Source organism: Python bivittatus, unplaced genomic scaffold (assembly GCF_059951505.1).
Source record: "Python bivittatus isolate LINGU-HERP-01145 unplaced genomic scaffold, Pbiv_v1 ctg000160_np1212, whole genome shotgun sequence".
In the NCBI taxonomy this organism is placed as follows: Eukaryota; Metazoa; Chordata; class Lepidosauria; order Squamata; family Pythonidae; genus Python; species Python bivittatus.
In genome coordinates, this window is record NW_028277076.1 from 2631426 (window position 1) to 2703514 (window position 72089).

A 72089-nucleotide genomic window follows, 5' to 3' on the forward strand; every position below is an offset into this window, starting at 1 on the left:
GAAGACATATCTGCGGAGAGATTCTAGGAAGGGGGAAACCGTAGGAGGTGGAGGGACAACTCAACTTTATCTTTCTGATTCTCTTGGTGGGGGAAACAAGGAATTGGGAAGGGTGGGAAGAAGATACCATGATGGAACGTAGGGGTAAAATGGGGAAGCGTGTAGTTTGGTGGTGCTTCTCCCCTGCAATAAGAAGGCTGTTGAGAAGCTGTCAGAAGACCCTGGATTTCTCCCCACGATTGCTAGCCAGAGGGAAAAAGCCCCCAGAGGTGAGTCAGACCCTTTGCTAGAATAGCAGCTGAGCAGACCCTGAAGAGAGAGGGGAAGAGTTGCATTAGGAGAAGACCGTAGAAGAAGACTGTGGAGAGAAGCAAGCATTCAGCTGGTGGGAATTCCAAAAGCACGTCTCCTTTTCTCCAGTGCACAACTCTGGTGCTGTGGTAGGCACACACATGCGATCAGGCATTCACTTTGCAAATTGTGGCATTTGTCTGCCAGCCACTGCACTGCCCTACTCAGCCCCTTACACATGCCTGCAGGCACACACACAAGTATTCACAGAGCATCCCTTACTATCTCATGCTGCATACAAAGTGATGGTTGTCTCTTTCATGGCACACAATTGCTCTCTCTCCTTCTCTCTCTGATACACGCTGACACACACAGTTGGCGAGCTTGCTCTTGTTGTCACACGCACACACTGATGGTGCATGCCACGTTTGTTTCACAGCCTCTTTTGTACTTTCTTTGATTTTGTGTGTGGGAGTCTGTACGCACATACAGATGGACATCCGTATATGGCTGTTTGCTAGCTATGAGGACGTGGACCTCTTGACCACTCAGAAGGGTTTTAAAGAAAATGGTATTTTCTCTTTTTCTGCCTCTCTTTCAGATAGATGCTAATTCTATTTTTGTACCACTGTTGCTTGGGCAGACACCTAGACACACAAACTTTGCCTGGGCTTTTTCTTCACTTTCCACCAACATTATAAAAATCTTATTCGCCTATCTCCCCTCCCATATTTGCGTATTTATTTCTCTTTCCCGCAGGGATACAGAAACCTCTTTGATTATTCACCCTCATGCTCAGAGCCCTAATGGCACATGAAGTGTACATTCTTCATTGCATTCATGGCCATACACCCATTTTCCCTCGTTCTTGCATAGGCAGTCTATCGCATCGGGAGGTTGCACACACCAGTGCACACGGGATCCGTCTTTGTCAGTCTCCCTTCCCAAATGTACACAAACACACACAAGCACACACTTTGGGAGATTAGCCAGCCGGGTAGAAGAAGCTGCAGGAGCAGGAAGGAAGAGTGATAGGTCCATTCAAACCTGTGTAAGGGTCAGAAGAAACAGAACAGAAATGTGTGCCTTGAGAAAGCCTTCTTCTCATCCTACCCTTTTCTTCTCATCAGCTTTCTTCCAATGGTGAGCACACATGTCAGCAGAGACTTCCATGCACACCACTGCCCCAGACTTCATGGCTAGTCATGCTCTCCTTATCAGTACAAACCCAACTGCAGAGATATGACTTCCTCACAGAAGATGAGAGGATGCATGTTTTCATCCAGCTATTGATCATGTGTGAGTGCATGTCTTTGTGTGTATCTGGTCTGGGTGCGTTTTCCCACTCAGCAGAAAATGCTGCACATACATTTCTCTGTGCCCCCCTCCCCTTTACTGCACTCTGCATGTTCTCAGAACCCAGCGATTGCTTTGCTACAGCAAGATGAAAACAAAATGCAGGAGATTGGGAGAATCTGTAGGAGCAGGAAAGGGGCATGGTGAGTCCATTCAGATATGTGCCAGAGTTGGAATAAACAAGATGGGGACGTGGACTTTGAGAAATAGCTCACGGGCTGCAAGGGATGGGCAGGGAAAGAAGAGATCTCGTGCAGGATCTCTTGAGTGTGGCAGGGAAGTGTGTTGTGTGCAAGGGAGCTTTGCTTTGCACTTTTGAAAAGAAGGTGGTGTGTGTGTGTGCATGTGTGTGCAGCCGGTTGAGCTGCCTGCCTGTGTGCGCATTTCACATTCCTGAGATGTGACATCTGAGGCTGATTTTTAGCTGGTTCCAAAAGCAGAGTGGGAGCATATTTTGTCTAAAAGAGGGAGAAATCAACATGACTTCAGCATAATTGAGGCAGGGGGAACAAAAATCAGTGTGGGAATACATGTGCAAGCAAGGAGGCAGAGATTTGAATGTGTTCCAGAAAGGGATGGAGGCTGTGCAAAAGGATCAGATTATATGTATACATAGTATATAAGTGTGTAGAAGAGCAAAACTGCTAGTCTTTCTTTTCAAGGCAGCTTCCAGGGAGAGAGGATGAGACGGGGCACGTCTTGCATACACGTATGTGTCGGTTCCAATACTTGAGAGAGAGAGTAGTGTATTCATGAGGATGTTGTATGTACACTCACAAGCCCCACCACGGGTGCCTTTGCACCCTGCATACCAATTTCCTAGGAACATTTGATTCAAATTCTACCTGGGGAATGAAACAAAACAGCCTCTTGTTTGGGATTTCTCAGTCCTGACCGGTGGGAAAGTAATGATACCCATTTATGCCACACAGACAAACTCTTCCTGTTTTATTGGGCCCTTGTTAAGAGGCAGGGCGATGGCTTTCCAAGGCAAGAGATCAAGGACTTCCAAAAGGTTTCACTGAAAGCAATAGCTGTGTAAAATAAATGGCCCTCCAAGAAGGTTGCACAGAACACGGATATTTTTGAATTCTCTTTTTAACATCTCCCCCTATTGCCTCCCCTTAAATCGTACTTCCAAAATCCATCCCAATCTCCCAGCATGCTGCATTCCATACTGCAGGATTGTTGGTAAATGACAAATTCCTTCTTTCCTTTGAGTTCACATGGTTTACCATATTTGCAGGTGTTTGGGATTCTCCCGGGGAGCTGAGGAGGAAGCTAACTTAATTTGGGGGGAGCCCTTTCCATCTGTGGGAACAAGTGTGCTGTGTTCATGCGCAATATGTCTCTCTGTTGTTTCCTTCTCACTTGTTCCTCAAAATCTGTACTGCTCACAGCATGGACGATACAGATTTGCCGGGGTTTGTGCGAAGCAAGAGGGAAGGAAGGAAGGAAGGAAGGAAGGAAGGAAGGAAGGAAGGAAGGAAGGAAGGAAGGAAGGAAGGAAGGAAGGAGAAAGACAGGCAGTTGAGAAGGGGAAAGACAGGAAGGAAGGAAGGAAGGAAGGAAGGAAGGAAGGAAGGAAGGAAGGAAGGAAGGAAGGAAGGAAGGAAGGAAGGAAGGAAGGAAGGAAGGAAAGATCTTAAAATGGCCCAGTAAAGGGACATCGGGCTGGAAACATTTGGAAAAGTGGGAATGTCGAAAAATATGGTGGGGAAGTGGAGGTGAATTTCACAGGGGCAAGGATCCAAGCAACACCTGTAGTCCCCCCTTTGAATAAACAACCATACATGAGTATCTGTCGAATGCATCTGTTTATTTATTTAAGTGCCTCTGGGGCAGTGTTGCCAAATAACCCTGATCGGATCTGCAGAAGAGCTTACCTTAAGAACACAGCATCTCCCAGAAGGGGGAGCCCTAACTCTATTCCTGGGGGTGCTGAGAAAGGTTTGCGGTTGCCAGCCTGTACACCAAAGTGATTCAAATTCTTGTTGGGTCTGGACTTGACAATGCTGTGGAAAGGAATACAGAGCAGGCTGAGTTGGCTACCAGCAAGGACTTCAGCTAAATTGCTGCTCTGTTTTTCCCAACAGGGGTGAGGAGTCACGTTTGTACCAACCTGGCAGTTTGTTTATTTATTTATTTATTGTCGTGATTGTGTGTTGCCCAATTCATTGAGGCTCTATTCCTCTGAACAGAAAGGAAAAGATGAAGATCATTGACTTAGATTTTGCCCCTTCCATTCTCCCATTTTCTCCATCTCCAAGCATCTTATGGATCTGCCATGAACCATAGAAATAGACTTCTCTTGCACCAGGAAGATCTGTCTAATTGCTACCCATAGATCTTTCCCCTGCGGATTTCCCCCTCTTTTGAGTTTTGAAGGCAACTAAGCCCTTGGTGAGAAGTAGGGCATAAGAATGAGTTCACACTCAATGTTAAACCGTGGCTTGGTTCAGTGGGCTTCATGGAATAAATCAGAAGTGGCTGGGTTTGTGCAACCGGTTCAACCCAACCCAACCAAACTGTAGGATTATTAAGCCCAACGTGTGAAGTAAGGTCTGACCACCTAGTCTATTTTGATTAGCCAGTTGGGTTTTGTCTGAAAGTCAACTGAAAGTGAGTCTTTTCCTCCTCTTGTAAGTCTAAGATGATTCAGGTAGCCGAAATGTGAAGGTGAATACATCTTTTTTAGTCTCCATCATTAGGAAGAGCTGGCAACATGTTTTCTTGGATGTTGACAAAACCCTGCACCCTCTGGTGATTCTGGATAGGTTTCCAGCTACAACGTCCATCACTCCCAACTGGCATGGGTTTAGCTTTGCTAACTGGACTCTGTGTGTGTGTGTGTGTGCACGCACGCACGCATGTGAATGGAACTGGGCATTAAGAAGGCAGCCCACGTTTGGTCACTGACATATTTATCAGGGGACGGATGATCTTCCAATATAAGCTGTTTCCTTAGCAATGGCTTTGGTTGGTGGTAAGTTTGCAATAGAGGATTTGAATTTGATTAGATCCAGCAGCCCTTTCTTGCTTCTAAGAACTGAATCTCTGAGCTAAGATGGGATATAGATTCTCTCTAGAGTATATCCATGTTCGCGCATATGTATGATCATGTGCTTCCCAGCCTGATCTTCTGCATCTCTGCCCCTGCTGCTGAGGCTTCTTTAGAACTGATGGAAACATGTCACTGGACATCTTTATAGGGTTTTCCCCCCCTTGGGTACAGTTAACTTAAAGTCCAGCATCTGGTCTTTTATTTGGTGGAAGAGAACTTATGCTAAAGTGCCTTCCGTTAGAGAAGCAGAGCCTTCAGCAATATGCAGTTCTGTGGGAAAGATATTTTTGGCAGATGTTGCTGACCTGCGAATCTAGATGTGAAAAGAATGCCCTAGAATCTGAGCTGATGGCACTTGATGGCACCAAACCCTTTCCTTGCTAGGAGAAATTCAGAAATATAGCCTTTCCGGCAGATGACTGTCCAGCCTGTGCTTGAAGACTTTCAGCCCACAGAGATCCCACCATCCTTTGGGGTCATTGATTGCATGAACCAGTTGCTGCTACCATAAAAAATCATAATCAGCTACAATCTACTTTCCCATGATCTAAACCTAGCACATCTAATTGTACCTTCTGGAGCAGCAGAGAAGGGCTTGATTTATAGATGGTGCTAAACTATAACATGATTTGTTTGACTTGGTCTTTGCATGTTGAATGAGCACTGTGGTTTGCAAGCCAAGGATGATGGGTTAGCTTGTGGAATAAACCTAGTCATTAAACCTTTGCCCCCTTTGGAGGAACATTGCCTGTCTGTCTGTCTGTCTGTCTGTCTATCCTGTCTGTCTGTCTATCCTATCTATCTATCTATCTATCTATCTATCTATCTATCTATCTATCTATCTATCTATCTATCTATCTTATAACCTGCCATATCTTCTGGTGGTCAAGACTGACATACAGTCTTTCCCTCCTCCAGTTTTTCCCACCACAACCACTCCTCTGTGGGGCAGCTTGAGCTTAGTAGATGAGACCTTCCAGAGCTGAGGGTGGCTTACAACTTGACTTTCCTGATCTTAGTCCAGTATTTGAAGTTCTGTAGTTCCTTGAACTGGGCTTAGATTTCCAGCTGCAGAATTTGGGATGGCATGTCAGAAGAATGTAGAATAACTACACATTGAGAGATAATATTATCTTGCTTGGTGAATTTGAGGTCAATCGTCCTGTTTGGGTCTATGACATCTGGATGACCTTAGATCAGCTGTACTTTGTCTCTTTGGAAGAAGCAAATGTGGAAGCACTTGATCTATTACCAATACATTAAATCTTGGTCTAGAGCCATCACAGTAAATGGCATACAAATGGTCTAAATAAGCATATAGATAAATAAATACATAAAATTAAACATGACTCTGGGCTATCAAAAGCCAAACATCCCTCTTCTATGTGATAACGCTCTTCAGGAGTCACCACCTCCTAATAAGAAACGCTTCTACCAAAAATGATAGGTTAATCAAGTGTATCTCAATATTTCTGCCATGCTTTATTTTTAAGGGCTTGAGCTGTGGCCTTGGAGATATGAATGGAGGGAAACCCATGTTTTGTTTTATGCTCTTTTATACTGCTTTCAATATATCTGAGCTAGCCTTTGGATTATTAAGAATATTCCATTAAGTTGACAGCTTTGTCTTCCCATCCCACCTTTGCTCAGCTTCTGTGTCTTTATTGCTCACATATACTTGCATCTAAATGCCAGGAAAGGCTTTGTGTATGATAAGTTCAACACATATCAAGGTCATTAGGCTGAAAAACACTGGAATGTTTAATTTCAGGTGAGATGAATTTGATTTGGTTTATGATATCTTCTCGTGTACAAGGAATCAAAGCCTTTCTGGATGTTTACTGGAAAGTTTTGAAAGACAGAAGAAAACAACTTCTGAAATGGCATCTCCCTCTTATCCATGATAGTCATAGACATGAGTCTGTGATGAACTTTCAGGTTTTCTCTTCAGCCCTCTTGAGGTGATCCCCTTGATTATTCTTTTGCTGTTTTTCTTGATTGGCTTCCTGGCAAATTCCTGCATGCTATTCCATACCCTTCACCTAACATTCATTTTTTTCTTTTTGGTGAGGGAAGTCAGATGGAGTCTAGTGTTCTTAGCTGTTTATAAAAGCCCACTTGGAATTCACTTACACAGCCCATCTAGGCTGGTAATGGATGGCAGATAGGTTGTGGTGTCTGACTCTTTGGCTCCAATGCAATTTTGAAGCACATGAGATGTGCCAAAATGGCCTTAATTGCATCACTACTGGAGATGCTGAGATACACAGCAGTTAGGAAAAGAAATGACTGCTGTGTAGATTTTTCCCCACCTTGCATTTCTAGTTAAGTGCTTGAGAGTGAAGTCATGCATGCTAGATAACTACCTAACCATGGACATCAAATTATGTGTGTTTATTGCATTTATATTCTTTATTGGAAACTCAAGATGGGGTATATAAGGATCAGCTTATCCCATAACAACAGTCCTGTGTGGTAGGTTAAGCTGACTGGCCAAAACCATCCAGTAAATTCCAGAACTGAGTTATTTGTATCCAGGTCTGCTCTCATCCTTTGGAGTTGCTTGACCCAGGACATTTCCAGTTGCATATTCTCATTAGATGAGCAAGGGATCAAAGACAAAACCCTGTCATTATTCCTTGCAATCAATCTTCCAGGAAGGACTAAAATGATCACCAAACAGTATTGGTTAAGATCTAAGTAGGTGATCATGGGATTGGAAAACATCCATCACCACTTTCAGAAAATGGTTTCTTCTGAAGCCAACCTTCAGAGATGGATTGGAGCCATCTATAACTCACCTTTATCAGGTATCCAAAAGGACGTCATGGTTAATGGCTTCCTACAGCAAAAGGTCCAGCAAGACCAATAGGGATGTTCCATCTGTCTAGGGACTACCACAAGTCATCTGGTTTGCCTGGGATGTGGCCTTCAGAAGTTTTGAGCTACAAGTCTCATCATCTTTTGCTTTTGGCCATGTTGCTGGCTGACACTGATAAAAGTTGCTGTTCAAAACATCTGAAGGACATCAGTAGACAAACTGAAGTACCATAGTAAGAAAAGCTGGCTCATCCTCAACTGTCTCTTGAAGCTAGCTTTCATGACTGCTTTGTCCATAAATAAACTTTGTCTTAAGTTCAGTTCTGCATATTGCTTGTCCCTGCATGCCTCCAGCAATAAATACATCCACCATAAGCAGATTAAGGTTCTAGTCCCCTGACATCTTCTTCAACACTACTGATAAACTAGTATAGGTGGCCCAAATTTCTACATAGTCCTCAGTTGGGTGTCTTTTTGGTGAAATGATTCTTCCACTATAGAAAGAAACATTCCTTTCAGACCATTGTGAAATAATTGGACAATAGGTGTCTTTCTATCCTTTAGGGTAGCAATGATGAAAGGGTGAAATATCCATTTCTATTATCTTCCTATAATTTTCCAAATGGGCATATGGCTTGAAAGAACAGAAGCTTCTTAAAAAATAGTGATTCTTTAAAAAAAAAAAAGTGAAATAACTTGTGAGCCCAAAGACCTCATCACAGAGACTAGTGTCGCACTTTCAGCACCAAGTTTTCAACAATTAGCTGGGCATTTTTCATTGAAAAGATGCCCAGTTGCCCAATAAACATGAAATAACTTTTAAATGGAATTAATCCGTAGAGAGATTAATCATAAAATAAGGTTTTAGCATGAAGCTTCAGATTTCTAGTGGCTGAAGAATGACATGTCTTGGAGTGAACCTTATGGATTAGTTGCAGACAGTATTCCCTGTGGGAAGTGAAAAGTCAGCATGGCTGGAGTAAACAGAATTCCAATTAGTAGAGAATTCAAAGGAACTGGCTGAAGAAACCATCTGAAAGCATTGCTAGCTCCAAGTATGTGTATTTCTTTCATGTTTTTAATGGATGTTTTTAACTGCGGTACAGTGATGAACTTTCTGTGGGTTTGTTCTACTCTGCTTGGTGCTCTTTCTGCAAAATCTCTTGGCACTTACCATTCATTGCAGACTTAAAAGGGATTTTGCAAATAACCAGTTCTCTGGCAACTCCAGGAACCTTGGAACTACAAGTTCTTCCTAGATATATAAGGCTATGACTTTGTGCCTCCAGTTGTTTGGAAGTACAATAACCATCATTCCTAGTCATTAGCTGTGGTGGCTTGGGCTCCTGGGAGTTGTAGTATTCAGCATCTGGTGGCCCCCAATTTGAAGTGATAATATTCTTCAGATGAAGATCAGTTATCGCGTGCATTTACGAAGTCGAGAGAGATGCAATTAAAATATACCGATCGATCACTGAGTTGCTCCACAAGCATGAATAAAATGTTTAAAAATCATGATAGGGTGTGTGTGTGTGTATGAGTCATTTAGCCTTAAGGCCACACATTTAGGATTATGATGAGAAAGACAGAATTCTTTGAATGTGGAATGGAATGAAGCCAAGCCCATTTGAAAATGGAACAAAAAATAACATAAAATAAAATGAATCCTTTTAAAGGGGAGAAAATGGATGTCTCAAAGAGCAGATGAATTCCCAGCCATGGAGGCCACGAAAGCATCACAAGAATTAAGTCCATAACGACTCAATGGCTCGATGTTGGTTATTTCCATTTGGCTTTCCGTAATTAAGGGAAATGGCTGTTGCACCCCGTGCCACAGAGCAGAAGGTGATCCATTTCTGGGAATGACTAGACAGAGGATTAACCAGTAGAAGGACATTGAGTTTCTTTCCATGTTTTGTGTGCACTGAATGGAAATAAAAGGATTGCTGCTCAATTAGGAGGACATACCTAAGGGAAGGACACTCGATTTGGATGTAGGCGGCTGCCATTTTAATCTCAAAAATCTCCAGATCGCTCTGAAAGCAATGACAACAACAAAAATCTGGAGGGACTGGGCTTGCAGATCATGCTAAGACACTCCTTGTTGGACTATGGTTTGTTAAATAAACTGCCACTGCTGGGATGTGTGCATCACACTAAACCATAAACCAACAAATCATGGTTGTTGTGCTCACCTGTTAAATTAACTCAAAACCAAATGAAGCTCTTTGCCATTCAGGAGAAGGTGTTGCTCAAGCCAACATCAAGGTGGCCACCATTTTTCTACGTTCCTTTCCCTTGGAATTTCTTTTCAGGGATTTTTGATCTGTTCGATTTATATACCACTTTTCTTCAGGAGCTCAAGACAAATTTCATGGGGATTTCTTTTCATTTCATCCTCATAACAACCCTCTGAAGTAGGTTGGGCTGAAGTGACACTGCCCTAGAGTCATTGACTGAATTTCCATGGTTAAGGGTGGATGATCCTCCCCAGTTGTAACAACACTTTAACCACTATATCACAGTGTCTCTGCAAGAAAGCAACTCAATAGCAATTCCCTATTTAAGAAATCTCAGATCTGTTGGGAATGGGAGAAAGTGTTTCTGTTTTAAGCCCAGTCCCATTGAAGCACTGCTATTTAACTTACTCATGGCTTCGATTATTTTTTAGAGGATAAAATACACGTAGAAAGTTCCAAGTTCAATATCTGGCCACTCTTGTAAAAAGGCCAGGTAGCAGTGATCTTGTCTCAAACCCCAGGAGAATTCCTGTCACTTAAAGCTGACAATGCCAGCTTATTTTACATGGATGGGCGCCCTGATTTAATAGAAGGTGACATCTTACGCCATCAAGGTGAGTGAGAAAAATACATTTGGTATGCTCCAGGTGTGTTGGGACTGAAGTTCCCAGACTTTTAATGGTCTTTCATTGCAGGTGGCTTCTGCACAAGCATTTTGCTTTGTTTGACTGTTCTGGTATTATTGACCAGGATTTCTATTTCTCTACCTTCATCTCCTTCCAAACATCTGCAGGACTAGCGTTGTCCTCCTTGTCCTCCTTTTTAGACAGCAGTTAAACCAAGGGGATCCAGGGAGGGGAAATGCAAACAAATTCCAGACCATGTGAGTCATTTTGGCCCAGCTCAGCTTTTGCATCCAGATGTAATGAAGTGTCTGCTAGCGCTAACCAAATTAGCCAAAGGGAGGGTTGGGGGAAAGTTTCTATTGCAATACTGTTCAGAAGACAGGGGAAGAAGATGAAAGGGAAACAAATGCAGGGAAGGTACAAGCTAGAGATGGATGGAGCAGATGGGGAACTAAGTGAAAGTGGGGAAAGGAACAGTTTGTAGGCACTGTCAGGTATGAACGTGGCATCCATCGATGAGATGATTGTAAATAACAGAGATAAGATGGCCTTGAAGGAGTGACTGACATTTGTAGGTTATGGAAGTAGTGAGGAGATGCAATGTAAAAGTAAGAGCTGCCAGAAGGTAGAAACAGGTGCCTATGTCATTCAGACTTTTTAGACACAGAAGAGACGTTAGAGACAAGTGGGAAAGAAGACTATTTCCCGTTAAACGCCTGTATTGTCTGAAATTGACAATACAGATGTGCCTGATTATCAGAGGGACTGGGTTGGCCTCCACAGGTTTCTGCATTAAGACATTTGAGCTCAAATTAGACACAAGTGTGAATCTTCAGTGAGACAGGGGGTGCAGGTGTTCACAGCAAACCCAGCCTGATATGCTGGCAGGGAGCAGGCTGCCATCTGGTCACCTGGACAAGGGTCATCAAGGAGTGATTACCTGCATCCAAGATACTGCTGAGAATGCCTGTCTCCTTTTCCCAGGAAATGTTCCTTGGGCCAAGGATGGCTCAGAAGGGAAGGGAGGTGAGGCAACTTGTGGGTTGTTACTCTGCTTTCTTGCTCTACCTCAAAGCTAGGTTTTTGAGCCTCTCTCCAGTAGGAAGTTCTTTCAAATACCTTTCCCTTTTGATGACAGTGATGAATTCTCTGGGCTTGGGATGACTCCATCAACCTTTCCATCCTTGTACTTTTGTTTTGAATCAGCCCCATAATAGCCCTCACCTGTAAAAACAGGGGAAGCCAAGTTTGGCCATATCAGCTGTCAGGCTAGATGATTTCATGGCAATCAAATGTGTTTATTATTCATTGATTCAATGTACTCTCCACTAAGTAGATTCAAGAATACTAGTTAAGGTTTTATGAGAAGAGCTGTGAATTCTAAGGCCCCCAAAGGTGGTATCATTGAGTACCCTATTGTGGAATGAAATGGAGAGGATTGAAGCTATGGATTGGACCTATGATTGGATTCAAACATTGCCTCAAGTCATAGTTTATTAAAGAAATCAATAAGGGTCTGGATTCCCACAACTCATTAAATGAAAATCAGATGGAACACATTATGGTTGACGGCAATGAACCCAGGCTACTTTTAATCCTCTACGTCATTTTTAGACAAATCAGAGGTTGGGAACATTGGTCTTCTAGATATTTTTAAACTCCGTTCAGCGACACCAAACATGATCAGTAACAAGGACACTGCAGTCCAATGAGATCATCTAAAGTCTATGAAAACTTAGATAATTTTAATCTTGAGAGCAATCTCAGACTCATTCATCCCCAAGTAAATGCCTTTAAGTCTGGTAGGATTGTTTCAGTAACAATGGTGCATATAGCTGGATATTATGGGCTATGCAACAGAGTCGGAGTTGTTTGTCTTTGGTATTGTCAGATTACTCCTAGGGTCTTGACATCCTGATAAAGTTATCCAAGCTTCTGTGTTCTCTTAGTTCAGTTTTTCAAAAGTTGTTTGTTGCAGAGGGCACTTTAATTTATAACAGGGCTCCTGAACCTGTCATATTATGGCTTTGCTTGAAGACTCCAGGAACACTAGGGAACATTGACTGCAACCAAATTGACTCAAATACACAGTCTTTCTTTCAACTGGGATAGACCTTTTTCAAGCTCCAGGAGGGTGCGTTTGTTTTGGGAGACCAAGAGTTGATAAGCATTGCCTCATTTCCACCTCTGCACTCTGCTGTATCTCTCTGTCCCCTTCCATTTTGTACAGGCTACAGAGAGAGAAACAACAATTTTCAGCTTGTCACAGAAAGAGAAGGGGCAAGCTAATGCCTAGGGTGGAAAAGAAAAGGCAGTGGGAGTTTGATTGATGAGGGATTTGTCTTGGAGACACTTTCCTCATTTGATCTCTGTATCCCAATCTGCTGGAGGAGAAACCTAGAAGGTCAGCCTTGCTGTTTGAAGTTCAAAACTCTGTTCCAGACAGCCTGATCCCTTCTCTAGCTCAAACAATGTCCTTTCAAATCCGCCTCTGAATTTTGGTGCAATAGCTTCCTGCTGCTTAACCATCTCTAGAGGACTTTCAACACACAACCCATGTTGCATCTGTGTGTGTACGTAGGTGTGCATTTGTACAAGACCCAGTAAGTTGTCAAGGTTGGAAAGGTGGTGTTTGGACAAGCGATGCCTGAGTTCAACTCAGCTACAAATATTTTTGGGCCTGACTTTGGGCCAGTCTCTGAGCAGGGTCATGTATTACACTGAGAAATAATCTGATGGGTTTGGTTCTGGTTTTGCCTGCTTTCCAATTATGGTTTCTGAAAAGGTACAGGGACAGTTCCCTGCAATTGACTGATCTGCGCTGCTTTCTGATTGAACCTGCTATTTCCTTTTCTCTTGCTAACCCTCATATAAAAAAAAAAGGGGGGGTAGCCTCAGGTAGCAGATACTTTGGGAAGATAAAGTGTTGGAGGATGGGGAGTGGGTGCTGGCCTCCCACTTTTGGTGCAATGCACTTTTTCCTTCTTCAGTCTAAGTTAGATTCCACTCTCACCAGACTGAGTCCATGTAATGGTGGACAAATAGCATGCTGGTCTTGGGATAAACTCTCTTTTCCCTGTTCCTCAAGGAAAAAACAGCTAGTCCAACTTCTGGTAGCACAACATTCTTAAGCATTCTTAGGATGGGGCCCATTGAAGTAAAGTTTGTACACAACACATTCAATGCTTCATTAGTTTGGACTTAGCATGTGGGTTGAACCCAACTTTTGACCAGTCAACCATCTTTATGGCTTACTATGTTTCATGAAGCCAACCAATTATGGTTTATTTATTACATCATGCTGGAACCAGCTGTGGCTTAGTATGTTCTGTGGGTGCAGCTTCCCACCAAGAGCTCCCTTTTGTTTCACTACTATGGGCACAATTTAATGTGTGGGGAGCACATCTCTATCTCAAAGATGCGGTTGTTGAATTTTTGACATAGAACTTGATACTTAAAGTTTCCACCCTGTTTAGATGTGTTTCTTTCAAAGTTGTTGTTTGTTCATGCTTGGAAACAGAATGTGGGATGTTGCTGATCAAACTTGCACACAGATTAATTATGTGCGAACTTACAAGTGCAAAGAGGCTTGTTTCATTATCGAGTTTTGTAATGTTTTGATTTCCCCCAACTCTAGCAGGAACACAGGTTGCATGGGGCCAGGGATGTGAAAGAACATCTTGTTTGCAAGGGAACAGATGTTGGAAAACTGATGCGAGGTGTGAAGGGGAAGAGTGTAAAGTGGACTGAAAGTCTCTTGTGGGCCTTAACAGAAGGGAGACAAAATTGAAATGGGATATTTAGCGGACTTTAAATAGCACTGTCTCTGGGTTTAAAGGCAGAACGTCATCACAGAAGGGGAATAATCCAGCTGGATCGTGCCAGATGTTCACCAGGTCTTGCATTCATTAGCTCACACTATCCAATTGTTATTATTCAAGGGTATACTACCACTGAACATGGGGATTCCATTGCTACAGGTAGATTTATGCATCCCCCCCAAATGTACAGATTTATTGAGGAATTTATGAGCTGTGTTCAGATCCATATTTTCACAACAAGGCGGCTCGCGATCCTCAAATCCTCAAAAACAATTAAAGAAAGAACCCCAAGGATCCCACAATTAAACAAATAAGCACAGCACCTCTTAAAGGTTGCACAGAATCAATTTTAATATACATTATTTTCTTTTTTTCCCCCTTCCACGTGCCACCACTGAATCTGTAAAGCGGCTTACCTAAGAGATTTGGCACAGTCACAGCTGCTTAGCCAAATCTGAAACTAGATTATCTGATGACAAAGCTAGACCATGGTGCTCAGCCCACCCCAGATCCTGATGTTGTCGGGAGTAACTTTCCACCTCTTTTTTATGACACCATCCATTCGTGCCAATATAGCAGCCCACAAATCATGGGCTTAATTACTCAACGTATTTACCTAATCACTTCTGACAATGTTTAATTGTGCTTTGTTTCTTAATTGCTTGATGCAGAACTAACTTGCAGCTAGTTTGTTAACTCGAATATGAGCGATTCCAACTTCCACGTGAGCCCAGCCATAACATTTTGGACTTGAGTCTTTGAAGAGTCTGATCTGCTTGTCCACTTCAGTGCAGTCTCTAACAGCTTTGCCTATAAGCTTTGGATTTCTCCATTGGAACTCCAGGTTGCTTCTTAAAGCCTGAGTCCCAACTCTAAAGAGATACCCACCACTCTTTCAGCTAGGTTTCTTCAGCTTTTCCTACTTTTGGTTCCCCCCTTACCCCATGCATCTTCACAATCCAGAGTGCCGGTAACAGGCCGATGCAGGAAGGATTAAGTTTGGTGTAATAATGGATGGAAACAAGAAAAACGCTCCCCTAAAATTGCATGGTGAATTGGGTTAGATTTGATCCAGCAGAATACTTGGATAAAATTAAATTACTCTGCCTCTTGCACCTTTTTTAACCCTAGAAATCTCTCCACCTGCCCTGCTTTTCTATTTCCCTTCTCTCCCCTTTCCTCTCCTTCTCTTTCCCTCCAGGACTCCACGGAATGGCGCAAGAATGAGAGGGAAAAGGCAGACAGAAAAGCATGAACTGGAGGCTTGCTGAGTTCCTCTATTTCCTCTTTATATGGGACCATATAACTGTACACCCTTCCCACCAGGAGCCTGCTGTGACCAACCAACATGTCTCCAAGGAATTTGATTGGCTTATTTCAGACAGGGGGCCCTTCCACCACTCACGGAGCTACTTATCCTTTGTGGAAAGACATCGTCAGGGATTTACAACCCGATATAAAATATACAGGTAGGATGAGCCATGTAATAGTATTTGCAAGATTGCAATCTTGAGATGCTATCACCAGTGGAATACGAGCTGGTGGTGTGATGCATTGGAATAAGCGTCACGTGGAATTCTTATCTGCTTGAGTAGAAATGCAGTTGGTGGGAGGTGATTGCTTCTTTTCCCTTCACGTTAATCTGATCTTGGTTGGAAAACTGGATCCACTGATGTCTGTTGCTTTAAGAAGGAGGCAGGTACGTTGGAATGGGTTGTGGAAGACAGTGGGGAGGTCAGGAGCATGCCCCAAAAAGTCTTCTGTGGAAACATGGAAGACATGAATATTCATTATCTGTCACACGGAAGGGCTGAATGGACCAAGGATTTCTCCCAAATGGGATAAGATACATGGATCTAAGTTGAAGGAGACTAGATTTGAGCTGAACATTAGGAGAAACCTCTTCTTTCAGCCAAGGTGCATTTAATAAGCCACTTTAAAAAAAAAAAAGTTGACCATTATCAGTCACACGGCTTACCATTATAGGTTGCACTGTCGCTGAATCCCAAATGTTGGCTGTCGATGGCCTATAACAGTCCTACCATATTTATGGTTCCATCCAAACATTCTTGTTGGTGGCCTCCAGGGAGAAAAACAGACTTTTTGAATCAAAGTGGGTCTCCAAGGGGTTCTGTACAATTGTAAGCTACTATTGTCACTACTATATCTTCCTCCACATCCCCGTATAACCTCAGCAGCCTAATTCTGGGATTGTTTGCTTCTCAAGGAGGCCTCCCTCTAAATCACAAGACTGATGAGGACTTGTTATGGTACAAGGTTGAAAAAAAGAGATATAGCTGGCCGATTTGCAGAAGACTGGCGAGAATTTCTGAACTGTTGTTGAACTAGTGTAGCAATAAAAACACTCTCTTTTATGCACACACATGTGCTGTATTGGTGAAAGAAGAGCGTTAAGATGTAATTAGAAGTTAATTTTGAGGGTTGGAAAGACTGTGAATTGGGTTCTGTTCTAGTACTCAAAACAAATTCCAAGGTTCAGAATTCTTTTAGTTCTTGTCTTCTGCATTAAGCAACCTTAGTTACATCTTCGGATTTTAGGACTCTCACCCACAATTATGACGATCCCTAAGACTGAATTCTCTCTCTTCGTGCATGGAAGCATTTTATAGTTTCTGGGAATTCAAGACAGAATTTCAGAGAGGTAATTTTATCTACTTGTGATTTGACTGATTTGATCTTTCAGATTTTATATGGTTATGTGGCTCCACCAAGATTAGATTCAGTTTGACAAATTGATTTGAACAGTCCATTCAAACTGCCAGAACACATTGATTTGATTGGATAAAAGCATGTGCAAAAGTCCTTCAAATCTTCAAATTGATTTGAAGGCCCCTGATTTGATCTGATGTAGCAAATCAATCTGGAGATTTGACCTGAAGGTATGATATGAGTGAACTGCCCTTATGCTGAAAGTTCAGATGAGTAGATTGTCCTTACACTGAAGCTTTGCATCACTCTGCTATTATATTATTACATTTTAGGGTGTAATGCTTTTACATTTATTTTTTTTTAGTTCTTAGGCTGGTTTTTGATTGTATTGTGAGGTGGTATCTCAGTGAATAAGCTACCTTGTGTATGCAATATGCAGATAACTAGATAAATGAAACAACCCTTTGATATTCATACCCACCCCAACTTCCTGGTGAATGAAAAATGTTTATGGATGAAGCAAAGAAGGGTTTGGGGAGGGGGCTTGTCAGACTGGTACAAGTGCTTACATGCTTTGGGTTGTCAAACTCTTCTCAGCTTTTGAGTTGACAGTTTCTCTTCTAAAGACATGGAAAGTCCAGAGACCTTGGTCACTAACTCTCTCTAGAATTTCATGGTGTTTCTCCTGGCAACTATCATGGAAAAGGGGTTGGTTTTAACTGTGGCTTTTAAAATTTTGTTCACATCTGGAGACAAGTTTGGTTTGCTTGTTTCTTGATCTCCTCAACTTTTGGGGAGCCCTCAGTGGAGCCTTTATTGTCAACTCCTCCGTGCCAACTAAGATTGTAATTAAAGGTAGACACAGCTCAAAAATCGTTCTCCCTCCTTCCATGTTTCTCTGTCTCCTGAATTCCTTATGATGGTTCAGGATGGTCCCAAGATATCATTCTTGGCTTGTTTTTTTTTAAAAATATCTCTAAAAAACTTACAGCACTTGCTCACTTGACAGCCACCTCATGCTGTCAAGATAAGTTGTAAATTTGAGATAGGCCGTCCTGAAACCGAGGCAAAGCTTCCACTTGGATTTCCTTGATGGACCGATATCTTTGCTATCTTTGAAGTCAGAAGGGAATGTTTCTTCTGATCACACTGAGTAGTGACTCAAGGAAAAAGCGTTTTGTTTCCTTACAGCATTGTGAGTCTCATTTCTTCCTTGGCTCCTTCATTCAGTTCCCCCCTCCTCCCAGCATTTTCCTTCGATCTGAAGAAAGAAAATGTGCTTTTCAAATTACTTTCAAACAGAAAAGACTTTTCATGAAATGCTCAGAGGTATACTGCGGTATTGTTGAGTTCAGTACTGCTATGCTGGAATTTGCCTTCTGCTTCTCAAAAGTTTTCTTCCTCTGAGAAAAAGCCTTTTTTTAAACAAAAACAAACCAAAAAAAACTTATTCTCAAGGTGCTGGAGAATTGCTTTCAGATTTCTGTTGGGGATGTTTTTATAGCTGATGCATCATAAGAAGCTGTTGTTCTTTTCACTTAAACTGTCTTTCCATCAGGGTGAGATATTCTGATTGGGCAGTCCACACTTGACAATCCTGTTCTTGTTTAGTCGTTAAGTCATGTCCGACTCTTCGTGACCCCATGAACCGCATCGCGCCAGGCCTTCCTGTCCTTCACTGCCTCCCTGAGTTGGCTCAGTTTCATGCTCATTGCTTCAGTGATGCTCTCTAACCATCTCATCCTCTGCTGTCCTCTTCTCCTTTTGCCTTCAATCTTTCCCAGCATCAGGGTCTTCTCCAAAGAGATCTCTCTTCGCATTAGGTGACCAAAGTATCTGAGCTTGAGCTTCATTATCAATCCTTCCAATTGACAATCCTAAATAATAATAATAACAACAACAACAACATCAACAAACTCTTGAAGACCATCAGCATTGACAAAATCGCCACCAGTCAATTGCAAAAGGCAGCTTTACTTGAAACAGCTTACATCCTGCGACGATACCTTTAACACCATCCAATAAGAACATCTGCCTATCCCAGGTCCTTGGGAAGGACTCAACAGGTGGACAAAAATGCCAAATCCAGTCTAAACATCTGGCTGACTATGCAACCAACAATATAATAATATAATATTAATGAAAGCATCAGAAACCAGGAGAGGCTGTTCTGTGCAAGCCTGGTGAACTGTGGGGTCTTCAGTAAAACAGGGCTAAATAAGCTATGGGTTAGTGTGACATGCTCATCCATATAGTCTCTCTATCAGGGAAGAAATTATAATGAAGCAAAATCAAAACCAATACAGTAGGGTTTCCTGGAAAACTGCATGGTGTGGAGGAGTTCTGTCTCTTAGAAGCAATCTTTTCCCCTGTGTTGTAATTGGCTGACTAAATAACAGTTAAGGCTGATTTAATTATAATTATAATGAAAGGGTAGGGAGAGACATTTCCCCCCTCCCTTTATGGTTTAAAATTACTTATTTCACAGGGCTTTTTTCTTTCTTTCTAAAGTCATTTCATGGCACAAAACTTCTCCCTACTCCCAAAATAGAAAGAATCAAGCCATTTGTAAGAGCGGCTAGAAGATGGTTACTAAAATCTGAAAAAAGGCATATCTTGAGAAGATGGGCACCTTTATTTCCCATTTTTATGTGGGATGTTAACACACTAATTGACATTTTTGCATGTTAATAAATGGCACTGCTCGACTGGGTGAAGTCATCAGGAGTAAACTGGATATTGCAAGAGACGTATTTCATTGTGGCGGGATATAAATGTAATAAATACAGTTAGGAACAATCCCACTGGAGGTGATCAAGAGCCATTCTAGTCCAGGTCAACCAAAGACTCAAAGTTTTTTTTTTTCCAATTGATTTATTGAATTTGCATGTGGCCTGACTCCCGATGACTCTGGACAACCCATAGTAATTGACAAACACCTCCCTTGTAGCTGGCTACTATTTTTAGATTCTTTGGAATAAGAAAGAGGTAGCTCGTGTGCCAAAAATGGAAGAGTTGTTTCCCTGCATCCTCTTTGCTTACCAGAATGCCTCTGGAGCCCACATTTGTCTCAGAGGCATTCTTGGAAAATACAAAAGGAGAGATGGCTGTTACCAAGACCTTTACTTGGAGGATTGTCCACCTACATGGGGAAGGGAGGATTCAAAGGGAAGCAGGGAGCATTGGGGGCCATCACCCTGACTGTCTTCTCACGTCCATTTTTTGAGAGCATCCGCAACTTGCCCAAGAATGGGCCCACCAGCCCAGGTAGGTTGCTCACCCCTGAAGTAATCCACCATCTTTGAAAACTCTTCTTAACTTGAAGAATCTTTTTAAAAATACAAAATCAAGGGGCATGAAAAGTCTGGAGATTTTAAAAAAGGTGTTGGGGGGGGGGACTGCGTCACCTTTCCTTCCTGGGGTAAGTTGCAAGAGAGAAACAGTATTGCATCACAGATGGGGCTCATTATTCATCCTCTTCAGCCTACTGCTTGCACTTCCGATCTTCCTTCTCCACTTGAGATTTTACTCTTTCCCTTTCCTTTAAGCTCTCCTCAGCCTGTTTAAAACCAAAAAGCTTTCTTCCATTGCCCGCCTGCTGTTGCATCGAATTGCTAATTTACATACCCTACCTTGTTTTCGTGGCAATTTCCCTGGAGGTCTCATTGAGAGGGAACATGGACATGACACATTAGAATTGTGTCGTTTCCCCTGGAAAGCCTCAGAGATAAACCCCAGCGTCAAAGCTGCGTGACTAGCATAAAGCAAGCCATGAGCTTTTCTGGGGCTTGGAGACAGACTTCGTAAAGCTGGTGGGAAGATGGCCTGTTCTCTTCTAAACTGACCCCTGGGTCTGCAATAGATTTGCCAGCCCATCCTTCCAGCTGGGGTGGTTCACACCTTCGCTTTGCCTGGACTACCAGATGCTACTTCAGAATGAAGCTAATGCTGCTGCTGTTTAAGAATGTATTATTATTTCTACATTTTATAGAAAGAGGTGTGTGTGTGTGTGTGTCATCTGCCATAGCATTTGCCTCCTGCACTGTCATTTTGCTACTGATAAAACAAGGAAACTTGATGAACCTCATGATATCAGAAAAGGGAGGAGGATTCTGTCATTGTGCATCCTTGCAATGAGTCAACCAGTTCTCCGTTTCTCAGATGACTGTGCTTTGGAATGTCTTGCTTTGAAAGTATGCATTTTAAGATTAGAAAGTACCTTTAGAAATGTGAACCTTAGGCTACAATGTTAGAGAGGGCATACCTAAGAGAGAAACACTGCCATTTTTCCTCCACTGAAACCAAAGTTCAGGAAACAGGAATCTCAAAGACCTTAAAACAACGCTTGGGAATTCTCCTTGAATGGATCGTCTTCTACTCAATTCTACTTGAGTGGGAGTGTCCTGAATGAGGACTGATTCCTCTGAAAACTCAAAGGTTTACAGTTGGAAGTCTGCATATTCCTGTGCTCGGTTCCTGAGATCCACAGAAAGAGGAGGAACATGAGGACTGGTTATGCATGTGTAGGCACCCGACAGCCATATCAAATTACCTCCCAGGCAATGGAATCAATGTAGGAGCTTGGAAATGCTGATGCTGCAATACTGCTTTGCAAACCTAATGCCTTTCTTTTACTTATGCAAGCTATTTTGAACTAGAATTCAGGAGGAAAAGAAGAATCTGATTCCCTTTGGAATTGTTGTAGCCATCTTTGCACTGCCGATATGTCAGGAGCTTGGGTCTAAGACAGTGTTGTCTAAACTTGGCCACTTTAAGATGAGTGGACTTCAACTCCCAGAATTCCCCAGCCAGCATGGCTGGCTGGGGAATTCTGGGAGTTGAAGTCCACTCATCTTAAAGTGGCCAAGTTTGGATAACACTGGTCTAAGAGGACGGCTATGGTGGCATCCAGATGTGGGTTCAAGTGAGGAAGGGACATGGTAAATTAGTCATGGGGGAGTGGCTTCAGTGTCAAATCTGAAAACCCAGCCTTAACTGCCATTCAGTTCCAAGGTGCACGGCCAGTGGCAAGAGATGATGAGAGCTGCAGCCTGCAAGCATCTGGAGGTCACCAAGTGGGCCACCCTTGAAAGACGGATTTATTGTCATCCACCAAAACACTTCAGATCTTCTGACTTACTTCAGGAGAAGCTAAAACGCCACATCTTGAAGTCAGCCATTCTTCGCAAGTGTGGACATTTCCTGTCCCAAAACTGAATTGTTGATCAATGTGGGGAAAGAAGAGGAGAGGAGATTCTGGATGGCAGCAATGGACCGCAAGCAGAGCAGGAAAGCAGTTGTATAGGATTTATTTAGAGTATATTAACTGTCTTCACCTGGCACTCTTTTATTCCCATTATCCATCGTGCAAGCCGGAGAATGATTCATCTAGTATATCTGCAGGACCCCAGTCTGAAAAAGGCTGATCTCTGTGACCCACAAAAGCAATGGATGCTTATTAGAGTGTTGCATAGTGCGTCAAGAATGACACCTAATGATCTTTTCTAGAGTTCCCTTTCACACTGCTCTTCTACATTTGTGAAATCTTACCATCGTGCCCACTGATTTTCCAGCTCTTCAGTTTTGCACTGCAGTGTGTCAGAAGGCACTCCTTCTGGGCATGCCAGTGAGTTTCATCACATAGCAGTGAATTCCAGTTCCTCTGAAGTTCTAGAGAAAACTTGGCTGGATGCCTTGCATAATACATCACTAGGAATAGGAGATGTTTCTTTCATGTAACTGCATTGTGAGAACAAAGGAGACAAAGGGCATGGAGGGTGGAAGCAAGACTAGAGCAGGATGGTTGAAAACATCAGAGATCCTGAGAGTAGGAGGATAATATGCAAGAACAGAAGAGCAGGTGGGTACGTGCGGCATGACATGAACTAGACTTCATTACTTGTATGTCCCAATTCCCCACCTTCTATTCATTTGCTCACAAGGCACAGTATTATTTCACATCAAAAGTCATCAACTTGGCAACTTTAAGTCTGCAAGCAACCCACAAACTTTTGGGATTTGGTGGGAGGAGGGAATTGTAAAGGACTGGTATGAAACTGTAGCATGACCTCTATGGTAGGCTGAAAACAATGAAGAAAGGGAAGAGAAACCTCCCAGCTCCTTCTAATAAATATAAGGAAAAAATTGCAACATCCTACCCCTGTCCACAATTGTCAGGAGGGTGGGGGGCACACTCATGTTGCCCTAATTCCCACCCACAGCAGCCCTTGCTACCCCACATTTAAAATGTTAAGTGTGGTTTCCACCCACCAAGTGGCTGACTTCCCACGTTCTATAGAATGCAATGACTGCTTTGTGGACCTAATCAAACATGAGATCTTGATGATGATAATGATGCCCTGCTGGATTTCTGATTGCTTTTGCCCAGATTATAATTTCTTCTGGAGAAATTCTGGAGACATTGCTTGGCGAAGTATCTATAACAGGGTATTTCCCAACTTCAAAGATAAATTATTTTCTCTATATTTGCAGGAACACCTGGCCTCTGCATGTCTCCTTGCTGCTGTTGTTTCAATTGTCAAAATTGGATATTTCCTTCTTGTCCACATTCTGATCTTTTCCAACCTTCTTCACCATCTTCTGCCTTTCCAGGTCATTCCAGTTAGGCCTCAGAGGCTGGGTCAACTTTGCTCTCTGTTGAAGATTTCAATAAGATTTTAAAGGACAGGAATCTTGTACAAGCCACTTTCAGGATTCTAATAAATCAAACAAAAGTCATTATTTGTTTTAATTTGAAGTTTGGTTTTCTAAAGAGGTGGCGCACTGCCACCTGCCAAAGTGGTGATGCAGAAAGACTAAGGAATCATTGTGCATGAAGAATTAACTTCCAAGACAGATGCTATTCTTCTATTTCTGTAATCTCTATAATTTCCTCTGTGATTCTTCCCCCTTCCTTGTCCTCATGCTATTCCCAGAGGTTTGGGGACAACCCACTCCCTCTAGAAGAATTTGTTTCGCATAAAAAGCTAGATTGGGTTTTCTGAGAAGGCTGAAGTTATTTAAGCATCAGGTAGTTAGTTGATTGCTTATGACTACCATTGATATACCTGGATGCCTTAGAATGCCCTCAATACACAAAGACGGTTTGTCAAGATCATTAATTCAAGTTAGTGAGAGATATGAAGATTTTCTCTCCTTTCCTCTCCAGATCTTCATATCTCTACCTGATAAGGATAGCATTGGTTTTCTGATCTTGCCTAGAATATGTGAGTGGGAAGACATGGATTGAACTGACAGAGAGAGCCATTAGAAAGAATAGGAATGATTTGGGTCATGACTTCAAGCAAAGTTGCTGAGGGCGTACCCTCTGCTTTCTTTCTGAAAATTGCCATCGTATATACATTGGACAACTGAGACATGAGGGTGCTATGATGGAAGTAGCTGGTGCGTCTAGGTTTTCCTTGAATGGAAAGGAAGCTCTCCCCAATTCAGCATAGTCTGGTCTTTTCTTTTTCCTTACTAAATTTACCCCAGTTTCAATCTTCTCCAATCTTGTGTCCCTGGTTATTGTTGGCCAAAAACCTCTATCATCTTGGTTGGATGGAGACAAAAATTGCTATAGATTAGCAATAACTGCAGACCCCAGTTTGGGAAGGTCCTGCTAACAGTTATTCCTGGAGACAATCCTTTCTCTCAGGCCTACGCAGCAACAGATCTCCAGCAGACAGCAAGTCACCATCAAAAAGGTGAAGTCAATTATAGTTCTCTTTATTTTTATTTAAGGCATTTATCCTCTGCACTTCCGCCTGAAAGAACTTCCAAATAATAAAAGTTCCAGTACCTGCTTTCTAGCTTATACTAAAAAAAAAAAAAAAAAGACCCAGGAGGAAGAAGGGATGAAGAAGGAAAAGGGAGATAAGATAATGCTGACACCTGTTCTTTATGTTTTGGGGTTACTATCGTGCAAGTTACCATGGAATTGAGCTGCCCAGGGTAATCCAGATGAAAAATCTCCATTAAAATAATATCTTTTCAATTTTCACCCCACCCCACCCCATAATGTAATGGAATGTGAGAATGACCTTGGAAGATGGGTGTGTGTGTGGGGGGAGAGATGCTGCCTAGGGAACAATCAGATAAAAGGGGGAGAAGCCCACAGCTGCATAATGGCCAGAGAAAGAAACTTAGGAAGGGCCTGTCCTAACTACTCAGGTGGTAAATAGGGAGGGTGGGAGATTTGTACTTTCAGACTTGCAAGAGTATGTTAACGTAGCCTTATAATAAAGTAGAATGAGCTCATCTTGTTGTGTTTCTTGCCTGGTCCACCTGAGAAGCTGACAATACACAGCACGTCTCTTAGAGTAGCTTACTGGTCTCAGCAGTGGGAGAATCCCAGCCAAACAAATCTTTCAAAAAATTAAAACATGACCCAGAAAGAAAATGAGATTTGGAGGGGGGAAAAATAAAGATAGCTGCTCCTCAGCCTTCAGTTTCCATCTGAAGCCAGTGACAACCCTATCCTTCTAGGTCTAATACATTTTCAAGCCATTGAAGGAAATAGATACAGCTGTGAATTCCAGAAATAAACATTACACTGGAGAAATTCTTCCCCACGTTTACCCAAACGTATCCAATTTTATCCTGCCCTTCTTATAACAAGTTCAGAGCAGCGTGCGTGTTGGGTGGGTGGTTAGGCTTCACCAGAGGTAATTCATCTGTCTTTCTCACCCATTATGCAAGGATAAAGGAAGCTGCAGATTTGCATAAAATGTGCGTGTGTCTGTCTGTCTGTCTGTCTGTCTGTCTGTCTGTCTGTCTATCTATCTATCTAACTATCTATCTATCTATCTATCTATCTATCACTATCATCTATATATCTCTCTCTCTCTCTCATCTCTCTCTCTCTCTCTCTCTCTCACTATTCTATCTATCTATCTATCTATCTATCTATCTATCTATCTATCTATCTATCACTATCATCTCTCTCTCTCACTATTCTATCTATCTATCTATCTATCTATCTATCTATCTATCTATCTATCACTATCATCTCTCTCTCTCTCTCACTATTCTATCTATCTATCTATCTATCTATCTATCTATCTATCTATCTATCTATCTATCTATCTATCTATCTATCTATCAGTATCATCTCTCTCTCTCTCTCTCTCACTATTCTATCTATCTATCTATCTATCTATCTATCTATCTATCTATCTATCTATCTATCTATCTATCTATCTATCTATCTAGCTAGCTAGCTAGCTAGCTAGCTAGATAGATAGATAGATAGTATGTCAAGTATGTCAAGCTATACATCCATAGAGTGATGGCCCAATTCAGAGATTTACTATCTATCTATCTATCTATCTATCTATCTATCTATCTATCTATCTATCTATCTATCTATCTCTGTCCATGCATATCAGTTTTGGACAATGAAAGAGCACTATTCTGTAAGCTGCCTTGACTCCTTATAGGCATCTGGGTGCACCTGTCCATCGCATGAGACCTGACAGTTCTGTGCTTTAATCCTGTGTTAGCCACCCCAACTTGCAATTCATGAGTTGGGTGGCCTTACAAATTACATGCAGGCATAAATAAATAAATGTTCTTTCCTTTCCATCTTTCTGAAGGATCATTTCTTCCCTGCTAAAAGTAGCAATGATGCTACACTTGAGCCATTGATTGTCACCCTCACCCCTCCGGCACATATAATGCTTTTGGAAAATCATGGAAACCAAGTTAGAAATCAGTTCAAGGTCCTGGCTTGGTCCAAAATGGGTTACCATGCATTATCAACAAGTGGAGGGGGGAATGTTCATTGATTAGAGACTTTAAATGTGTTATGCAAAACTGGTGGTGAAGTAATGGTCCCTCCATCGGTAAAAATCCAGGTGATATCTAGGTTTTAAGTCAAGAGCGGAGAGTCAACAGTGGGCTTGTTCTTGAGCCATCCCAAGCAGTGCTATGTTACTTGTGAAGGACATCACTGTCAAATAATCTCTCTTCTGTTGTCATTTAAAATAGCCAATCTGTGTGTCCATTTGCTGTACCCCCTTATAGCATTTTATTGGGGTCAAACACCCATTCTTCTTACTATAAATTGATTTCCTTCCTTCCTTCCTTCCTTCCTTCCTTCCTTCCTTCCTTCCTTCCTTCCTTCCTTCCTTCCTTCCTTCCTTCCTTCCTTCTCTGATTTCCTTCCTTCCTTCCTTCCTTCCTTCCTTCCTTCCTTCCTTCCTTCCTTCCTTCCTTCCTTCCTTCCTTCCTTTCTTTCTTTCTTTCTTTCTTTCTTTCTTTCTTTCTTTCTTTCTTTCTTTCTTTCTTTCTTTTTAGAAAAGGTCTGGTCAAATTGCCCATCTTCTTTCATATATTTCTATATCTGTAAATTTCAGCAGATCAGCTTGTTATGGAGAGAGAAAAAGGTCACTGGGAAAGAAGCAGGGAGTGAGTCAGGTGGGTGGGAGAAATAAGATGTCATTTGGAAATTCTGACTGTAATACATACAAAGCATGGGGGTGGAGAGTCTGCCCAAGGGAGAATATCTTTTGAAAATATCTGTGGAGAAAAGCTCATAATGTCGAAGTGTGCCTGCAATACAGAATGTGTATCTTCTGAGAAATATTTAATATAGTTGGCTAGAGATGAAGGGAAGGTGGGAAGAAGAACAGAAAAGAAAAAAAGAAGAAGGCTGCCTTTATGGTGGATTCCAGCAGGGGAAGATGTAGCCATCAAGACAAAGAAGCAAAGTTGTCACACTGCGACAGAAAACCAATGCCACCTTGCCTCAGACTCATGAACCTCAGAACGGTGTGGGATTCTCCTTCTCTACTTCTGGAACTATCTAGGAAGAAAGCATGCTGAAGGTCACATGAGATCCATCTCCTTTTAGAAAATTATTGCTCAGTCAGCATTTCCAAAAGTCTATCATTTGGCCTGCATTCTCTGTTCCTGATTCTAATAAAGTTAACAACCATGATAACTATGGTTGACAAGGATGATGGAACACCATGATCATCATCTTCTCCTCCTTCTCCTTCTTTTCCTCCTCCTCCTTCTCTGCCTTCTCCTACCATACCCATATCTCTCCTTCTCCTTCTCCTTCTCCTTCTCCTTCTCCTTCTCCTTCTCCTTCTCCTTCTCCCTGCCAAATATTTTATTTGGTAAAGGCTTCTGATGTGCAAAATGAAAGCAAAACTCTGCATTGACATTACAGCCTAAGCATCAGAGCTCCATCCATGCCATCAAAGCTCACCTTGAAGTTTCTCTCTCACCCATTTACTTCCCCTGTTTATTCTGTGTGGTTAAGCATAGCTCTTCAAAAAACAGAAGAAATGGGTTTTGAGCATCTCAATATGTCAAAATAGACAGCTGCACATTGATCACAACATATTTGTTTATTGTTTATTTTATTATCTTGCTGCAGGGGGTTTTTTACCCTGCACTTCTTGGAGAGACAAGGTGGCTTCCCATTACTAATAGAAATCAAATGCTTCTGCTGAACATTTTGAAACTCTGCAGAATCTGCCACTGATTCCAAAATAGACTATTTTGTTTATCTGCCTTGTGTATTTCTTCCTTTGGTAATGCCACTGCCATTTGAATCTTGAAGAGTCTTCTACAGGCAGCTCTGAACAGAGATACGTACCTGTCAGCTAAGGGGGGGGGGGGGAAATGGGATATTCAACAAAATGTTGAAATTTAGAGAGCTCCTAGTCAGGGTTTGGAAATCTGATTTCTGAAGTCTTCTTCTCCTGTGAAAGAGGCATCTGTTCTTCTGCCTCATCCTGAGATTGTTTCATTAGATGTGGAGCTGATTTTTAATACGAGTTGAACGATGGTGTTACTGGTCTCTGGACGCCCTTCTTCCTATTGCTATACAGTCTTCTTGGTGGACACTGTCTGAATGGAAGTGTGTGCAGCCAAGGAAGTTGACAACTGCTCCAAAAAGGGTTTACAGTGACAGACAGGGACTATCCAAGATGTCCTTGCTATTCCTGCTGTCCATGCTAAGTGCAAGAAACTTCCCCGTGAGAATTTCACCCACCGTTGCTTCTTCCAAAAGATCAGAAGCACGAGAAGCTGACCTAGCAGCAGATGAGCGAAGCTAGGAATAGAAAAATGTTGATGCGAGCGTGTATGGAAAAAGCCACCAGCTGATGGATCAGGTGGTGGGTGGCACAGAGCAGATGGTGTCCCTTGGGGGATCTTGGAATGCCTGAATAATGAGCAGGGAGAGGGAGCAAGGACAACGGAAAACGTCAGATCGTGCCAGAGGACTTGGTGGCAAACACCTGGCTGGAACTCAGTCTCTCCACCTATCTTCCAAAGTGCCACCTTGTTTTGTTTTAAGTCTTTGGCTTGCATATTTTGCCTAAATTTCTGTTCTCTTCCTCTTCTCTTCTAAGCTAATTTCTTCTTCCCCCAGGCCCTCTGGCCTCCGTGGCGGGTTGAAGAGGATGGTTAGAAGCATGCGTGCGCCCACAGGTCTCCCATAGCAATCCTTGCCCTGTGCTTTGAACCTTGCCCTTCTTTCTCAGCATCTTCCCACTTCTCTGCCCAGTGCTAATGAGCACCCTGGTAGCCCCTGGGGATTTCTTCCTTTATTTATTTTGGGAAAAATAATCTGTATTTCCTTTGCCTTGTGCTCATTAGTCAAGTCTGCCTTTGGGTGAAAATAGATATTTATCGCCTTTTGCTCCATTTCAAAAGCAGGACAAATTCCTTTTCCTTTGGCTGCCAAAATGGTCCCTCCTGGTTTCATACTAGAATCACATCAAAATGGTTTTCTGCATCCCCCCCCCCCCCGGGCTTTTTCCCTTCGATCTGATGGAAAGGAGTTTGCTATCAAGAAAGCATCGGTGCATTTTAGGGGATGGAGTGCATGTGACTGTCCTGTCTGTCGTTGAACAATCCTCTCTCTGGCATTCTGCAGCCTCCCTGGCGTCCCACATCCCAGTTGAACCTCAATGGAAGACATCCACAGGAATTTTTCCCCCCAAGGGCCTTTCCCAAAATGGAAAGTGGGGGCCATTGGATGACTGTGTTGTGAAACAAAGAGGGTTTGGGCAAAAGAAGAATGAAAACACCCTCCTGGAATCTTGAAAACCCTGCTAAAATAAATTTGAATTTTACCCCCTGGGAATGAACATTAAAAGAAGAATGGGAAACAGTTTCTTCCTCAGGGAAGAAAACATTTGTATCAACCCTCTAGCAGCTGCTCGCCACCAGGAAGCCTAGATTCACACAATCTTGTTAACCAGACTTATTGACAGACAAAAAGGGGTTAAGTTACAGAATCTTGGAAACCGTAGATGTGTCCTTCAGCATCCCATTGTCAGTAAGTTTGTTAGGGTGGATGTTCTTTGAACCTCTTGTTGACTGCTTGTTGAAGCTGTAGGTTGCTACTCAATTCCTTGACATGGGAAAAAGTTGCAGCCACCCTCCTCTTCTTTCTGGAAGTTCCTTACATTTTGGGGAATGGGTGGACATTTTTTGATGACCGTTCACCTTCTTGTTGAATCCATTCGGTTGGGACTTTTCTTGATTCCAAAGCTAAGGCAACATCCAGTGAATCATTAGAGAGGAGCAATGATTGCTGAAATAAAGCCGGGAAAACATCTTTATTTCTCCTTTAAAGTGTTTGCCAGTTGTGTGGATGAGGGTTTTTTTTACTTTTATTGTTATGATTATTCATTTATATTAATTCTGGGCATCTGGACAACAAGGACGAAAGATTCACAGTATCATTACTGGCATGGAGTTATGCAAAATCTCTTGGAATCCACCTCCCAGACTAGAAAGCTATATATTTTTATGCAGCCTTCTCCAGGTGGTGTCTTCCAATTACAAACTTCTGAATTTCCAGCCAGTACGGTTGGTACGTTTCCCATGCCTTCAACTGAGATTTAAATATTGGGGAGGCCAGGAAAGTAGCAGAAACAGGAAAAACAAAGAAAGAAAAACATGAAATAGAATAATAAAAGCAAATAACATTTCAGGGAGGAAAAATACCTTTTGTGTCACATATTGGAAAGAGAAATGAGCAGTAACTGTCACAGAATTCTTGGAGCGGGGGGAATATTTTCTGCTGTAAGTTGCAGACTTCTTTTTATTTCCAGTTTTTCACTGGGATGACTTTTTGATCCTAGAAAGAGAATCCTTTCAAGGGAACACTGACATTTATAACAAGGAGAGAATCTACGGAGCTTCTTTTGAGAGGGAGACGTTTTCGCTTTTGACCCACCTCGAATACTGTTCATGTTGGGGGCATGAAAAAGGAAGAAGGGAGAAAACGATGCAGGCTTTGTAAAGGCATCGTTGCAATGTGTGTGTGAATGGTTGTGATTCCCATGTCAAGAGCAAAAAGCGATACAAAATCAGCCATATTATTGTTCCACGTCATGATCATCCCGAAAGGTTTCTGTTCAGCGGATCCATGTTGGCTCTCATTTTTCCACTGATGAAATACAGTGGTCAGTTTTGCAGGGGTGCTATTAGGAGGAATGTAATGGGCAATTCAGTGGGTTTTTCTCTCCTTACTTATGTCAGATCCCGTCCTTCCACTGGAATAACCCCTTTCTATCACCTCCTTTTCCTTTCTGTTTCTCCCTTCTTTTCACCCCCAGATCTTTTAGATGAAGCCACAGAAATGTAACTTCAGAATATCTGGGGGAACATTTCATGGTGTTCCCCCTTCCCCATTTCCCTCCTGACCATCCCCTCATTGACCCACCTTTCCCACCCAGATTCAAAGCCTCATCCAGGTTGTGCTCCGATCTTGTTCTGCAGGGAGTTTGCCCGTTGGAAGGTGAGGAACACTGCCATCGAGCGGAGAGACCTGCTCCGGAACCCGGTCCCCTTGATGCCTGAGTTCCAGAGGAGCATACGCCTGCTGGGCAGGAGACCTACAACCCAGCAGTTCATTGATACCATCATCAAAAAATACGGCACCCACATACTCATCTCTGCCACCTTAGGAGGTAGGTGGTGGTGGGCTTGGCTCTTGTTTCAGGACTTGGATGTGGGAGCTGGAGGAAGAAGTATGGCAGATGTCTTGACTCACAAATGCATGGGGCTCAGCTTGGTGTTTCCTTTAGAAATGCTGCCTACATTTATATTCCACCTTCCCTCATGGTTGGCTGAATGGTGCTGATTCACAGAACGTTTGTGCATGTTCTACTGACTTTGTGGAAAGGGAAGTGGGCCCATCCGAAGTTGAAGAACTCCGCCTCCCAGGGTCCCTTAGCGTTCCCCAATCTGGCTGGGGTTGCTGAGAATTGCTTTCTATGTCGCTTAAAAGCAGTGGGGCACAGCCAGAGCCCCCCAAGCTGCATATGAGCACCCCCCCCAAAGTGTGACTTCCAGCCCTCCAAATGTTGCCACCCAGTTACTATGTTTAAAATTTGGTAGAAGGGGGAAATCATGACATTCATAGGGCATAATGGCTTTAACCCTGCTTAATGACTGAATTAATGATTTTAATTAATTTTCAATTAAATGAACCACCTTTCATTGTAAACAAACCTTGTCAGTTTCTGGACTCTGGTCTGTCCCCTCTTTCTGAAGTATGTCCTCAGCACATCATTCCAAGTTCTGCTTTAGCTCCCTGGTTGCACACAACTGGTTGAGAAATGAAATGGTCAGGGTAGAATGAGAGAAGATAATTGTAAGGGGATCAGTAATGTGTTTGAATTGGTTTAGAAAATACAGTTTGTCTTAGAATAATAAGACCCAGATTTGGGTTCATAGATCACACAAAGTCTCCAAGTTATTTTGGAGGAGATGTTTTAATCCCTGGAGGACGGTTGTGAGAACAACACAAAGTTCAGCATTTTTGTGGTCTCAAACGTTGCTGGAAGTTAATGCATCTTAGCTGTCTCGGTCTATGAATTAATGCTGATATTCATTTCTCTTGGAATGGGCTGCCTGTCCTTGGACATCAGAGTTAGTTTGGTCCTTATATGTTATTATTCTAAGATGAAAGGTAATACTTTTTAAATACGTATACTTTCAGCAGGAAATGGGGAAAAATCCCTTGAGGGCACTTTTTAACATGGTGTCTAGGAGTTACTGAAGTAACAAAACAGGTTATCAATTTCAAAAGAGTTGATGTGGAAGTATTTTAATTCATTCTTGAAGTTTAAACGTTGCTTTGACCAGGGTTGAGGCACACATCCGTTCCTGTTGGCATTTCATTGCTTTTTGAAACAAGCATCTCAGCTGAAATGCTATTACCTTTTCACTTTCTCACTTCTGAAGTTTGCAAATGTTGACGCAAAACTCCACATACGTGCACATAACAATCCAAAGCCATGTGAAGAATGCATGTGAAGCTGCGGGCATTAATATGCACCCTAGGCAGAGCCAAATGTTAAGGAGTTAATTCAGAAGAAAGGCTTGAGCAAATGCACCTGAGTTCTCAGAGTAAACTAAATTTAAAAAATTAAGTTTACACTCTGCAAACTTCTTTAGTTTTATATTTAAAGCTTCTGTTTTATATTTAAAGCTTCGTCTATCCTTTTTGCTCTTTCATTTCTGGTTTCTGACTGCATGCAACTTCACCAGGACTGTTTTTCTTCCAAATGAAAAAGATAGAAACCTAGCTGAACAAAGAAGCAAAAATGTATGCCATTTGCAAGCTAACTGGAAATCGGAATGCCTCTGAGCATAGGCAGAGGCCCTTTGCATACTGTATCCCCCTCAGGATCACCTTGAGACAGGAATGGAAATGGGGGGTTCCTAGATATTGGATAGATCACAGAACTCTTCTGAGTCCAAACAGTCTTACCTACTAAGGTTGCAATTAGGTCCCTGGTTAACTGTGAGTTAGATCCACTGAATGACATCATTTTGAACAAACAGGCACAGGAGAAGTGTTGAGAAAACCAGCCTAGTTTTCTTCCTTTTCAATTGCTCCCACCACCTGGGCTGTTTGTCCCTCGCATTTCCAAATAATGCAGACCTTTTGATGATGAAATATATTTTTAATTTTGCCTGGGCCCACTGGTGAATTATTCACCACGTGCTTCCTCGCGCTCCTGTTGTTATGACACTCCACTTTAAAATATGCACAGGCCTGGAATGAGAGCTAGCAAGCTCAACATTTCATCAGCTCTCTTGCAGGAAGAAGAATGGGGAAGGAAAAATGCCAGGAGAACAGTACAGGAGGAAAGCTTTATCTTGACAGCAGTAAAAGGGGAAGACGGCCCCCCAGGATCACCCCCAAGAGCATGTATTGCTCATGCGTGAGAGTATTTTCCTGTTTGGAGACTTTAGCCTCATCACACTGACCCAGAAGCCTATCTCAGATGCTCAGCTGATCAATCAATTTCTGGAAGGCCACAGTTGCAATAGCTCTTTAAAATTAAGCCCAAAAATAAAAGTGGGGAGTGTATTCTAACCATTTTGGAAATCATTGGCCATTTTCTTAGCACCAGGGGGATCCTATAAAACCCCAGAGGACTATTTGTTGGAATCCAGACAAGACATGGCATTAAAAGTACTTCAGGCACTCAAGCTTGTAGTTATTCAGCAACTTATTTATAGCAAAAGCTTCGCAGAAATGACAAAGCTATATAAGATGCTGTATTGGAAACAGGGAAGAAGTCATACATGTCTATGGTGGAACCATCAAATCAAGCCCTGTGTATGTACGTATGTTTTGGAGTTTAAATTCTAGGCCTTTTCATCTCCACTTTTTAAATGGTGGATTTTTAGCTATCCCCCGATTGAGAGTTAGACGATATTTACCTAACTGTTCTGTCTGGCCTGTGAATCTTTGGTTCCTGTTTTTCCAGTTCTAGCTCTTCAGCTGTGCTCTCCTGTCAGAGATGTTGAACTGAGCAGTATTAACATTACTTCCCAAGCTGGGTTTGACTTGGTTGCATCCTCCTTCATAACTCTCAGGGATGCAAGAACAGTGGCACTGGGCTCAGATTAGAACAGGTAAAGATCTAGGTTCAAATCTCCACTAGCCACAGTTTTAGCAGTGCTCATCTAATTTGATGTAAGGATTCTTCTGGTGGATCTACTTCTGGACCTAGCCAAAGATCTAACTGATTTAGCATCTACACCAAGTGATCTTCCAACTTGTGCCTTTCTAATGAGGTCTGTGCTCGGTTGGTGCACAAGTTACAGTCCTACCTTAACCGAGATAGCATCCCATGCCCTAAAAACCTCTTATTTGGAATATTGTGTTTGTACCTTTGAGTCAACGTTGACTCCTGGTTGGACTCCTGGTTGGAGCCAGGTTGGACACCTGGACAAATCCTTCCAGTTTTCTTGGCAAAATTTCAGAAGTAGTTTGCCATTGCCTGCTTCCTAGGACTGAGAGAGAGGGAGTGGCCCAAGGTCACCCAGCTGGCATTGTGCCTAAGGTGGGACTAGGATTCATGGTCTCCCAGTTTCTAGCCTGATGCCTTAACCACTACACCAAACTGGCTCTCTTTGCAACATTTCTGGGGCTGGCCTTGAAGACAGTTTGAATGTTGCCATTGGGGTAGGACATAGCTGCATAAATGTTAAGTGTGAGAGATAAATATGACTGTGTAATGGTGTAGTGATTGTCTATGAGCTATTGGGTAAGGCTTGCCTCCTCCTCACTCATATACTTTTGAGTGTGGCTCTTGTTTTGATGTTCACACCAAAGATCTCTAAATTCTGAAATGCATTCTGCCCAGGTCTTGTGTGATTTTGACTACAATGTACCCCCAATCCCTTTCTGTTATAAAAACAGCGGCTAGTGGGAACGCTCTGCACAGCTGCTACTTGCTTCTGATGGAAGTGGGCTTGGTAATGGTGGGGGGAGCTTAAAAACAGGAAGCCTTGAACATATTTCGGAGTTGGGAAGCCTACTTTGTCGTGGCCCATCTGACCATCTCAGCTTAATCGGAACCTCCATGTGTCATCCCAGAGCCAATAAAATGGCTCTCTGTTCTTAGTTTCTACCTAAAAATACTGCACCAAGTGATTCCTAAGGGTGCTAATTCTGGAGGTTGGAGAGGGCATTGCTGAGAGCTAATTTGCATGGAATACCCCAAAGGCAAGATGACTTTGAATGTTTTAATAAATGAGAAATTAGGACTTAATAATGCAGTGAAAATCTATTAACCCTTCCTGATTGCTGTAGCTGTCTTTTTTTCCTGAGCAATGTTTTGCTCCTTCTACTCAAGTTTTTTTGCAGTTGGATGTTGGAGATGCGCTCACCATTTCAACACCCTGTTTCTCCACTGTTCAGTGTTTTCTCTCCCTCCCCATTATTCATCACCAAAAGCTACATTTGAACTCTCCTTTGATATGCGGGAGTTTGGTGGAATGTATTGAGGGTTTAACATTAACGCATGGCTTTTCCAAATTGTCCACGCAAGGTGGATTTTGTCTGATCTGCGTGGGAATAATAGCAATAACATTCAACATTTTGAAGCCCCTGGAACCCCCTTGAAGTCAGTTGGTGCCCACCCTGATGGTGTTCAGGAAGGGTGTAAAGTCAGTGCTGCTCCAAAGAGCCTCTATGCTGGAATTGTCAGTGTTGGGATTGGGTCCCACGGATGTTATTTTTTAATTTGTTTTTCCCTGTTTAATTTACAGTTGCTGGGCTTATGGTTTTTATGCCGTAAATTGCCAGAAACTGTTGTGGAATACGACGCTACAGAATTGTATAAACAAATAAATAAATAATAAAGGAAGCTAATCACAGCAGGAATAAGAAAATATTTCATTCTGTAGTTGAAGTCCCTATAGCCATGTCCTGGGGTGTGTGCGTGCGCATATACTGTATGCAATCAATAAATAATAAAGATAGAACTTCAGTTATAACCTCGTCGTTTGTATTAATTTTTATCTTCCTTTTTAAGACTTTTATTTATCTTTTTTTAAATCCCCTCTCACCCCTATGGGTGGTATCTGTCTTCCTCAATCTCTCAGTCGATCCTAAGCCTTGCACTCTTCTGGACAGAGCTCTGATGTTGTGCCTGGGGTCTGTTGGAGCCCCTTGCCCGGTGTCAAGTCCACAATGTCCAAACCCCAATCCTGAAGAATTCTCATGAAACCAGGCCTGGTTCAGATAAATGCTCCTTTATTTTGTGGTACATGTAGCTTGAAACAAAACATTGCTAAAACTAAAGCCTTGGAAAATTTCTCTCTATTTATCCCCCCTCCCCTTATTGCCCTGGGGCCTCAATTCCTCTTCACCTGGTGGTGACCTCTTTCCTTCCTCCCAGGGATACATAGCTCCTTCCTGGCCAGCAGGCCCCCACTGGCCTTGCCTGCAATCCGACCCAGCCTCATTGCCCATATAAGGTTAATCTCCTCACCATCTCCGGTTACTACTCCTATTACAACCCTTAACTACTAGCCCCCCTCCCTAGTCACAATTGGCAGAAGCAAATCAATCAACCTCCCATTGACTGCTATGCTTTGTAAATTAACACTTGTTGGTGGATGCAGGTTCTGACACCCGGCTTAGAGTCACAGCCCCCGAGTGCTCCTGGGACCACTTTGGCCTTGACTTTCCACATCTGCTCTAGTTCTTCCTTCAGGCCCTGGTACTTCTCCAGCTTCTCATGCTCCTTCTTCCTGATGTTGCTGTCACTTGGCACTGCTACATCTATCACTACTGCTGACTTCTGGTCCTTGTCTACTACCATGATGTCTGGTTGATTGGCCAGCACCTGCCTGTCCGTCTGGATCTGGAAGTCCCACAGGATCTTAGCCCTGTTATTCTCCACGACCTTCTGTGGAATCTCCCATCTGGACTTGGGGGGGTCTAGCCCATACACTGTGCAGATGTTCCTGTACACAATGCCAGACACTTGGTTGTGCTGTTCAGTGTGTGCTGTTCCTGCCTGCATCTTACACCCTGCCACTGTGTGTTGGACTGTCTCTGAGGCCTCTCTGCACTGTCTGCACCTTGGGTCCTGTCTAGTGTGATAGAGCCCTGCTTCTATGGATCTGGTGCTTAGTGTCTGTTCTTGTGCTGCTATGATCAGTGCCTCAGTGCTGTCTCTTAGTCCAGCCTGTTCGAGCCAGTGGTAAGAGATTACATATATATATATATATATATATATATATATATATATATATATATATGTCTGATTGTCCTATTTCTGCAAATATTTTGAGGGGAAAAGCCCTCTGTTCTACTATTACCAGGTTGTGATTACTGTTCCATGTCACAAGCAGAAAATTAATTATTCCCTAATGACAAGTGTGTTAGACCAACAGAAGCTTTTCCCCATGGTTTTGGCACTGGCTGAAACACCCTAATTGGACATTGTTGAATCTGATCCAAATGAATCCTGAAAATATATTCAGAGTCTTTTGTGCTGGAAATGTCATATTATCCCCTTTTAAAGAGTTTTCTTTTAATATAAACGTGTTTGTTCATTGCCCTTTATTTCTTCATTTCTGGATTTATTTTATTTTATGATGAAGAGGTGCAAGAAATTAAGAATTGAGAACAGAGCAGAGCTGTGGATTCGGATGAGCGCCAAGATATTAAGGCTCTCGGCCTAATTTTTAGATTTTGCAACACTTGCTATCTTGGTTCTTAACAATGGACAAATTCTAGGGCTTTTCCAGGCGATTGCATCAGTTTGGCATGGAAGGTATATCAGCCTTGATTTCTTCTGGTATGAAAACAATGCTTCTGTTGGCACAGTTTGAAATGCCACTGATTGATAAGGTATGAGATAGCTGCACCTCAGATCATGAGGCATTACAGCCGATGCAATGCAAATTGCGTCTTTTTTTATCTGTTGGCACCAGCAATAATTTCAGTGCGGTGACTGACACAAGTCTCCTTCCATCCCTCCTTTCTCCCTTTCCTTCCTTCTCTCTTTTTTCCTCCCTCCCTCCCTCCCTCTCTGTCTACTACTTCATCTTTTTGGTCCCTCACCAGGAGAGGAGGCATTGACCATGTACATGGACAAAAGCCGACTCGACCGAAAGTCAGGCAATGCTACCCAAAGTGTTGAGTCCCTTCACCAGCTTGCCTCCTCGTATTTCGTGGACCGGGATGGAACTATGAGGCGTCTCCATGAGATCCAGATCTCCACAGGAGCGATCAAGGTATACCTTGGTTTGCAAACATGGGTTGGTTTAAGCAAAGTGGGTGTGGGAAAACCAGAACTTGGGAAAGGCAATTCTCCTTTTCTTTTCTTTTTTCTTTTTAAATCTTGCTCCCACCACCCTGATGTCAGCACCTAGTTTCTCTCCTCTCATCTCAATGCACACATGAAGTCTTGATGTTCTGGTTGAACTTCTAACCAGCCTTAATTGTAAGCCTGGGAACATATTCTGGGTATTTTGGAAGTGTGCCTGTTTGTGTCCAAGTTAGAAGTTGATCTTCTCCTCTAGAACTTGGCAAGCATTTCACCCCCACATAAATCTTCTGATTCCCAAATTTCATGATTCCACAAAGATCTCTTATGCGACTGCCAGATTCTCATGGAGTTGGAAAGTTCATGAGTAGCAACCATTTTTTAAAGCATTGCTGAACTTGTTTTAAAAAATGTTCAATTTTAATTTAATTTGGGGAGGGGACAGGCACCATTCTGGCCCTGTTTTGCCACTGACTGCTGTGCTATCTGGACCTAATTCCACCTGAGAAATGTCAGAGGATAGACAGTAAAATCTGATACAGCATGAGGTAGAAAATTGAACATGGGGACAAGGAAGTGGTGTCAAAGAACTGCAGGAACAGCTAGCAATCACTGTGCTTAGGGAGGGGCAATGTTGAAAGGCATCTCTCATCTTTGGGCATCTTTTTCTCCTGCAGACTTCTTTAGAAGTCTGTTAAATGGCTCTTTGGTGTGTGAGTGATCAGAAAGTACAATGCACCTAGACAAAAAAAACTCAGAGTTTGAAGTACTCCATAACATAGTGCACAGGATGAGATAATGGCCGGGGCAAAGGTCTTTTGAGAGCTTGAAAGCAATCTAGTTGCACTGGGAAAGAGGGGGAAAAGATTTGGACCTCCTTAGCAATTGACCTACAAAACTGTGGTTGGAAGAGATTTCCAAAAAAGGTTTGGCCTTTGTCGTCTATCAATAAGCCCATCTGTTTTGGTTTTTTTTCCCCTGAGCCCAAGAGTACTTGAAGATGCTGGAGAGATGTTCTGAGACCATCTAAAGTTTGGGAAGAGGGGAATTAGGTGCATTTCAACTGTTACTGTGTAAGGTTTGAAAATAGGCACGTTCCTTTGATCTACTTGCCATCATGCACTGCAAAAGAAAGTGGAGTTTATTCCACTCAAAATATACATTTCCCAACAGTGTCAAAGGCCACACAATGGTGGTTAGAAGCATGCCCACATCTTCAATGTATCCCAGCTCAACTAGCACAAAATAATGTGCATGGTTCCCATCCCACATGTCCTACAGCAACCTTGTTAGGAACAGTAAAGTTCAGAGAAGGAGAGCAAGTCAGTCCAAAGTCTGCTGGTGAATTTTATGACTAAGTGTATGTAGATGGTGACAGAGATTGAACCAGAACTTCCTTATCATAATTTGATATTTGAAGCCAAAGATGCAGACAAGCATTCTTCCGCCAAGAGCAGAATGATCCACTTGGAAATTATCTGTAGAGGAACAAATGTTGGTGGGTGTGATTAAACAACTGTGGGCAGGGGAAGAGCTAAATATGGGGCTGTCATTTCCTTTCTCTCTTTCTGATTCTGCTTTCCCACCCTTATTTCTCTTTCTAGCAAAATGCCTGCTAGGACAGTTTTCCCAGCATTGCTCCAGAACAGTTGTGTCCTCCTGACCCCTTCCTAATGTTTAACATGAAAACTCTCATCACCTTGGTTTTTCTAGCTGAGGATAACAGGTTTTGTAGTCCAAATAGCTCATGGGCCCAAGATGGAGGAGAAGAAGAAGATGATCTAACCTTATGCATCAGAGGGTCACAGTTAGTGTGTTTGTGGACACTTTTGAGGGATGAGGGTGAAGAAAAATGAGGTTCTGGGAAAGGGTTTCTCCTTTCTAAAGTCTTTGAAATGGAGATGCACAGAATCAAATCCAGAATCAAATCCTTTGCTGATAAAGAGTACCGTGTGTGTGTGTGTGCGTGCCTTCAAGTCAGTGTTGACTCCTGGCAACTGCCTAGACAAGTCTTAGCAGTTTTCTTGGCAAGATTTCAGAAGTGGTTTGCCATTACCTGCTTCCTAGGGCTGAGAGAGAGGGACTGGCCCAAGATCACCCAGATGGCTTTGTGCCTAAGATGGGACTAGAACTCATGGTCCCCTGGTTTCTAATTTGGTGCCTTCACAACCACCACCACCACATTTCTCTAAAGAGTACCTTAGCCTTCCCTTTTTAGTCTGCAGCTAGGCACTTTATCTGTTGCCCACCTGCCTGTCTAAACCTGGGTCTTCTTTGGGTCTTGGTTGCATCCTGTCCATCCTTCTATCAGAGAGATTCTCCTCCTGCTCAGCCCTCCTTTGATAGGGCAGCTGCTATGGTTTTGCTTTCTTTGAATCTGCTCCAGGTCACCGAAACGCGGACAGGCCCGCTGGGCTGTAACAGTTATGACAATCTGGACTCTGTGAGTTCTGTCCTTCTGCAAAGCACGGAGAGCAAACTCCATCTCCAAGGTAAGGGAAGAAGGGAAAGAAACACTCAACTGCCTAGACATCGTGGCAGTTGTTTGTCATTGCTGTTTTCTCTCTGCTCTGTTCCATCTCTATCATTTCCAAATTGTTTTAAGGAACTGAATCCAGGTGAGATGCGGGAGGCATAAATTGTGGGTTACATCCCCTTGCTGGCATAACTCTTGCACTCTAGTTTGAATTTATTTACAGCTGAATCTTGCCTCTAAGTCATTGCTCTATTCTTATTTAACAGAAAAAGAAAGGAGTGAAATTTAGAATGGCACAACAGCTCCTTTGCCTTCTTCTCCCAAGTTAATGCTTTCTTTGCAAACTTCTCCCAGACATATATAGCCACAATCTTCCTGTGGGACAAGGCTGTGAAGTAGTCACAGATGTGCATGTGGAATCCAATCTTTCTTGATTTTTCTCTGCTTGCCTGGGTTTTTTTTGCGGGGGGGGGGGCTTTACTTGCTTTCCTTGGACATCTGATTATATTATCAAATCACTGGCTTGGGATAATGCATGAGAAACAATGGCCGTCATATTTTATGCCGTTTCTGGACAGAAAGTCAAACACCCCCAACTTTTTTTGGACCATGAAGGCAAAACCGTTCAAATCAGTGAGAGGAATTAAACTGTTATCTAAAATTGGGTGTGTGTCTGCATGTGAGTGCAGAGTACTGTTCCTTCCTCCCACCTTCCAAAGGCTTTCCAATTGAAAATAATGGATGTTGGTGAGTTGGGTGACATTGCTGTTTTCCCACCACGATGGCTGACAACAGGTTAGATGTGGTTGGCAAACTGATCACAGAAGACTGAAGTTGTGATCCATTACCTGCAGCCCTGTAAATAATTACTAATGAGGAAGTTACACAGCAGCTGGGAAGGCAAAGGTTTCTACTAATTATTCTGAGATGCACCTTCTAGATGGTGGAGTGAGTAGAAAAACAAAGAAGGTAAAAGCATGCTTTTAAAGGTCACTGGTAATGAGAAGACTTGTTTTTCCCTCTCTCCAGCTGAGAAGCTTCCATCATTTTTGTCTATATCCTTTTGACTGATATGGAGTCACACTATTGGTTGATTTCAATTTCGACTCCCGTTCTGAACATTGCCCTTTCAGAAGGATCTGGGCAAACCGAAGCAGGTTCAGAGAAGAAGAAACTAAGTTGTGCATGAGATTAAGGGAGCTGGGTATGTTTAGCTTGAGGAAAGCTGGTGAGAGAGAGGGTTTAGGAGAACATTCTTCAAGTACCAGAAAGGGTATCACATAGAATTCCTCACTGTAAAATTGTTTGACAAGGAACCGGTTACCAAGGGAGATGAGGAGGAGGAGTTCAAGCAGAGGCTGAGCATCCATCTGTCATGGAGACTTGATTTTGGATTCTTGCACTGAGCTGGAGACTGGACTAGTTCACCTCAAGTTCCTGTTCCAACTTTAGACTGTGGTGATAACCTGGCTAGCTTCACCCTCAAGTTCCCAGATTCCAACCCTGATGACCCTTAAGTCTGTGTGTAAGAGGCTGGTCCTTGAAGAAGACTTTGAACCAAAATGCATTAGGGTGCCTTCTTCAAATGGTTGAGTGCAGCTTTTGGTCACCATTACAACCTTCTCATTTTACATCCCCGCAGTATAATGTCCAAGAACACAAATGGTAAGATGGACAAAGATGCCGTCACTTTACTTTTCAAGTTCTCCAAATTATGTTGCTCCCTCCAGATAAATCCCCCCAAACAGGTTATGCCCCCATGTCCTTTTTTCCTTCTGTGACCCAAATACCATTTCCATTGATCGGGGTGCACTGCCATATTTTCTTTGCTGAAAATTAGGTCAAAGGAAGAAAGATGATTCCCAAGCCAGGGACAGAGAGTTCTAATTCTTCTGATGGGCATCCTTTAAAGACAGTGACGACTTTTTTCTTAATTCCAAGTTGCCATGGATGATGCTATAAATGGAACTTGTCACCAAGGATTCTGCTATACATTCGCATCTTTATAAGTGATCTCCCTCTTTGTGATTCTAACCTCCTACAAGCTAGAAAACCATCACCTCCCCATCAATCAAATGTTTTCCTCAATAGACATTTTATGTTCTGTAGCTACATGTCGTGCTTGTTCAGCTATCAACAGATTCTACTTACCTTCTACTACTTTGTCCCCCCATCCCGCACACACACTCACACCCAAGAGATGAGATTTCTCCTTTGTCTTTCTTTCTAAAAATTCCTTGAACTTACATACTTTGGGGTTAACATGAGCAGGCTGATGTTCCTCTTCCTAGAGGCATTCACAAATGGAGTTCTTCGTTAGAAGGAGTATTTTTTTTTTTAAAGATTCATTTACATTCTCACTCATCCTCCAAAGAGATCAAACAAACACATATGGCACTCTGAGAGTTTAGATTAGGTGGAATAATAACTCCTCAGTTGCCAATACTGTCATGAAGCCAAATCGAAAGGAGGGCAATATTTCTTTTCTCATTCTAAGTAAGTGAAGAAGAGAAGAATCATACCCAGCATGAACATCGTCCTATTTTTGATAAGCAAGTTGAAACTGTGTAGCAATTCACAGCTGTTTGTTTACGGCCTGCCAATGGGGCAGTAAAGTGAAGTGGGGCATTGTCAATCAGCTCTGAATGGTTAAACTCTTCCTCCAGTTATTAATAAACCCCTTCCTTCAGATAAGATCTCAACTTCTGTATGAGACTGTGACTTTCCTCTCAGCTTTGCATGACTTGGTTGTTCCCTTCTGCTCCAGTGATGTTTGTCAAGTGAAATCAGGAGGAATTGCGGTTCTACAAATGGAGGAGCAATTAGTGATGCTACGGTTTTAGGCAGCTTTATCAGCCACTCTGGAATCTAGGCCTGCATCTGGCTGAGTGAGACACGCTCACAAATGTTTCAGGGATCCTTCAGAAGGCTGTGTTTTCTGCCCTTCTTGCTTGCCATCCTTGGGTACCCACTGGAAGCTGATCAGCTTTGACAAGCCGAGCTTCCCAAATGTGGGGAAACAGCTGCAGAGACACTATGTGCCTCAGGCTGCCCACTGGAAACGGCCGACTTGAACAGAAACCTGGATTGCTGAATGATTGCATGCAAGCCAGTTGTGCAAACCACTGATGTCCACTTCGCTTTTGAAAGAAGGGAAGTTTGCTTCTTGCAGTGACTTTGCAAATGTTCTTTTCCATTTGGCTTCTGGGACACGTGAAGTGCCAAAATGGCCACTGGATGGAAGCGCTAAAAGTCTGCGGATTGATAAACTGTGTTCTCACAATACCTTTAACCAGAACAGAGAAAGACCTCACCAGTGCATCCAGACAATGAGCCCTGTTTGATTAGTACTTCATTAGAGCTTTCTGGGTGTGTGGTTTAGCGTGTTATGTCAACTCTGCCTGTTGGATTCTCTATGGTTCAATATTATTGTGCAAACATCAAAAGTAGGTCAGTTTTCCCGTAACACAGGTTGAGCATGATATGCAAAACCAGCCATGGTGACTATGCTGGAGAAGTCAGGGGAGAATCTCTCCTTGCCCTATTTTGATTTCCCTTTCTCCCTTCTTTGTTTCTCCCCTTTAGGTCTCCAGGTCATCTTTCCTCAGTATTTACAAGAGAAATTTGTGCAGTCAGCATTGAGTTATATCATGTGCAATGGAGAAGGAGAATATATCTGCCGAGACAGCCAGTGTGGATGTCAGTGTGCTGAAGAATTCCCCCAGTGCAATTGTCCCATCACTGACATCCAGATAATGGAATATACGTTGGCCAACATGGCCAAATCTTGGACAGAGGCCTACAAAGATCTAGAGAATTCAGGTAATGGCGGGAGAAGGACAAGGGTGTTTTAGTGGCATTACACAGGAAGTGGCTTTATACCCAATCAAGTCAGCCTTGTGTCATCACCTGTGGTGATTCTTCCAACTGGAGATCCTGGGCATTGAGCCTTGGACTTTCTGCATGGGATGTGGGTAGTAAACTCTGGTTCCTTCTCAAGAATACTCATATACACAATATTCTAGGGTGGGAAGAAAGAGTATCTACAATTTCTCCCACCAAATGATCCATTCTTGGATTTGTATTTATATCCATTGGTTTGTGCACATGTATTTCCTAGATGAATTTAAGTCCTTCATGAAGAAACTACCTAATAACCATTTCCTGACCATTGGGAGCATCCATCAGCACTGGGGAAATGACTGGGACCTTCAGAACCGCTATAAGCTCTTGCAGAGTTCGATGGAGGCCCAGCGCCAGAAGATCCAACGCACTGCCCGTAAACTTTTTGGCCTCAGCATCCGTTGCCGACACAATCCTAACCATCAGCTGCCTAGAGAAAGGTATTGGTCCTCTGTTTTTAGCTGGCGTGTGTGTGTATGTGTATGATGTGCATTGTGCATGTTACATCAATGGTCTGTTTGACCCAGGGGTGACTCTATTGGGACAACATCTCTTAGTTGGGCTAATGAGAGTCCAACGTTGTCTACTAGTGTCCCTGGGAGAAGAACCTTCCATTTTAATACTGCAGTCTCAAGATTTATTCATACGTGGGTTTCTTTGAGCTCATTTTAATTTTGCTTAGGTGTGGGAAGCCAGGAAGGCTGTAAAGCCTCTAGAGAGATGATGATACAAAGAAAGACAACTTGCACCCATACCCAATCCATGAGATTTTATCATGTTTATTTTTTCCTTTGGGAAGAAAGAGAGAAAAAAAAGATGCTACTATTTCCCCTAATACTGAATGAAAGTAATTGGAGGATAAGTGCAATAAAATATTAACCACTACAGGAAGTTACGGGTGGCGCAGTGTGGTTTAGAAATATAGATTATTCTCAGGTGATTCATCAAGTAAGGAAGATGTCCCAAAATGTTGGGCTGTAAAAGGAAGGGCGAAATATTGCACTTCACATTTTTTTATTGCCAGAGTTCTCTGAAGCATACTCATCTTCCATTTTGTGCTAAAAGAACCTGATGTTAGCACAGAAGATATATATAAAGCTGCCAAGAGTTGTAATGGCTACATGTGGGTGGAATCATATTTTTGATCCATCACTTAGGGATTAAGAGCCTAGAAACTGTGCCTGGTGTTTCTCCAGCCAAGTGTGTTCCTCCAAAGCTTTTAGATAAATAAGTAATTTGCATTTTGTTCTGATTAAAGGAAGAAGGAAAAAACAACCAGTGAAGGAGAATCCCCATCTCCAGTGAGCTCTGTCAAATGTAGATGGGACAATATTCAGGCCAGTAGCTGAGTTTTTCAAGGTCTGGTGTGTCTCAGTAGTTCAAGTCAACACCATCAAGCATACGAGTATTGTCCCTTATGTTTGGCATACTGTAGTTTTAACAAATGAGACTCTGGGTGTGTGGGCACATGTCTATTCACTGAATAGAAAGAGAACAGGAAAAAAAAAGAGATGTTCTGCCTGGTGAACCTCCATCTGTATGGTGGAACCTCCATCTGTATGGTATTTGGAAGGGAGATACTGGTGGGAGAGTATACAGGAATAGAAAGAATGAAGCTGACTTGATAGAGAACTCCTCTGTGAAGAGCTAAGCTAATGGGTTGACAAGAGATGGTGAAGGAAGATTGGGTAGGAATGCAGGAACTGCCTTTTATTGAGTCACAGCCTTAAGTTCAACCAGCCTAGTATGGTTGACACTGATTGACAGTTCTCCAGGAAGAATGGGCAGCCTTTGAAGTTGTAGAGCAGGTGTTGGCTTAGGCTCTAGTTCTTAAAACAGAACCTAGGACTTTCTGTGGGCCACACAGGTGTTTTACCATAAAGTGACAGCTCTTCCCATGTAGACTGAGAGCCACTTTGGTGTAGTGGTTAAGGTGCTGGTCTAGAAACCAGGAGGCCATGAGTTCTGCTCCTCCTTTAGGAATGGGAGCCAGTCGGATGACAGACAAGCTTAACACTAAACAATCTTAGCAAGTTCTGTGAATGCATCTACTAGATTTTTACTGACCTGGTTCAGTGTATGGTGAGAATACAGCCTAGGCGAAAGCAAATAATCTAGGGCTATCCAGGCAGGGAGATCGGGCTGAAGAAGGCTAAGGGTTAAGTTCTAACGATCAAAGATTGATTGGCAAGTCTGTGGGGTTTTCTCCCCCAGAAATGCAGAGCAAATTTTGCAAGCCAGTTCCCAGTGCACCCCTCCCTCATCTTTGCTACCCATCTGGCACAAGGTTACCAAATATTCCTTGCACCAAATTAGACCCAAGGAAGCTTCATCCCAGGCAATTCTGGGTGTCTGAATGCCCTGGACAGAGACAGCAACATTTAATAATGTACGACAGCCTTCAAAAAGATAGAGTGGTTATATTAACAGCATGAGATTTTCTGTCCCATTCACAAAGGTCTAATAGAAATAGCATGTTCTATATTCAATTATGGCCTAAAGCAACACACTGACACTCAACTACCCTTTACGGAAATGAAGGCGAAGATAAAGGAAAGCTGAAAGAGAAACTTGCATTCAGCCAATGTTAATGGCTCGGAAAGGCACGAGTTCCTTTTTTTAAAAAAAATCTTTCTCTTTTCACTCTTATTTGCTTCTGCCTTTTTTTTTTTTTTTTGCACATCTAGAATTTTGTTTGCAAAACAAGCCCTGTCAATGCATTAATTAAAAACAAAACCAGAGGTGACTCAAATGGAAAAGGGAAGCAAGCTGCAGATTCATTTCTGTTTTTGCTGGTTTTGTAATTTCTGCATGGGGAGCGTTGCATGATTTACAAGGCCTTGGGCTAAGCAATTGACTGGAGGAAGCAATAGATTGAAGGGGCTGGCCTATATATATATATATTTTTAAAAAAAAATAATTTTTTTTAGGGAAGCACGGGCAGCTGTTGCAAACAGGAAAAGCTGAGAAATGGCAGGATGAGATGTTAGCCCAAAGTTCAGATCAGATCTAATAAGCCAGCAGGGTTGGAAATAATTCCCAAATTCACCTAGGAGCATAGAATAAGACTTTGGAGACCCTCAGGAAGGCAATGTAGATGTTTGGTGTGTTGTGAAGCTGCTCAGCTTTTTGCATGTTTTATCAGAAGAAGGCTGGAAACTTCCATGCCCACCATTCGCCTAGGTGGGTGACACCTTTAGGTCAGCAATGTGCAAAAGAAAAATCCCAGATAAAAATTACAATTTTGCATGTGAGAGAAGCATTAAAGAAGGAGTTAATGCATCAGTTTAACTGGCCATTGCTGATCTTCCAAAGGGACTGTCAGGAAAGCCAAAGACAGTAGCCTAGAATGGAAGATCAAAAAGCATTTCAAGAGAAGGCCGTGGTAACCATTTCTTCATTGTTGCTAAGAAAACTATATGGCGCTATGATCTTCATGGAATTATCAGAAGTGGAGCTTGATTTATGGGTGGTGATCTGAGAAACTTATAATGGGAGAGGTGGTTTTGCAGAAACTCATGCTTTTAGTTGATTATAAGGTGTGTAACTAAGCTGGGGAAACTGCTCTGGTGTTAACACAGCTGTTGAGTTTTCTCCAGAGTACTTAGAGATGTAAGTTTGTGGACTGTAAGAGACAACTTATTATAGTCTATGATTTCTCAATTGTAGGACGATACAGCAGTGGCTATCTCGAGTCCAGTCTTTGCTCTACTGCAATGAGAATGGGTTCTGGGGGACCTTTCTGGAGAGTCAACGGAGCTGTGTCTGCCATGGCAGCACCAGCCTGTGCCAGCGGCCAATCCCGTGCATCATTGGAGGCAACAACAGCTGTGCCATGTGTAGCTTGGCCAACATCTCCCTCTGTGGCTCATGCAACAAGGGCTACCGCCTCTCTCGGGGTCGCTGCGAGCCCCAGAACGTGGACTCTGAGCGCAGTGAGCAGTTCATCAGCTTTGAGACCGATTTGGACTTCCAGGACCTGGAGCTGAAGTACCTCCTGCAAAAGATGGATTCCCGCTTGTATGTCCACACTACTTTCATCAGCAATGAGATCCGCCTGGACACTTTCTTTGACCCTAGGTGGCGCAGGCGCATGTCCCTTACCTTAAAGAGCAACAAGAACCGGATGGACTTCATCCACATGGTCATTGGGATCTCCATGCGTATCTGCCAGATGCGCAACAGTAGCCTGGACCCCATGTTCTTTGTCTATGTCAACCCTTTCAGCGGGAGCCACTCAGAAGGTTGGAACATGCCGTTTGGAGAGTTTGGCTACCCACGTTGGGAGAAAATCCGCCTGCAGAACAGCCAGTGCTACAACTGGACTCTCTTGCTGGGAAACCGGTGGAAAACGTTTTTTGAGACCGTCCACATCTACCTACGCAGCCGGACTCGGTTGCCCTCCTTGATGCGCAACGAGACTGGTCAAGGGCCTGTGGACCTTTCTGATCCGAACAAGCGCCAGTTCTACATCAAAATTTCAGACATTCAGGTGTTTGGATACAGCTTACGCTTCAACGCTGATCTGTTGCGCAGTGCTGTGCAACAAGTCAACCAGTCCTACACGCAAGGTGGGCAGTTCTACTCCTCTTCCTCTGTCATGTTACTGATGTTGGATATACGGGACCGAATCAACAGATTGGCACCTCCAGTAGCCCCTGGAAAACCCCAGCTGGATCTCTTCTCTTGTATGCTCAAACACCGTCTGAAACTGACCAACACTGAGATCATCCGTGTGAACCACGCGCTGGATTTGTACAACACTGAGATCCTTAAACAGTCAGATCAGATGACAGCCAAACTCTGCTAACCCCAATTTTATGTACTTATGTATACAAACTAATCCTTTTGCTGTAAACATACACACACACAAACAAAGGAAAACAACCAACGTTTAAAAAAAAAAAGAGGAAAAAGATTTAAGCAAAAATATGAAAAAAAATGTAAAATGTAATTAATATACAGAAGAGTGGGAGGGGAGAGAGGAAGGTCATCGTTCATTGGGAAAGGAAAAGAAATTTGTTGGAACAGCCATGTAAACGAGATGAGCATATTTTGTTGCTCCTGTAATCACAAAAAAGAGACCAGGATGTGAATTTCCGTAAGGTTATCGCTCAGTAGGATTTTGAAGCAGCAGAGACGGGTGGGGAAAAGACGTTCTTTTGAGATCTCTTGTATGTAATTGTAAAGATTTCAGCTATGCAGGTGCCAAATAGAAGACGATAAAGGGAAAGAGTGTGGAAGAGAGAAAATTCTGTGTACATGTACAAAGAATTGCCATTTCTCCTGGTGGGGGTTAATGGCCAAAGATAAAAGATATTTCTTTTGTGAAGTGTTATAGCAGTTTTATTCTGAATCATTTTTCTGCCATCCTGAGATGAAGCTGTTGTCCTGACATGAAGGGGGCAAATTGTGACCATGTTGCTAGACTGTGCAATAATCTGTTTAAAAAGAAGGAGAATTTGAATTAGGGCTATGTGCAGATTAGATCTGGAGGTGGTACTATCGAGTTTCCAAACTGAGTTGACTTTCTGAATCAAATCGATTCAGTATAAATTGTCTCATGGAATTGGCTGCTTCTGAATTGGTCCTTCAATTTGATGGCCTTTTTCACATGCACGGGAAGGCCTGACTTTCCCAATCGGATTGATTTAATTTGATGACTAGATCTGAAAATGCAGATTGAATTGATACGGAAGCAAACTGAAGCAAACTGTGTGTTTGCATTAGTTCTCCTGGTTTCCCATTTCTCCACAGCGTTGGGTATAAGCTGAGTTCAATCACTTTCCCATGAATGATTTTCCATCAGTTGAAATATGGAGGATCTATTTTCACCTCGGTGATATGATCCTAAATATGTATGGAAGTAAAACTCATTGGATTTGTGGGCTAAGGGACCATAGATGACAGACATGCAGTTAAAACCAGCCCCAGGGATGGCCGTAACAAACCATGATATCAGAATGACAACACGTACCCAAAGAGGCAATCATGTGAATGCCTCAATTTTGTCCTAGTCTAATGTGATTTCATAAATGATGGCATCGTGAAGATGTCATGCTTTGATTCCCCCTGCCTCCCATAGAAGCCTATGACTTACACATGTCTATTTTTATTCATTGAGAATGACGCCCCAGCAAGCAGCATAAGAGTTTCTCATTGATGCCAGGTGTGTGTGCTTCCTGGTAGATGATGGTGCCTGAAGTAATGGACATGGTCAACAGTGAGGTGATGGCATTATCTAAACACCCTTATCAGCGCTCTTTCTTTATAGAGCATTAATGTGTCGGTCTAGTGTTACAGATGCTTGACAAGGACCTATGCAATCTTTGCAGCAATATGGAAGCAAATATACCATTTCTACCTTTGCTTTTATCCACTGATTTCCTAGGCATCATATCAAACCTACGTCCACATCCCCATCTGGAAACCTTCTCCCACGTTGCTTTGCTTCTGTGTTTTGTTGGATCCAGAGAAACTTTCCCTTCCGTGGCCTTACAACTTGCATGATCCTTGTTCTTATCTTTCTGGTAGCTCCCCTGTAGACTGGAGGACATCTCCATAATCCTACATAACTCACATCATGGGTGGGGGTACTTTGCAGAGTGAATTATGTTGCCAAGCACCCATATGAGCTAGCACTTTCTTCCACTCTTGCTACACATGACTGCTCAACAATCCTCATAAGTATCTATTTGACCAACCATCAACAAGCGCATTCTCCAGGTGGCCAAGAATGAGCAAATACTGATTTTGATGAGTGTGAATGCTCAGAAAAGAAGAGTGTGTTCTAAATCAGGCTTACAGAAAAAAAAAATCTGTCTTCTGTTTCTTGTTTTATTTGATTTATCTCCATTTTAAAGGAGCCATCAGCTACCTCTTAACACTATGCAGTGGATAAAAACCCCTGAAAGCACATGCTGAAATCATTTTGTGGGCTGCAGTGGGGCATCATAGAAAGGGAATTAAAACAGAGACTCCTTAGAGCCATTATTCATTTTTATTCACCTTTAAGCTTGCTGAGTTTTTAAAGAGAATTATGTAGAAACACATACAGGTGACTATAAAAACACTGAAGCAATAAGAAACATTTTAGATTCCCAAATCATAGCAGGAAAGTTTGACTCAAGATCACGATCTGTTATTGAAAGATTTCCAGTCTTTAAAGAATAGAAAAAGAAAGTTGGATCTCAATGGTTTAGCAAAACTAGACCAGATAAGGAATTTATTGGCTTTTCAGTCTTTAGTCAGGTTGCCTAACATTGGATAACACACAACTTCAGGCTTCCTAAAAATTATTCAGCATGATGGGCTTGCATAGGAAAGTGAAGATGGGCTGGAGAAATCCAGATAACCACTACAAAGTAGCAAACGCCTTCTTGATCCTCTAGATGTTTGCAAACCAAATCTAGCAGCCCCAAGGCCAAGTGATATGGTGCCAGCTGTACAATATATACTGGTTGGCTGGCGGTGGGATTATGAGAAATGAAGTCCAACCCACATTTAGTCTACAAGTACCCCATCCTTGACAGCCAATGCAAGAGATCACTGCTTCATGTCAGATCTCTCAAAAAGTATATAGCTTTCTTCCATTCTGCCTGGCTCTGCCCATCCATCCATCCATCCATCCATCCATCCATCCATCCATCCATCCGCCAACTATCTACCTACCTTCCTACATCAATCCACTACAGGACGATGCCTTGTTCATTGAAGATCATGGTCCATGAACTACTACCATGGTCTAGTGCAAGTTGATAGATTGATGTTTTTTGACTTCCCAGACTGAGAGAGAGTGACTGGCTTGAAGTCATCCAGCTGGCTTCCATGGCTAAGCGAGACCTAGAACCTGGGTCTGCCCCGTCTTAGTTCACCACCTTAAACACTACACCACACTGGGGTGAATTCTCTCTCTCTGATTCAATTACTGTCTAGTTGGCTACGTGCAGGAGCAACTTATTAGTATGTTGATGCTAAAGCAGCCATGTTGAATGCCCACTTGGAGAAGGCCTGAGAGTGATGTCTGAGGTTACCATGGAAATGAGAGGAGCTCTTTAATTAGCTGCTACATGAAATGCTGGGAAGGACCCCGGTCCCTATAGAGGGGAGTTGGGGGCTCTAGCAACTGTAGTTCTTTCTCATCAGTTTCTTCTCGAATTTTGCTGAAAACGACAGCAGCATTCACACTAGTTGCTTAACCAGACTGCTGAAGAGGAGGAGATGACTTTTCGTTCGGTGTAGAAATCCACCCAGATCATCAAAGCAGATCCAGGTTAAAGGTCCTGCAGAGGGAAACCACACATTTAATGTCGGGTGGGAAAAACACCTCTGATCCAAATCAGTAGAGCTCATCAAGAAGGTAGCTAAATCCCATGGGAAACTGGTTGTCACCAGGAGAATGGATCCTACATGCAAAGGATTTTCACAAGGTCTCAGCTAGATGGGCAGCTTGTCCATCTGCCAACTCATTCATGTTAGCAAACCTCAAACAAGTGAAACACATGGAGTCCTTGGGGTTCTCTGAGCTTGGTTGTTTTCTTGCAAACGTTTCATTACCTGACTAGGTAACACCTTCAGTGCTACAGGGAAACACCTCTCCCAGTCCCAAGAAAACAGAGCAAAGACGATTAACGATGCCTGAAAGAACTGCTCTGTGCATATCTGCTTTTCCCAGTGCTATCCAACACATGTGCAAGGTAAGCAGCTCAAACTATCCTCTCCACATTCTGGGCTCAGGAGCCCATGGTTCTCCACATTAATGGAGATGAGAGAAGAACACCCGTGGCAACTCCCAGCTCACCCGGACATTGTACCCAAAGGCTCACCAATGCATCCAGACCCAATATAGCTACAGCTGTCTGCCTGGAAATTAAACCCAGCAGTTCCTGAATACAGATCTTCCAGGTTCAGTTGTAAAGACTACCTTGGCCTCAAGGTGACAGCCACCACCAAGAGCTGCCAGTTGGCTTGGTGCCCTTCTAATTGATGATGCAAAGGCAAAAGCCTGTGGCATTTGCATTAAGGGTCCATAACTTGAAGGGGCTTTCTGCAGATAGGGCGGAAGAGCAAACACATAGCACTGACAAGCAACCACCTTGGATGGGCAAGGGACATAGTTTTCAGTCCAGATCTGTACTTCTTTCTTAGAAGCGCTCACCTCTCACCTCCAGTTTACTCACTGTTTTCTTATGTGGGACTTATCTTTGGAATCAGGGCCTTACTACAAACACGTCAGCCAGCTTTCCATGAACATTCTCACCTGGAATTCAGCCTTCTTGGTCAGCTTATCTTGGGGGATCTGGAGGGCTGGGGAGCTAGGGGCATCTTAAACTGGGGGGATTTATGCCACATGTCTATTTCAAGCCCAAATGCAAATTGCACTGAGCACGAGAGATTGTGTTGACCAAACCTCATTCTCTTCAAATAATGCATCTGGCTCCAGCTAGAGGTGTGCAGATGTCTCAGCCTCTACCTGAAGCACACATTGGAGGGATGAAGGGCTAACGGTTTGCAGGACATCTGGAAAAAAGAGCTTTTCCAACTCCAGAAATAGCAGTTCTTTGGGAGAAAGCACTGCCTGGCATACACAGCCAGTCAGAAGCAGCCTCCTTTCCTGCTTACAGCACACCATGAAAGTGTTGATGGGGGACTATGTTGATGGACCTATTCCCAGGAACTACCATTAACAGACTTTGGGTTGGGTCTATCTGGACAGAGCCATCTTATGTTTATAAAACATTATAGAATAGAGATGTTTGCTACCTTCTTGGTTCAAACTCTCCTAGTCCTCCCTAAAATACCTTGTCTCCTGAAAGGAAAAGTATCTCTTGGGGAAAATTGTGTGTGAGTGTGTGTGTGCACCTTCAAGTCAGTGTTGACTCCTGGTGACTGCCTGGACAAGTCCCCACAGTTTTCTTGGCAAGACTTCAGAAGTGGGGTGCCATTGCCTGCTTCCTAGGGTCGAGAGGGAGGGACTGGCCCAAGGTCACCCAGTTGGCTTTGTGTCCAAGGCAGGACTAGAACTCACAGCCTCCCAGTTTCTAGCTTGATGCCTTAACCACTGTACCAAACTGGCTGTCAGGGAAAATAGAGGACTCGTTTAACTGCCAGGGAGCTTCCAATAAAAGTCTGTGATCTAGTCTGGTCAGCTGTGCAATTGCTACTTTCAAGAGAAGTCAATTTCTCTCCTGGTTTTCTGCTTGGCCCATCAATCTGTCTATTCCTATTTGCGAGCCTGACCTAAATTTGTCACTACAGAATAAATTTGTCTTAACACTCAGGGTTTTACTGCGAGATAACTGCATTATTATGTAGGGAAGTGTATAATAAGCTGCTTATACAATACACATGAAACTCTCATATGTACACTTCTGACATCAGATAAATTGTGGGGGCTGAGACAGTTGGAAGATTAGATGGAGTGTGTGTCGGAAAAAATCCTACTTCTACAAAAGGCATTTAAAAGTGGAATCTCTCCCTACCCCACCCATCTTGGATTGCCTGATGGCTTATTAAAGTTTCATAGGGTGACAAATTGCCCAACTCTGGCATAAGAATAGCTTCTGAAAGTCTTCTCATCCTGATTTCAGCTCAACCCGAAGCCACTTTTGATGCCTACAAGCAGCCATGTGGGCAACTATGGACCAGCTTTAGTATCACTGAAGATTTATTTAATCCTGTCGAAGAAAACAGCATCACACTGGCACACCAATGCGGGCTATGGATTCGACAGCATGTAAAACTCACAGTATTGTTGTTTGCCTGGTTTTGAAAAGTCATCCTGAGGTTCGCTTTGCAGAAGGACCTATAATGAAGGAAAGGAATCCAAAGGAACAATGAGACTAGCATATCTAAGAACCATGCAGGAAGGGAAGTATGGTTAGAAAATGAAACTTAAAAAAAAACCCAGAACCACAGAGGTACGCCTTTCCTTTGAAGGGAAGAAAAATGTGCAATTTATCTGCTAAACCTGTAAAATGAGCATGCTTAGAGTGATTTCCCTGAAGCCTAACTACTGATTTGATCTGCTCATGAAACCCCCGTCGCTGGACAACTCTTTTCCAGTATCTTTAGAGCAGACTTTATAGATTTCAGACCAGTAAAACCACATGGCTCACATTTACCCTGCTGCTCATCTTTTCTTTACAAGAAAAGGGGTGGTGGGTGGTGGGGGGAAGGAAGCAAATATGGAGGTATTGATATCTTGTCTAGAGTCTTCATTTGTTTTTCTGTCCTCCTTGGGGGCTTCTCAGAAAATAGCTATTCCTTCTGCAGTCCAGAAAATAAAGCTGCATTTGGGATGACATAAGCAAAGCCCCAATAAAGTCAAAGATCAAACAGTTGGAAAGAACCTGATGAACTGATAGAATGCATTCTTACAATACACTTACCCAGGTTTCTGAATTAACATTTTGTGGGTTTGCATCTTACCTAGAATCATGAATGAAGCAAACAGGTAGGATTCACAGAATTCATTCAGCCACCTGGCAGAAGATAACAGTTAATGGAGTTCCCACTTTTTGATGGAGTCCAAGGCTCATTCCACAAGGGACTAGCATCCTTCCGGTCAGCTAAAATGATCCAAGCGTCAAAGAGCTCTAGATTTTTTTCTCTTCAACCTTAGAACCTTAGAAGAATTCTATAGGGGTGTCCTCACTTTAGGATGCTGAACTAAATTAGGGCTACCAGAATTCCAGATGGCAACCAATACATGGTCATCCAGATTTCTGCAGCCCCCATCTAAAAGCTCTAAGCAAAGAGACCCTGTCTGAGTCAGCGCGTTCTGATATAAGGTCTCTGAACAAAGACCATCTACTATCAAACCCTGCAGGGAAAAAAAAAATCGCTGCAGAATTACAGGCTTCGTATGAGTCACTAACGCAAGCCAGTTTCTAACAGGACTAACTGGAGCATCATTCTCAGATCTAACGGGAGGTTATGGTAGAAACCCAGACCACCTTTTCCAACTTACAGATTAACTTCTGGGAAGAGCTGGTTTGAAGTGGAAATGTTGCATGCGTGTGAATGCGTTTTAAATATTTAATTCAGCTGCTGTTTTAAAGAATGCACGTGTTGACAATCTAAGCCCTTACGAGAAGAAAGACAGAGCAAAAATACCCAAAGCAAGGCATAAAAACAACTGCAGAGTAGCTATTTATTGATTTATTTATTTGCAGGACTTATATGGCTGTCTATCTCATGCAATGACTGTAGATGGCTCACAACAATTCATAAGACATAGTTGAAAACATACCCTTCCCCCAGGTGACAGACCAAACATCCTTACGGCAAAGCCCCCATCCTAGCCCAATGCTTGGGGGAAGAGCCAGGTCTTCACAGCCCTCTGGAAGGCTAAAAGGGTCGGGATCCCTCAGATCTCTGGTGGGAGGCTGTTCCAAAGGACTGGGGTGGCCACCAAGAAGGCACGTCTCTGAGCATGGCAACATTTAAAGGAGGGACCTGGAGTGCACCCACCCTATCTAATCTAGTAGGATGGGCAGAAGATCCCGCAAGTATCCTGGCCCTGCGCCATGTAGGGCTTTAAAGACGATAATCAGCACCTTGAATTGTAGCCAGAAAGCAACTGGAAGCCAGTGCAGTTCACACAGCAGTGGTGTTACTCGGGTGAACCACGGGACACCCAAAACTGCACATGCTGCTGCATGCTGGACCAATTGCAGATTCTGGATGGTCTTCAAGGGCAGCCCCATGCACAACGTGTTGCAGTAATCCAAACGGGAGGAGACTAAGGCATGGGTGACTGTGAGCAAGGCCTCCTGGTCCAGGAGTGGGTGCCATTGACACATAAGATGGATTTGTGGAAAGGCCCCCCTGGCCACGGCTGCCACCTGCTCTTACAGCAGGAGCTGTGAGTCCAAGGGGACCCCCAAATTGCACCCCAGATCTGTACGGGAGAGAGTTACCTCAACCAGAGTCAGAGATGTCAACTCTGTAGACCCCAGGGGGCCAAAACCCACAACCACTCCATCTTGCTAGGGTTGAGTTGCAGCCTGTTTCTCCCCATCCAGGCCCTTACAGCCTCCAGCACCTGAACAGCATCACAAATCACTATATGAACGCTTCATTCTCCCTCGGAGACGGAATAATGTACTGCCTTTAAATTAGTGCCACAACAAGCCACTGGACATATTTGCAAACTTTTCCCAATTTTGCTTATTAGTTTTGCTCAGTCCAGTATACATAAAGTCAGGAATCCAGTGTAGAAATAAAACATCCAAATATTAAAAAACAGGACAAGAATAACATTAGGGTCACAGCTTCCCATTTTGAATAGATAATACTGTTATAGTATATGCATGTGGTTATGGCTGGTGTCTGTATATATTTAAAGTGTCCCTAAAATAAAGAATAATGACTCTGCTTTGCACAGAATATTACCTAAATGAACCAAATTAAGCTGTCTTTGCATGTTTATTGCCATTTAAGGGGGGAACAGAATCAGTTAGAGAAAATGGGATATAATTTGGAAAATCATTCATGAACAAGAGATAAAATCTATTTCCCCTAAATGCTGAATAAAATTCACTGAAAGCACAGAGTTAATCCTCAATATCGGATATGGATAGAGACATTTGCATCTGTCAATAATATTTAGTTCTATTTTCTGAAGAACGCCATTATAGTAATGTCTACAATATGTTTCACCAGTTCATCCTGTCTAGTACAGACAGCTTTTTCTATAGGATTCTGTAGGAGTCACTTCCCACCACTATCTGGATGACTTCAGCCTGATTTTGAACCCTGTAACTCCTGGGGCTGCAGACCTGGGGTCTCATTTGGTTCAAAGTTAATGAGCTCCATCAGAGTTCTCCCCAATTTTTTCTCCACAGCACAACATGGAAGATACCCTCTGAGCGTGACTACCAGAAAACCATAAATACGAATGGACAGCTAAGCAGGCAAGCTGATTTTTTGTGGGAAGGCACTTTCTTCCTTCTAGAAATTTCATTTTCTGGGCACAGCATGTTTGAAGGTCAAATCAGAAAGAGCTAGGAATTGGGTTTTATTTTTAGAATTATGGACCAATTACTATTTTACATCCCAAATGGGAAGAAGGAGATAGCCCAAAGGGCTGATGGTGGCTGTGTATTAACACATGCACATACACACACACATTGTGTCAAGCATTCACAACTGCCCTACGTATATATCTGAGTGTTTTGCAAATTAAACTTGGAACGCAGAGCCCTGATTTGGTGGTTGCTTAGAGTTTGAAAGGATCATACCTTCCCCAATGGCTTTGTGAACTGTAGAGCTATATTAAATCTGGAGATAATCAGTATCCTGCCTAGATGTCAAAGGCAGGCAAGAGAGATGGATAAAATGCTTTTACTCAGAGACAGATTGGGGTGTGTAACCAGCCTTGTGCATGGAAGAAGTGAAAGAAAGATCAGGAAGAAGAAGAAGAAGAAGAAGAAGAAGAAGAAGAAGAAGAAGAAGAAGAAGAAGAAGAAGAAGAAGAAGAAGAAGAAGAAGAAGAAGAAGAAGAAGAAGGAGGAGGAGGAGGAGGAGGAGGAGGAGGAGGAGGAGGAGGAGGAGGAGGAGGAGGAGGAGGAGGAGAAGAAGAAGAAGAAGAAGAAGAAGAAGAAGAAGAAGAAGAAGAAGAAGAAGAAGAAGAAGAAGAGGAGGAGAAACCAATTGCAGTGGGTGTGACCGTCCTCCCAATGGATAAAAAATGGCAAAGCCAGAAGAATAACACATCATCAGTTCAACTATATGTCATATCTTTGAACTGGAGCATAAGCTGTGTATAGCCTTTCATAATATTTCTTCCAGGGAAATTTAAATACAGTTCTAAGAGAAAACAACAACTCCTCCTAACAGAAATAGCATTGTCAAGACAACAGACTATATGACAGTGAAGCAAACAGCAGAAGTGACATCCAGGATTTTAGCACACAGCATCTTTTCAATACTAATTTGAAGGTCAAATGAATAAAACGCCTGAAAAAAATTAAAATATCTTAACGTAAGGCTGAGAATATCATGTTGGGCACCACTCTCCATAGGGAAGGTCTGTTTCAGTGGCTGTCTGAAAAAGAACTCCCTTATCTTTAAAATAACTGATTCTAAATGTATTTGCCCTCAGAAGTCGCTTTTTTAGAAAGTGGGTTGACCTTCCCCTTCAGCTGACAACTGTGCCCTAACTTCAGGAACCGGATAACTTCTAAATGATTCTGATAGGACTTTAGCTAGGAAAGTAAAGATCAACATCCTTTGTATTGAAACCTGCAAAGGTTTCATTTCCCAAGAAATGCTATTGTCCACAAGTGTATGCATGTGTGAGAGAGAAAGACAAAGACAGAAAGAGAGAGGAAGAGAGAGAAATTAAAATTAGCATATGGCACTGTAGCAGTTCATTAACCACTCTTCTACATTTTTTCCCAGATGAACTCCCTCTTTCTCTCTCACCCATTCTTTTTTTGGGGGTCTCCAAACCAATAATGATCAAATCTAATAGAGGCTTCTCCTAAGAAACAAAATCTTATGTAACCTTCTAAAAGTGGACGCTTAAAAGCAATAACAGGAATCAAGACAGCAGGTAATAAAGCCTTCCATTTATTTCTTTGTCAGTCTCCAGATTCAGTTTCTTGTGTTCCATTCTTCTGAATCATTTGATATGTCATGAAAGGATCTCTCTGGAAGATGAAACAGGCTCCAGCTTGAATAACATCCAACCTCTGGAATATTAACCTCTGGAGTCTGTAGAATTATTCCTGCCTAAAGGGTTCTAACTTCTTCCAGCATTGAAGGAGAATGGGATGAGGGTCCCTGGGGTGGGGGAGAGGGAGGAGAATGAGATCCATAGTCCAATGATCAGGATCCTATTTCCTGATGTGCTGAGAAAGGGTGTGAAGATGGGTGTGGGTAGAAGGTGGAAAGGGTCGTGGGACAGGCGTGTGTTTGAGGTTGAGTCATGGCTCAGGAGCAAGATACATGTCTTGCTCATGGGACATCTCAGTTGTAACGCTTCAGACACAATGGGCTTGAAACCTTGGGAAAATGCATACCCTAAACCTTAATGATCTGGCTACACGGAACAAGAGGAGGAAATAGCTTTGTACATTCCTAAAATAAACCCTATAGATTTCAGCTAGACTTAGTCCCATATAAATATCTACAGAACCCAACCTGCACACCAGTAAAGCCGGCTGAGTTTCACTGGACTTATTATCAGATGAAGTAAGTGCAGGAGAACCGTGTGAGGCCACAAGCTTAAACCCTGTAATTAGGGAACAAATTTCTCTGAAAGAAGAGGATCGATTTCTGAGTAGACATGTTTAGGATTGTAGACTGCAACTCCGTGCACATCTAGATGAGAGATCTGTTGAAAACATGGTGGAATGTCCTTTCAATACATGGGATTATATTGTACCATTTCTGTTAACAATTAGACAGTGTCTGTTTTCTGTGTGTCTATCACACAACACTTTTCCAGGATGGAACTACTTTATCCACTTCTCTCTCTCTCTCTCTCTCTCTCTCTCTGTGTGTTTTAATAGAACTGAAGAAGACAACTTTAGTACAAGCTTTCTTGCCTCTCATTCATTATCCTGGCAGGCAAGGCTCCCGTTCTCAACCATATGACACAGCGAGATAAGTTGCAACAATAGAAATCTAAACAATTAAGCTGCAGCCTCTAGGTGTCTGGAAGTCATGATCCTAATGTTTTCACACTTTGCTGCCAACATTAGGGGTGAGGCTGAATTTCATCATTCCAGGGGCAAAAGGCGCAATGCCTCGAGTTACAAAATCTGTCCGCCTCTCCCCCTGTAGTTTTTAAAGTCCAATGATCTGTAACAGATGATTACAAATTTTCTATGGACGTTTGGTCTGTCGCATCGTCTTCTACCAGAGGGGTGGGCATCAGTGTAATAGGGGTGCATAAATCAGGTCTGATTTGGTTTATTAAATTAGGGTTATTATTAAATTAATTCTGTGTTCCTATTCATTTGAAAAGCCAAAGAGAAGAGCTGCATTATGGTTGATCTGGTTTTCTAATCCGGTTCCAAAAAGTTGGCCTTCTGCTCATGTTCTCATCCAAATGGAATTAGATCATTCAACCCAGTGCTGAGCCAGGTTTGATGCAACGAAGCTTTGTTCTGTTCTAAAATTTAATATCTCACTTTCATAGGATAGATGGATGGATGGATGGATGGATGGATGGATGGATGGATGGATAATATAACTGATAAGCAACGCTGTATTGTTACAAGTGGCAGAGCACCCTTTTCTGTTTGTCTTTTCCTTCCTCATACCTTTTCTCTTTTTTGTTGGGTCATATGATCTATCTCAGATAGATAGAATAGTGTGTGCATAAACACGAACACACAAACACATGCACACACTACACCCATCCTTCTGATATTCTATAAGTCAATCAAAATCCAACATTAGTGGATTAAGTACCAACCTAAAGGAGTCACAGGCTTGGTCACCATTTTCCCCTATCCCCTTTTGAGGAGAAGGAAAGACATGGATGCTGAGGAAAGATGAACTTGCATGGAGAGAGATTAAAAAAAGAAAAGTTTAAATCCCACTAATATATTTGTAGGCCACCAACCCCTATTCAGGATATAAAAGAGAAGCAGTTGAGGTGGACTAAATTAAATCCAAAGATAGTTTCTCAGTTTGCTAGATGGTACATAATATCTTTATAGGCCTCCTATGTGCCAAAGCACTCAACAAGGCAATTCAAGATATTTTTAGGGGGTAGCGATAAAAACAAGTCTCACGGCACCTTAAAACCTAAAAAATCAAAACAAAAAAACATCAGTTTTTGAAGGAATAAATCTGCTTCACCAGATATATGGAGTGCAATTCTAACAGAAAAAAGTAATAAAAAAAGTTGTTGGTCAGACGAACTAAAAGTTAACAACAGAAAGAAGGAAACCCTGGTCTGTAATTTTCCTAGGATGAGTTGAAATCCAAAAGGAGGATTTTTTTACATTCAGAAAGCTTTGGAAATAGACTCTTTCCTTGATATTACCTCAGTATCTTCTTAGCAAATACAAAACTCCCATCATTTTTTTTTCTTGGCTGTGTGTGCCCTTAAATTGTGCAATTAAGATAACGTATGATAAAAATCAGCTGGCATGTTTGGAGAAAGAGGAGGTGGGGAAAAGAGGACTGTGACTCATAATTTTTCTGAATAAGCCACATTGAGATACTGCCTTTAAGGTCACAATGTGGCTACGCCAGGGGAGAAAATAAAATGTTATGCTGATAAGGCCCTGTAATGAGTTGAACTCTAGGTTGTATTCAGCGTCTTGAAAAGAGAATAGAAACCTGGAAGGATCAAGAAACTGAGGCAAGGAAAATGCAAGGATTCATGGGAAATTCTTACAGCCTTATCACCTGTATGAGATGCTTTAAACAGACCGGACCAATAAAAGATCTATCAGCATTTGACCATATTATGATGCACACACAGCTGTGAAAACATCTGCTGAGTCTGTCTGTCTGTCTTTTCATGTAATGGAAGGGAAATAAAGGAAACAAGGAAGGGACTCATTTGCCTCACTGGGACCTACCAGGACTAAGACAGAACATATTTTTACAAATTGTTAATATGCAGTCCCCATTTGGAGCCACGTGGATTGAAAGAATGCAAGAAGTCTAATTGTTATCAATGAGGAGAACTGGAAGAACAAATAAATACGAATAAAGGCATGCCGAAACCCAATTCTCCTGAACATTGAGGAAAGCAAGCAATGTGTAAAGCCTACAAAAGCAGATTTTCCATTGGGTGAAAAATAATAAATATTATTAATGATCCCACCAACAGACTTTCTTACTCTGTGGTTTCAAAAATGAACCATTAATCGGAGCAGAAGTTGGCCTCTTCATCTACAATCCTTTCCAAACCTTTCATTTCTGTATGAAGAGCCAATGAGAATTAAACTATCTACCACTTCTGGAATGGAGATGGAATCTATGGTGAAATGTATTTGCCTTTCATTAAAAACAATCTAGGTGTTTGTTACGTCTTTTGCTTTTATTGATTAATTGTATAGCAGCAAACTCCATCGGTTTCCAAGGACCTTTAATAGCAGTTTTCCTTCACCTTTGTCTATTGTTTCATCATAGTTATTATCTGTCATGGGTATGTATTGTTATTGTATCCAACAGATTTTTTAAAGCCAAGGACAACTTATAAATGAACAATGAGGGCAGTATTTTTTGTTTTTAAATGGAGCTTCCTGCATGAAATGAGTCCTACTGTTGGTAACTAGAACTGAGCTGAAATTTCTCAAATGACATTTTTCTGGGAAACCTCCAGAGGTTTTTCTTCTTCTCATTGACTGAAAGCCATTAGCAAAACATATTCCCCTTGATATTCTCCACTCTTTGGAGGGGTAGAACTTGCCCCTGAGCCCCGCTCCAAAACCCAGAATGCCCTTGGTTTGTGGGTAATGCAAAATGGTCATGAAGTCCACCCCACTCAGTTCCTCTGCCATTGTAACAAGCTTGTAAAAGATCTCTTTGCACTCATCTCTGCAGTTGGTAGCACAGATGTCCATCACATCTTATCTGTGACTTAGCTGTCCACCTCATCAACATTTTCTCAACATCCACCTCCAATCAATCATACTGATCTATTTTCTTGGTCCACACACCTGTCTTCATCCTCACCCCATCCACACACTTACCTTCAGCATCAGCTGGTGGTAGAGCAAAACTTGATTTTCCTTCCGTAAAGAGTGTTGGAAGTGGATGTCTTTTTCTCCCCACTCCGCAGAGAAGGAAGTGAGTTTCAGTGGTGGAAAGGTAATCAGGTTGCATTTGATCAGAGCCTCATGGGGCCATTAGGAGCTGAGGAATCCAAGCTGACCACTTCCCGTGAACGGATAAACCACTGGGCTGATCCAAGCTTATGTTCTGGTGAACAGAAACTAGCCTGGAAAAGTTTCGGAGTGTTCAGAATTGGACACTGTTTTGAGAGATAAGGGCAGCACTATTATATCTGTCAGAAAGAGGGGAGCTTTTGATAAATTACTGTGAAAGGGGATGGCCCACTGTGGTCCTCCACTGGAATCTTCTTGGCTTTTACATAAGAATGATATCCTCAGATCTGTGCCTGGGCTTTATCAGCTTCCTACAACTGGGCTTTTCAACAGGGACATTTATCCATCTTGAAAATGCCCATCATGCTGTTGAAAGCAGTCAGCGGACTTCACCCAGCACGATGGTCAAGGACACCATTTCACTTATAAATTGCTTGTCTTCACACTTGTCAGGATCTGAGACTCTAACTGATGTCCCAGGGTCAATGGCAGTGAAACAAACTATAATGCTTTCTGTTTTGTCTATAACCAGGCTGCCGAAAAGGGTTAAGTGAGCTACCTGCTGAATAAAACACAACCCCTCCTTCACCCTTCCCAATACATTATCCCTCCATTTTTCTCCTCTTCGCAACAGAGCACTTTCTCAGCAATTTATCATGTTTGCACTCATTTGTTTCCCTTTGGAGCATCTTCTAGACACTTCACTTGTGACCTGTGGCAGTGAAGAGGGACAGCACCCAATTTTTAACCTAGCATTACGTACCCATCAGTGATAAATTGGTTTATTTTGGGCTGAGAGGAGAAAGAAAGAAAATTTGGTTTTGATTTTAATTCAAAGCTGCAAGCGATGCAGGAGCTCAGCTGGTTTGGAAGTTGTATGTTCTGTATGTTATGCATTATATTTTGGACCTACTATCCCTTTCTTCCAGGAGTTCAGGTTCGTGGAGGTGGATGTCTGCCCCTCCTTGTATCCTCCCAATATCCCTCTGACAGAGGTCAAAAGATCATGATCAATGAGCTTTATGACTGCCTGGACTTTGAACTGGGAGAAGGGGGTTCCTAAGTTCTAGGCTGACACTTTAACCCCTACAACATGTTCCCTCTGAAAACTGATGCCCCCTTTCTCAAGTATACAGAGACCATGGGAGGTGAATCGTGCTGCGCATTCCCCAGAGGCTGTCTCATCAGATTTTTACCAAGCATAAGTTAGTTTCATTCAAATCATGTTCCTCAGTTGCTGAGGTCAGTCTACAGAAACAGGATCCCAACAGCCCTGGATGAATTGCCAAGACTCTCAGTCACAGAGTTGTGCATCCTTTCTCTTGTCACCTTGGAGCACATCCCTGAATGATGTTGGGGACTCACTGCACATCTTTCAGTTGCCTAGTTACCAGGTTAGAACTGATGATAAATGCTTGGTGACGGGCCAGCTGTTTTGTCCAACTTCACACAACATAGCCTACTTTGTCCTTGGTTTATCCCGTTTCTTCTTCCTCTCCTTCTTCCTCTTCTCCTCCTTCAATCATCATTTCTTTCACTGTGCCCTATGCCCAAGGACTTCTCTTTATTCCTGTTCCAAAGCTTAGAAAATCAGATTTATTAACCAGAACAAATGCTGCAATTATGTTGGTGATTTGACGATATGTCAAAAATAAACAACAATGGTTTATATTATATGCTATTTGGCTTCAGCAAAACCCAGTATTTGAAACCACACCATATGTTTGAGGTAAGGTTCAAATCCAACTTTGCCTTTGGCCTGGATCCCACCTTCATCTGTTTACACTGAGCTTCAAAATTTGTCAGCACTCATAATCCTCATTGGTCTGGAACATAAGTTTGTCCAGCTTGGAATGTGTTGATATATTATGAGTTGAGAAGTTTATCACCAGCTTAGAATGTCAGGGTAAATCTGGTATTTGTACATAATCAGAATTCAGGAAGAATGCCTTATTCCTCCTCCCCAGGAGTAACTTAGCCCCTTTGTCAAAAGCCCTGTTCATTCATTTTGGTGACATCCGATGAACTATCAAGTCTTCCGATACAGCTAAAGAGGTTTTTATCTCAGCTCACTGCAGATCACAAAAAAGGTAGCTATTAATTTTTATTTATATTTACTGCATGTACATCCCACTCTGAAATCTTACATGGCTTCAGAAAATAATGCAGAAAAGGGAGAGCAAAATAACCAAGGCAATTTGGAGGCTAAATATTCCCCCACATGTGTTTATGCAGCCTCCTAGGATGAGATAAGATTTCATTTTTAAAAAGCAAGCTTTTGCTTTTAAGGCATCTACATTGTTTGCATAATCATGTAGCAATAGCTGGATTCCTAATTATTTTTATTTTCCTTCTAAATTTTTCACACTCACCAATTAAATGGGCAGAGGCTATAAAAGCAACAGGCCAAGAATAAACAGCCATCTGCTAAAATGAAGAGCAAAGGCAGTTTGGACAATAAATTAGAAATTAGTGTTTGGGCAATACATTATAAATTAAGCCTTCCAGAAGTCCTAAGGAAAGATAATGTAAACATTTTGGAAGTTCTTCAGAAAAAGAACGGTCTAGCTTCCCAGTGTGATGGCCAGTCAAGCATGATCTCATGAGTACATTTTAATTTCCAATTAAGGGAATGGACAGGGCTCATATAGGCATGATTCAGAGTATGGAGGTTTTCGAGAGTTAAAATCAGCCCTTGACTCAAATCATAGACTGTCAGCTCCAAAAAGATTTTCCCCACCACAGTGAAACAAGTCCTTTTTGAGAAGGTCAACCTGCCCCACCTAAGAATGTTCCCATTTATCTTTCTCTTGTTTTTCAATGGAGACAAAGACAAGAACTGGATAATTCTGGAACATCCAAACCTGGGCAGCCACGTAGATGATGACATTGCTCCTAATACGTGTAGCTGTTTATGGTCCATAGATCAGGGATTACTGGGCAAAGCTGTGACACCCATATCCCCAGGGAAGATGATTAAAGCTCTACCCCTATAAGCTGCTTTTCCTCCAGTCAAGGTAGCAAGGACTGTCACCAAAGCGATCAGACCGCTATCCTGGCCCAGCTCAAGTGCAAATCGACTAGAAAATATTTTATCCTTCCCCCTGCTGGAGCCTAAAGCATCCAGATGAATATGTGCTTAACTATTTATAATTGACCTTTGCACAAAAGAACATGAAATTTTTATAGCCCAAAGCTTCATTTATTAACTTTACTGGAGTGTAAAATATTGCTGTTTGCTATAAATTTAAAGCAGGACAAACAATATATATGCTAATTAGCAGCATCACAGCCATTCAGCATAGATCTGCTTGCTGGCCATTTCCAAGAGACCAAAAAAAAAGAAAGAAAGAAATAGAAGAAGAAAGGGAGAGAACGAGAAAAAAGCAAAATGACAATTGAGTTGTTTGATGCTCTCTCTTCAAACCGGGAAAGTCTGAAGTGGTGAATTAATGGTGTTTGTTATACCAGGTCCATTTCCTTTTCATTTCCTCGACAAATTAGCCCAGATAACATGCTGTGTCCCTGAGAGAAAGACTTATGGACTGCTGAGTTACACCTGCAAACTCTGGAGATTGCTCCAATCGCTTTTCCCCCTTTAGTCTGGTTACACATTCTGGGTCCACATCCACTCCCACATCATCATTTCCTTACTTTCTTTGTTTTGGGTCACTTCATATCTTGATTCATTCAGCCTTTGACCCAAGAAGCGTCCCATCAACAGATCATCCCTCTCTCTGGCAGTTCACTTGGAACCGCTATTCCAGCGTCCTCTCTCCCAAATCCCATGTTTCCTACAATGAAGGGAGAATGATTTTTAAAACAGGCCACTGGCTCTTCTGCCAACCCATGTGCTCTGAAAAGCTAAGCAAGCGTCCAAAAAGTTGGTACATGTGTGGCATAGGAAGCTGTAGTGTATTGGACAGGATGACCCCTTCTCCCAAACTCAGAATGGTTCTATCAGGCTGCTTAAATCAACCAAAGTCTGTGGTTGAATTTCCCCAAAGTTTTCTTCCCTTGTGAAAGAAGCTTCTGCTTTTCTACTCATTGTGCTTGACAGTTCCTGGAGACCATGCCTTTCAGTTTCTTTCTCTGTTCCAAGGCAGGGGTGGATATTCCTGCCTTCTGTTACATAACTACACATTACTCTGGAACCTTGTTGACTGTTCTCAGTTCTGGATCTGAAAATTCCCCAAGAAGGAATTCCCTTGTGATGTCTTCCCATAGGTTTTAGGATGTGTGGGAAATCAGAGAGGCTATAGGTCACACGCTCCTTGCCCACCCTTCTGCCATTTGGTAAGAAATTATTTTTATTGCACTTCCATCCCACATATTCTCTGAGATCGTAAGACAGCTTACAGCTTAATTTTATGCCCCAAAGAAATCTGTGGGGTAAGCTGGGCTGGGAAAGAGGGGCAGGCCAGTAGTTACTGAGTCAGTTCCATCATCAAAGTCTTCCCAGTCCAGGTGTACAGAGTCTTAACCCACAAAACTGCATTAAAACTTCATTGCCTTCTAAAAGGCAATACAGGAACCTCATACCTGATTTATCTGAATTTCACAGACATTGACTTCTTTGGGAAAAAATCCTATGAAGAAGAGGAAGAGGAGAGAAGAAGGAGGAGGAAGACACGGAGAGTAACAATCTTCAACACAATGTTAATCCCCATAAAGCTGCTCTGAAAACTCCTTGCTATTTATAAAAACACAATGTTAATTCTGGAAATATTGCTTATACTTTTCTAGTCACACCATCATGTATGTATCAAAGTACCAGATGGTGAACAACCATGAGATATTGGAAAATGTTTGGGCTATGAGTGCTCCAGGACATCCAGCTGACTCACGGAGAAGTCTGCAATTTTCAGAAGCTTGAGGCCTCCTTCTCACTCCGGGAGGGCAGACTTAAACAACTGAGCCACACTCATTTGGAAAGCAGTTGGCTGTGTAATTTTGCTCATTGACAGAGGCATCTGCCTCAATTGGGAAGCACAAAAGGGGGGAAGCCATAGGAAAGCACACAGCAACCAATCAGAATGAGATGGTTCCTCCCTCCCTGCATGTCAACTCAAAAAGCAGAAATGCAACAAGGAGGCTTGCTGCAGGCCCACATCCAGACTGGGAAAATATCCATGGTTTTGTGCATCTTGCAACCAGGAGCATCTGCAAGGGATGATGGGTTAAAAAAAAGAAGAAGTAAAGATGGGGTCTGCGAAAACAAAGCCCCCACCACTGCAGGTACCACAGAGTTCAGCCTCTCCTCCACCCAAGCAACATTTTACGGCAAAGAGTTTAATGGCACTGTGGTGGAGCACATCAGCATGCAAAAGGTTGCATTTTCAATGTATGGCGTTTCCACAGATGGCTGACACCTTCTGCTTGAAACTCTGGAAGGTGGCTGAAAAGTTGTATGACAAGTTCCAGTGCACGGAAGGGTCCAAGGTTGTGAACATGTTCCTCAAGCCAGGTCCCTCTGTTCTGGTGCTTCAAGAGTTTCCAACAAGTTGATTGATTCAGAAGCTAGATAGGGAGCATATTTGGAAATTTGAGATGTGGGTGCTCTCACAGAATGACAACCATGGAAGATTATACCTGAGGATGGCATATGTCGTTGCTTTCACCTTCCAGGAGGTGATCTATCATCTTAGCTACCCGCCCTTTGTGGTATAGGGGCATTTTAAAGAGAGGAAAAGGAAGTTTGGAGCTGGTAATTTGCTTAGCTTGGAATATTCACATCAGTAGACTAAGACTGCTTCTGTCTAGCCAGTAAAAAGCCACCCTAAAACAAATGGATATTCTATGGCGCTGTAAGCAGAAATCATTATGCAAGTAGGGTTTGAAAGAACCCTGCCTGAAACCCTGCAGAATCAATGAAAGAGCAACCTATGGTTGCTTTTACATCATCTGCATAACTTAGGTACTGAAATAAATAGTACATTATGTGAATTCAACAGCTAGGCCTTTCTCTGACCTAGTTAAGCACACTGTGTGAACATAGCTAGTGTGGAATTAGATGGATGCCAACAGCTGACAGCCCCGTAGTCAATCTTGGAACCTAAATTAGCTCAGACCTGGAATAATTCCTAGAGACTCTGGGAATTCCCAGGGATATACTGCCAACCGGGAAATGGAAAGACCTCCTTGAAGAAGACAATACTTCTATATTGTCTCCAAGAATACTGCACCAAGGTGGTCATGCTGTCAGCAGGAGAAGAGTGCAACCCAAGGAAGTCTTTACCTTCATCTGAATTGGCAAAGACAACTTGACTTAGCAAAATGACTACGTTGATGCTAATCTAGGAGAGCTTGGCTCCTTATATCAAAAGATTCAGGGTCCGATTATCTATGCCGCGATGGTTCCTCTCAAAGGGTTAAATGCCTTTCTTTGAAATGTTCACCGGAACAAGCTCTACATCATGCAATGAAATGACTGTTAGATACTTTTTATAAATGAACTATTCTACCTCCCCCCACCCCCAATCCTGCCCAATTATTCTCTTGCAAATGTTAAATGCATTTTGCTAAAAAACCTCCTGCTCCTTCTTTCCTGGAGAATAATACTTACTCCTGCTGTGAAGCTGGCATGGCATATTTTAAATAGAAACAGAAACAATTAACAAAATAGTTAATTGCTTGGAGAAAGAGAAGGGGAGAAAAAGAGAGCAAAGGAGAGAAGCAAGCCCATCAGTCTCCTGGAGTGTATGCAAGCTAGCCCCTTCCTTCTCTCCCCCACCTACTCAAAACCAACAACAAACAATGGCTTTGTATTTAGTGATTCTCCCCCCATCTGTTTGTTTTCATTAATTTTAATCAATTTTAAGAAGAACACAAACAATACAGCCAAGCAGCCCTGCAGCACTTTCCAATTTTCTAAAATGTCCCTGCTGAAGAAATTGCAATTCTTGTGTCAGACCCAGAAAGGATAATGAGAAAGATAGGGCCTGATCTTG

The 72089-nt window shown here is 42.5% G+C and overlaps 1 protein-coding gene across 1 annotated transcript; it reads left to right on the plus strand.

The window, feature by feature from the left end:
- Positions 1-15430: 15430 nt before the first annotated feature.
- Positions 15431-50568, plus strand: BRINP1 (BMP/retinoic acid inducible neural specific 1). The gene is made up of 7 exons (XM_007423833.3): positions 15431-15687; positions 31643-31833; positions 38751-38920; positions 41339-41444; positions 45014-45250; positions 45549-45771; positions 49001-50568. The coding sequence occupies exons 1-7, from the start codon at positions 15470-15472 to the stop codon at positions 50139-50141; spliced, it is 2286 nt and encodes a 761-aa protein (XP_007423895.1). The 5' UTR covers positions 15431-15469; the 3' UTR covers positions 50142-50568.
- The last annotated feature ends 21521 nt before the right edge of the window (positions 50569-72089 follow it).

Coding starts and splice junctions, on each gene's coding strand:
- BRINP1 (XM_007423833.3), top strand. CDS start 15,470: ATGAACTGGAGGCTTGCTGAGTTCCTCTATTTCCTCTTTATATGGGAC. Junction 38,921..41,338: donor TCTCCACAGGAGCGATCAAG/GTATACCTTGGT, acceptor AATCTGCTCCAG/GTCACCGAAACGCGGACAGG. Junction 45,772..49,000: donor CATCAGCTGCCTAGAGAAAG/GTATTGGTCCTC, acceptor TCTCAATTGTAG/GACGATACAGCAGTGGCTAT.